The sequence below is a fragment of the Chanodichthys erythropterus genome, chromosome 1, assembly GCF_024489055.1.
Source record: "Chanodichthys erythropterus isolate Z2021 chromosome 1, ASM2448905v1, whole genome shotgun sequence".
NCBI classification, from domain to species: Eukaryota; Metazoa; Chordata; class Actinopteri; order Cypriniformes; family Xenocyprididae; genus Chanodichthys; species Chanodichthys erythropterus.
The window spans coordinates 32,957,095-33,029,183 of NC_090221.1; the positions used below are offsets into that span (position 1 = coordinate 32,957,095).

Here is a 72,089-nt window from a genome sequence, read left to right on the forward strand (position 1 = left end):
AAAACACATAAATGAACTTTTAGAAACATGTTGGCAATAATATACACACAAATAAACATGCAAACATATAACGTAAGCTGACAGGAAGACCTGTTCACAAATTTATCCACAAAGCATGGCAAGCAATGCTGTACTTTACCACAGTGATTCTCAACTGGGATTGCTTATAGATACAGGTTTTACATTGGACATCAAGCAATTCAATGCAATGCACCAACAAGTTTTTGTACAAAAGTATACATAAAGAGTTCAGATGCAAAACCTCTAAATCCATCTAACATGTTTTCTTTTAAATCAGCATTTTTACCAGAATCCTATATTTAGGTTCAGTAATTTCTCTTTAATGGCAATGAAAAGGTTATTAGTCAGTTATTGAAATGCCTTATTTTCAAAAATGTCACTTTAGTCAATTCATTAGTATTTAAAAAATTTGACTGTCTTTTGCTGCAAAACCACCTAAGTCCATGTGTGCTTTTAAGCAAAAACGTCCAAAAGTCCACCTCTTTGGACAACAAGCAAAAGGAACACTGTTGTTTTGTAACAATGGACAAAACAAAATAAAAACTTGCAGCTTGGCAATTGAAAGTGGCTCATATGCACATATAACCCCTGATAAAACCTGGGGGTCCTACTCGCCCCACTCTGCGCAGGCCTCAAACCTAAGTCTTCGCCGTGGGAGTCGGACGCTCTAACAAGGAGGCTAAAGGCTGCAACCTCTAGCATCAGTCGCTAGAAAATCTTCTGAGATCAGGAGTGAGGTTTACTTGTACAGCGAGTACATCCGGGTCACGGCACCAATGTAACCCCTCACCCAGGTGCTACTCGCCCCCCTCTGTGCGGGCCTCGAACCTGGGTCTCCGGCGTGCGAGCCGGACACTCTAACAAGGAGGCTAAAGGCTGCATGATTCGATTTGCGTCTTCCGATTGGTTCTTCTGTGGATTTAGAGGATTTTACTGACAAAGGAAGTGGTGTTTAGTGGTTTCTGCCAACGAACCGGTATTTTTGAATGGGATGACGCTTGGATTTAGCAGATTTGAAGCAAAGTATTTGCTGAACGAGTATATGTGAAGAGCATTCAGTCAATATCATTATCTCATTTTGGACGGAGGTGGCATTTAGCTCCTTTTGTATCTGAACTCTTCGTATATAGGCCTAAATGTATAGAATTTTAATTAAAAGGATATATATATATATATATATATATATATATATATATATATATATATATATATATATATATATATATATATATATATATATATAAATTTAAAATTCACTTCAATGGAATGACTTGAATGACTTTTCTTTTTCATCTTGGAATATAGAGAGAGAAACAAATATACTCAGAATGAGAGCTTACCCTCTTTAAGTGATGCACTGAATCCAACCTTGTTCAATTGCTGGGAAATCAAGGCCACGTTCGCGCCGACCCTGCTTCAGTGCAGATTCCAGTGTGATATTGCAGAATAATTAGTCCCTCCATCTCATACTTCAGGCATTCTTTTTTTCCATCGGTGGGGAAAGGATTATGCAATGTGTTCCTCCAGAGGCCCATGCTACCTGAGAGAAAGTTCACGCCAGCACAGGCGTAGCCAGAGACTGTGGGAAAGTGAACAGTTCCACAAGCTTGCAATGTTAATGAAACAGTTAAAAGCTTAGTTTGCTTCTAATGAACCAATTGAACAGATGGAACATATGTTGTGGAGATGATAAATTGGGTTAAACTTTTCTGGTCAGCAAATAAGAATGAACTGTTAAATGTTATATGGTATTGTTGGAATGCATTTGTCCCCAAAAACGTTGTAAAAATCAAAAGCTGCTGCAATCAAGAAGACCAGAAATTTTTTTTAAAAAGTCCCAAAAAAATTTTGTTTACCTCACTTCTCTACCGGTCGGTTGCAAAAGCAAAAATGGGTCATTGGTCTGTTCTGGTTTGGCTGTGGACAGCAGTCAAAAACCATGCTTAAATCCTCATGAATCCTTATAAACATGTAAAAGGAAGTAAATCATGCTTCCTTTATATTGTTTATATTGTTGTTACATCAAAGGTCCAATTCAATTCAATTAAATTAATTCAATTCAATTTAATTCAATGGTTTTTAGTGCAAATTCATCTGCCACTTTAATCAATCTCATTAAATTAGTGTGACATTCTCTCATCTTTAAAAACAAAACTACTCAACACAAAACAATGGTTTCATGGGTAAATCACACAAGCAGTTCATAACTACAGTTTTGCAATGCAGTTATTAACCCAAAGTCTTACCGTCTGCTGTATCTTTGCATTTATACATTTGGCAGACACTTTTATCCAAAGCGACTTACATTGCATTGAAGGTATACATTTTATCACTTCATGCATTTCCTGGGAATCGAACCCATGACCTTGACATCTCTAGTGCCATACTCTACTCTTTGAGCTATCACTGTAAAAAAAATATTACAATTAGCGATCTCTTAAATGTAAAATTTTGTGTTAGAATAAATTTCCCAGGTTTACTTGTTGACGTAACTTAAATACTGACATTTGAGTTGAATAACCTTAAAATATTAGGATACTTTAACTTTGCAGACGTTTTTCATGCTCCAACAGCAACATTACACACTAAGGCCGGGTTCACACCGCACGTGTCAGCAGAGCATAAGCAGCGCATATTTTTTTTCGGTGCCCATGTTAACAGATGAGAGCATTCACACTGCATGCAGAGGCGGTGTAGCAAGAGCAAAGCAGAAGCAGCAGTGTCGCGATCATTTCGGCGCTGGGTCTATTTTTGCTGCGCTGCTAACGCTCAACTAAAGTGAAAGTACACCTTTGATGGACAAAATAAATATGATTTCACACACAAAAGTGCTCAAAATGCACAGAATAAGCATATATCTAGTGTGTTTTAACAAGAATATGAATTTTGTCAGGAAAGAAAATTTATATTAAAAAATATTTATAGAAGATTTACTCATTTAAACTAGCTTTTAATTATTTAGTTTGGGTTAAAGTATGGTATATTATAAAAAAATTAAGTAAACTAGCCAGAAAATATGATATATAAACATTATTTTAGTTATTACACAGACAGCTACATAGGCTCTTCTAACCCAAATCAAACCTTGCTGGCTTTTTTCGCTGAGTTTGCTGTGTTGTAACATGTTCACGCATCAGATGATTTAAAACACAAAGCTTAGCTCATTCGTGTGCAGCAATGGATGACACAAGGCTTTTTTACATTTATTTTACGTTTATATAAGCGAGTGTTGTACACCTCCCAACGTTAACAAACTTTTTAAAAAAAAAATCAAGTTTATAAATGACCAACTTATAAGAACAAATGTATAGCTGCCTTTGTAAAGAAATGCTCACTTTATATGTAGCTTCGAGCCGCTGCTATGATGCTGTACAAACGCTTCCGGTGTGAATACTCGCGCGTCTCTGCAGTTGCAGCTCACGCTCACGCGCTGCTGACGCTTGCGGTGTGAACCCGGCCTAAAGAAGGTTGAAAATGTAAAATAGCATTGTAAGATCCCTTTAAGTTGAAACCTTTACAGTGTGAACACTGCAGGAATATCTAATTTGTACTTTCAAATATTTAAACTGACACAATAATCCACATGACACACATGTAAATATAGCAATTGGCAATAAATCTGAAATGACCTGTGAGGGAAAGATCATCAGTGAATAACAATTTAATTTTTGGTCTGTTCTTCATACAAACCTCTCATGTGACTTCAGATGATTTGGGATACAGACTAACATTTGGCCCATGTTCTGATGAATGTTGGTGTCCAGGTCCAAACCAATCACTCACTATCACAGCTCTGCGGACCCAAATGAGACTGAGCCATACCACTGCCAAGCTCATGACAGCTGAAATTGAAGCTACGTCAAACATTTAATCAGCCTTGATCCAACCAGTTTTTGCCCCAAGGGTTCCCGTTAAACATGCCAAGATGCCATTCTTTCACTCTCCCACAGTCAATGTTTACAAATCTGTCTCCTCTGCACTTCAGCAGCCTGTTTTATCACCATGAGCATGAGTTCTTTGTTTTACCTGGCCCAGGTATATCAGACAGGTTCAGCGTTGCATCTTTCCACCCAGAGCACTGGCGCTACGCTGAGAGGCTGTGATATCATAGGCCCTGTTTACACCTGGTATTAAGATGCATTTTACTAAATACAGGTGTAAATGGGGTGTAAAACATTTTGAGCTTGTCCACTTTCGACCACTTCCAGAGGTAGTCGAAAACACATTCAACCAGATTGCTTTCATAGTGGAAACCCTCATGTGGTTGAAAGCATTCGAACAGCGCAAAAGACGCCCACTCTGCCTACTGATTTAATGCGTAAACTTTATGCGAAGCACGTTAGGCAGATGGGATTCAAACTTTGTCGGCTGAAGATCCAAGTTTGGTTGGTTTAAAGACAAAAAATGTACCAAGCACAATGTTCTCTCACCATTCCCGATTTCTAACACACACTCACAGCATTCGGCGTGGTCTTGCGGCTCTCAAAGCAGAAACAAAAGCTGCTGCTCTCCGTGTGTTTTTTCATCGTCTCCGGGCGAGTTCATATGTACATTGCGTGAGCTTATTTTGTCCAGTAGATTGCGAGCATACATTGACCCTCCCTTCGAAGAAATCAGGACAGAAGTGGTCGAAACTGGACAAAAGAAGGTAAAAAAAAAAAAAAGGTAAAAACTGTCTTCCTCGTCCACTTGTGATCCAATCGACTAAAAAGCATCTTGATACCAGGTATAAACAGGGCAGTCCAAGCAACTTCAACACTAGAAAGATGCACTTTATTTGAATATACTGAGATTTGGGCTGTGTTCCAAAACCTAGTAAGCTGTCTACTGTCGACATAGACATCTACCTTTTAAGGGAGCATCCTAACTGAAATGGAATGCTCTACTTGCCACAAACAAATTTTAGATTTGAATAGAGGTTTGTGTAACATGTTACTAAGCTAAAAACTGTGCCCTATTGTATAAACATAAAAATTAGGGCTGTCAAAATATTAATCGCATTCACAATAAAAGTTTGTGTTTGCATAAAATGTGTGTGTGTGTGTACTGTGTATAATTATTATGTATATGTAAATACACACACATTCATGTATGTATTTAAGAAAAATGTTTACATTTATATATACAAACCCGATTCCAAAAAAGTTGGGACACTGTACAAATTGTGAATAAAAAAGGAATGCAATAATTTACAAATCTCATAAACTTATATTTTATTCACAATAGAATATAGATAACATATCAAATGTTGAAAATGAGACATTTTGAAATGTCACGCCAAATATTGTCTCATTTTGGATTTCATGAGAGCTACACATTCCAAAAAAGTTGGGACAGGTAGCAATAAGAGGCCGGAAAAGTTAAATGTACATATAAGCATCAGCTGGAGGACCAATTTGCAACTTATTAGGTCAATTGGTAACATGATTGGGTATAAAAAGAGCCTCTCAGAGTGGCAGTGTCTCTCAGAAGTCAAGATTGGCAGAGGATCATCAATTCCCCCAATGCTGCGGCGGAAAATAGTGAAGCAATATCAGAAAGGAGTTTCTCAGAGAAAAATTGTAAAGAGTTTGAAGTTATCATCATCTACAGTGCATAATATCATCAAAAGATTCAGAGAATCTGGAACAATCTCTGTGCGTAAGGGTCAAGGCCGGAAAACCATACTGGATGCCTGTGATCTTCGGGCCCTTAGACGGCACTGCATCACATACAGGAATGCTACTGTAATGGAAATCACAACATAGTCAGTGAATCCACCGTGCCATTCACCGTTGCTGGCTAAAAAAAAAAACTCTATAGATCAAAAAAGAAGCTATATCTAAACATGATCCAGAAGCGCAGGCATTTTCTCTGGGCCAAGACTCATTTAAAATGGACTGTGGCAAAGTGGAAAACTGTTGTGTGGTCAGATGAATCTAAATTTGAAGTTCTTTTTGGAAAACTGGGACGCCATGTCATCCGGACAAAAGAGAACAAGGACAACCCAAGTTGTTATCAGCGCTCAGTTCAGAAGCCTGCATCTCTGATGGTATGGGGTTGCATGAGTGCGTGTGACATGGGCAGCTTACACATCTGGAAAGGCACCATCAATGCTGAAAGGTATATCCAAATTCTAGAACAACATATGCACCCATCCAGACGTCGTCTCTTTCAGGGAAGACCTTGCATTTTCCAACATGACTGTAACGAAGCGGGAGTCATGGTAAGATCCAAATGCAAGCTTTATTAAGAATGTCGTACAGGCAGGGTCAATCAGGAGCAGACGAGAACAGCAAGGGACAGGCAGGATCGTAATCAGGGTGCAGGCAATGGTCAGGACAGGCAGATATCATTCACGGAACAGTATGCAAGGCAAGGATCAGGACAGGCAGCAACGGATCAAACAACAGGAACAGACAAGGTCGAGAACAGACAGGCAAACAGGGAATAAACGCTCGGAAATTGCAACAACAGTTAAACAATACTTCGCGGTGAGGTGGTGTGTTTGGAAGTCCTTTATAGTCCTGTTAATGAGCTGCAGCTGGGTGTGGTAATCAGTGTGGTGTGCTAGAGTGGATGTGGCAACAGGTGATTGGTGTGAAGTGAACATGTGACTGACAGGGAGAATTGTGGGAAGTGAAGTCCGGGGAGTGACAGGAACAGACGGTGATCATGACATAACGCCCCCCTCCCGGAAGGCGCGTCCTCTCGACGTAAAGGAACAGCTAGGGAGGGGGGGGTGGGTGCATTGGAGATCTAACAGTAGCCGGGAACGGGATCTCCAATGCAGCCCCAGGGACTCAGGCAGCCACGGTGGGTCAGGTGGCTCGGGCGGCCACGGCAGGTTAGGTGGCCTGGACAGCCACGGCAGGTCAGATGGCTCGGGCAGCCACGGCAGGTCAGGTGGCTCGGGCGGCCACGGCAGGTCAGGTGGCTCGGGCGGCCACAGCAGGTCAGGTGGCTCGGGCGGCCACAGCAGGTCAGGTGGCTCGGGCGGCCACAGCAGGTCAGGTGATTCGGACAGCCACGGCAGGTCAGGTGGCTTGGACGGCCACGGCAGGACAGAGTCCATACATGGCCCTAGTGGCCTACAGTCCATGAATGGCCATAGTAGTTCAGAGGCCCTTAAAGGTCATGGTTGAGCAGGGTCCCCACCCACAAGCTCCCCACCCCTAGGTATACTGCCCCCCCCCCAAAAAGTTCTTGGGGAAATCAAGGGAGGCATTGGCGGGTTCATGGGCAAGGAGCTCGGGTGGCGCCAGCAGGGCAGATGGCCTGAGCGGCAGCGGTAGAGCAAATGGTCCAGGCGGTGGTGGCAGGGCCGACCAAGGCTGCTCTGTGGCCTTATCAAGGAGAGCGGGCAGTTCGGTGACGGCCTCCATGGCCGTATCAAGGAGAGCAGACAGCTCCGAGACGGCAGCGGGCTCGGACTGCTCCGGAACGGCAATAGAGCTCGAGTTCCTCAACGCACGTAGGACAGCCAAGACATAAAAAGTGAGCACAGCCCTCTGGGCCAAGACAGGACAGACCAGGAGAGCAGGCTGTGCTGGAGCGGACTCACTGGCTGGAGCGGACTCAATGGCTGGAACAACCCCTGCATCCTTGAGCACCGCAGGGGCGGCCATCTTGCCCGTGGGCACTGGCAAAGCAGCCATTTCGTCCATCGCGTCCAGGGTGCTTAAGTCCACTGCAATCGGCGAACAAGAATCCATAGCAACCGGCGAGCTTGAGAGCGTTGAAACCGGCGAGCTTGAGAGCGTTGAAACCGGCGAGCTTGATAGCGTAGCAACCGGCAGGTTTGAGAGCGAAGCGGCCGGCTGGCTTGAGAGCGAAGCGACCGGCTGGCTTGAGAGCGAAGCGGCCGGCTGGCTTGAGAGCGAAGCGGCCGGCTGGCTTGAGAGCGAAGCGGCCGGCTGGCTTGAGAGCGAAGCGGCCGGCTGGCTTGAGAGCGAAGCGGCCGGCTGGCTTGAGAGCGAAGCGGCCGGCTGGCTTGAGAGCGAAGCGGCCGGCTGGCTTGAGAGCGAAGCATCCGGCTGGCTTGAGAGCGAAGCGTCCGGCTGGCTTGAGAGCGAAGCGTCCGGCGAGGACTTGGGGATGCCAGCTGCTCGGACCGTAGTCAGTGGAGGATCAGCCACACTGGAACGCAACCCTCTCCGCTCCCGGACTGATCTACAGACGTGGCGTTGCTCTGGGCGATCAGCGAAGGCGTGGCGTTGCTCTGGGCGATCAGCGAAGGCGTGGCGTTGCTCTGGGCGATCAGCGAAGGCGTGGCGTTGCTCTGGGCGATCAGCGAAGGCGTGGCGTTGCTCTGGGCGATCAGCGAAGGCGTGGCGTTGCTCTGGGCGATCAGCGAAGGCGTGGCGTTGCTCTGGGCGATCAGCGAAGGCGTGGCGTTGCTCTGGGCGATCAGCGAAGGCGTGGCGTTGCTCTGGGCGATCAGCGAAGGCGTGGCGTTGCTCTGGGCGATCAGCGAAGGCGTGGCGTTGCTCTGGGCGATCAGCGAAGGCGTGGCGTTGCTCTGGGCGATCAGCGAAGGCGTGGCGTTGCTCTGGGCGATCAGCGAAGGCGTGGCGTTGCTCTGGGCGATCAGCGAAGGCGTGGCGTTGCTCTGGGCGATCAGCGAAGGCGTGGCGTTGCTCTGGGCGATCAGCGAAGGCGTGGCGTTGCTCTGGGCGATCAGCGGAGACGTGACGTGACTCTGGGCGATCAGCGGAGACGTGAACTGTTGCTGTTGTGATGGTAGCCGCCATCTTGTGCGTGTTACCTGGCGCGGCGGCCATTACGGGACTCACCATGGTGTCGCATTCCTCCGCGACACCCACAGTAAATGGAGAGCCAACAGTCAACAATGCATAGTCCATAAAGCTGCTAAGTGATGAACGCGGTCCCTCTCGACTTAATTTATTCTGGAGAGGTTGGTTGACGCCATCACAAAAAAAGTCAATCAGTGCACAGTCCGGAAGATCAGAGAGGTAAGCAATGTTTAGATACTCCTGCACATATTCCTCCAACGATCGCGTGCCTTGCGAACTCCACAATAGCAATAGATTCATGTCCATACCGTAATGAGATCCTCCGGGAAAGCTGCTGGATCTTGGTGGCGGCGAAGTCTTCTGTAACGAAGCGGGAGTCATGGTAAGATCCAAATGCAAGCTTTATTAAGAATGTCGTACAGGCAGGGTCAATCAGGAGCAGACGAGAACAGCAAGGGACAGGCAGGATCGTAATCAGGGTGCAGGCAATGGTCAGGACAGGCAGATATCATTCACGGAACAGTATGCAAGGCAAGGATCAGGACAGGCAGCAACGGATCAAACAACAGGAACAGACAAGGTCGAGAACAGACAGGCAAACAGGGAATAAACGCTCGGAAATTGCAACAACAGTTAAACAATACTTCGCGGTGAGGTGGTGTGTTTGGAAGTCCTTTATAGTCCTGTTAATGAGCTGCAGCTGGGTGTGGTAATCAGTGTGGTGTGCTAGAGTGGATGTGGCAACAGGTGATTGGTGTGAAGTGAACATGTGACTGACAGGGAGAATTGTGGGAAGTGAAGTCCGGGGAGTGACAGGAACAGACGGTGATCATGACAATGACAATGCCAGACCACATACTGCATCAATTACAACATCATGGCTGAGTAGAAGAAGGATCTGGGTACTGAAATGGCCAGCCTGCAGTCCAGATCTTTCACCCATAGAAAACATTTGGCGCATCATAAAGAGGAAGATGCGACAAAGAAGACCTAAGACAGTTGAGCAACTAGAAGCCTGTATTAGACAAGAATGGGACAACATTCCTATTCCTAAACTTGAGCAACTTGTCTCCTCAGTCCCCAGACGTTTGCAGACTGTTATAAAAAGAAGAAGGGATGCCACACAGCGGTAAACATGGCCTTGTCCCAATTTTTTGAGATGTGTTGATGCCATGAAATTTAAAATCAACTTATTTTTCCCTTAAAATTATACATTTTCTCAGTTTAAACATTTGATATGTCATCTATGTTGTATTCTGAATAAAATATTGAAATTTGAAACTTCCACATCATTGCATTCTGTTTTTATTCACAATTTGTACAGTGTCCCAACTTTTTTGGAATCGGGTTTGTAATATAATTAAATAAATATATATACAGTATATACATCCAAATATTTCTGAAATATATACATGAATGTGTGTCTATTTATATATACATAATTATACACAGTACACACGCATATATTATGTAAACACAAAATTTTATTTTGGATGTGATTAATCGCGATTAATCTTTTGACAGCCCTAATAAAAATACATAATTTTTATGTACAATCATGTGAAAAAGAAAGTATTCACCCTCTTTGAATTCTATGGTTTTACATATCAGGATTATCATTACCTATATACCTATTTGATTTCATTTAATTTAAATAATTATACTTTCAAAACACATTTATTCAAATTGCTTAGAATATAAAAAGTATGAAAATGGTTAAATTATGGCTAGTGGTGGAACAATCAATATTCAATTAGTTAAAATGTATGAGATTGAAACAAATTGGATTTATTGATAAATATATAAACAAGGTTGTTTATTTAAAACATAAATCCTACCTGTTCGTATGACTGACAAATATGCATCACATGATGTTTATTAGTTTATATTAAAACTTTAACCCAAATGGATGGAAATTTTATATGCAATTCAAATACACACATCTTAAATTTTGCCATTTTTTGGGTATATGATGCATTCAAACGTCTCAATATGTTTTGGAAGAGATGGAAGCACATTGTGTATGGGACTAAACTGGTTCCACTGCACCTGTAGCCATTAGAAAAAAATAGTATGCGAAAGTATGCCATATGCAACCATAAACATTTCAAACAGCAGCACACTACATTGATTTCACATGACTCATCATGCTACATGTTATTTTGAGATTTTTAAATCCAAATTTGTGTAAAAACGTTCTAATTTTTGGCAGTCTGATCAAATAATGGCTCAAGAAGGAGATGTTGAAGATGACAGATGATATTGCTTCCAAGTCATTCGTCACAATGGATGGAAGGTCAAGTCAAGCGCATTTCACTGTGAGATACAGTTTTCCCACGCAGCTCTGTTTGTATATTGCACATCAGAGTATTACATGCATACAGAAAATTTGCATGCAGTTCAGAGTAACCATATGGTTTTCTTTAAATTAGTCAGCGTGTCTAGAAAATCTACACCTGTTTTCCTCACCTGTATGCTGGAGCACCATGAGCAAATTTAGGGGGTGTTTACACAACACCATTTTCAACTAAGAACAAAACACTTTTTATGTATTTTGGCCGTTTATTTACACAACATCAGCGTTCGGGGGCCTGAAAATGCAAGTTTCAAAGTGCAAGTTTTTGGAAATGATACCATTATAAACTCTGTGTAAACTACAAAAATGTGAATTTGTGAAAACGGTGATGTGTTTAATATATAGCCGCATAGTGTTTCTTTACAAAGTGACATCGCCAACTACTGGCCTGGCATGCAAAATACGCTGTTTGTAGTCGTTTTCGCAGATTTGTATGAACGAGGATTGTTTTGACAATGTTGTCGTCTGTACGCTTAAAATGGAAAAACGTTTCCGTATTTAGTACATCGTTGTTATGCAAACGTACCCTTAATTACGAGGTGGATCCAGTGGCAGTCGAGGCCTAAATGAGAAAATATGAGACCAAAGAACACTAACACTTTCTTTCCATACAAGTCAGATGCATTAGTCAAGTGATATCATTTTTGTTTAGTGTACAAGAGGGCCCAAGTTCATATTCCAAACTAATGCATAATTATATTTGTAAATAAACATAGCAAAACTGCAACTGAACAGAGCCAGTGATCACCATGCATTTTCATTCTATGTAAAATGGGAGGCATGACATTTTCTACAACAAACTTCAAGTGACATAAGTGGTTGGGATGATTTCTGCAACCCGCATATAATAGTGCACCTGAAGTATCAAAGATACAGTTTTTCTTTTTTTTTTTCATTCAAAGTGCACTGGGCTTGAAAATATATCAAAGCGGCATTGGATGGAATTAGATGTCTTAGTATTCATAAGACAAGAGTAGATTGTGCAAGGTAAAGGGCCTGATAAATTCTTCAAGAGAATACAGAGATGCTAAAGAGAAGATGTTTACACAGTTAAACACTAACGTGCAACACTCAGGACAGCTGCTTCTGTCCCATTATTAAATGGGATCAAAATGGTTTCTGCTCCCAACATGATCTTGCTGACACTGTTGTTTGTGCAGTCATGACTGGACACTTCAGTCAGACAGCTGAATCAGTGAAATATTTCATAATTCCTACTAACCGCTGATTGGAATAGCTTCAGGTGATATTTCTGTACATTCTCCTTCATCCTTGTTTCTGCCTGAAGTGTGCGCTGATCTGGAATTCCTCACCCTTGGGAAAGAGGGGGAATTCCACACAGTAATACTTCAAGTCTTGCCCCCACACACACACCCTGTCTGCTGAGCTCACTTCCTGCAATAGACTCAGACAACAGGAAGTAGGTAAGTGTCAGCAGGCATAATGAAGGAATATAATATAGGTGAGTGGCTGATTGACTGTCCCTACCACTATAGTGGGAAGGAACGTTCCATAAATCAAAATACACTGTCATCAATACAAGCCATTATCGCCACCATGTGGTGAACGCATGAAGAATAATTTCCCAACTAAATTACCAAAGGAACTTCAGGATAGCATTTAGAAGAAAAGATTAATGAAAACTAAAAAAAGAAAATGAAAAAGAATCATAAAAATGTAAATTAAAAAAAAATCCAGTTGGAGAGATTATGATGGATTTCTTCATTTGAAACTTTAATCTCTTTAAAAAGTGAAAAAAAGAAAAGAAAAACATGAAAAGAAAAGAAAAACATGAAAAGAAAAGTGAGAGCTGTAAAAAAAAAAAAAACAAATGGCATAATTAAGTAAGCTTATGGAAACAACCACAGATGATAGCAAACATTTGTTCCAGAGCGATCATCATAATGGCTGTGAACTGGCCCAGGTTCTAGTGTTTTGTAACCACGTTGATCAAAATGGTAAGTTTCCCCACAAATCTCTGCTTCAGATGTTTAGAAAAGGCAGAAAAATGAAGCAAGAAAAAAAAAAAAAAACTGCAACAACATCTGTTCAGTTGACACTTTTATTCATTCTGTTTCAGACAATGATGGGACAAAAAACACTTTCTTCAAACAAGCCAATCAGGTGAACACCTTAAAATGGAGAAATGGGATGAGACTTTTTTAGAGGAGGAGAAATGATATCTGAGGTTGAACAGCAGACATAATTTACCACTAAAATGGTGTTCGGTAAGATGTTTATTGGTGAGTGTTACAAGTTTTGAGAACATCATCCAACAGATTTACTCGAAGAGAGCTGCTTTTAATGCAACAGTCAGAGATTATGTAGGTCTAATAATGAATGAAATTATTGCTTATCAATTTACACCTATAATATTGTAAATAAAAATTATTTTAGAAGGACACTGCATGGAGCAACTGTCCGATGCAACATACACATGAATGGGGCGTCAGCCTGTGTGTTGCATTGAACATTTTCAGATTACGTTTTGTTGATAATAGGAATGATGTAGTTGTGCACAATATAGTTTGTTTTGCGTCAGTCTAGCCAGACTTCTTGCTCTGAAAACTCTGAGAACATGATCTGACTCTGGCCTTTAATGTTCGCAGTTATAACAACTGTGACGAGAATACTTTTCGTGTGCAAAAACAAAACTTTATTCAACAATTTCTTCTGTTTCCTGTCATTCTCCTATGCTGTTTACATTCAGTGCTTCCAGGTTGTACGTCAGAATGCCGACTCAGTATTGGCCGGCTCCTGCGTCAGCGTCACACGCATGCGTCGTGCTGCTCACGTGTACAGCGTCGGCCAAAACTGAGCTGGCGTTCTGACGCAGAACTTGAAAGTGCTGAAAGTAAATATCATAGGAGAATGACAGGACAGATAAAAAAAATCAAGAAATCATCAAAAATATCTTAATTTGTATTCTGAAGTTCTTACAGGTTTGGAACGACATGGGGGTAATTAATGACTTAAGGATTTTTGTGTGAACTAACCCTTCAATCCAAAGACTGGTAAAAGGTATAGGCAACTTCACATTGTTATAATTCACAGACAAAAAGTTGATATACAGTATTTATTTAACAAAAGCTGGATTACTTCCATTTCCATCCAAGAAAGGCATGAATGTAACACTGCAAGCGAGAAGCATGATATGACAAAACTAGATTACTCCCAGTGTAATCAATATCAACAAACAACAGGCAACGGTGCAGTCAAATTGTAGACCATTTTGTATCATAATGGGAACAATATAGTTTTGTGGCAGTGCACTGCTTGTAGAATATGCATGAAGCAAAAAACAAAAAAAAAACAAAAACAAAAAAAAAACATTTGTACCAATTTTACTTGCGTTCAGAGCTATACAACATCCAACTAATTAAAACAGATCAAGGACAGATTTTTCCATTTTCAAAAACACCTACGTATATTGAAGGGTTTTAACTAACAAATTAAAATGGATTAGTGCAAAAATGAAAACAACTGATATGACCAAAACAACATAAAATACACAAAAGATTTCAAAGCATCAAATCAACTAAACATCTTTGTTGTCACATTTAATGACCTAAACCATGGACTAACAATCATCATCATCATCATCTTTTTTTTTTTTATTTTTTTTTTTTTTATTATATTCTGTATAATATTCTGGCCGCAATTCTAAAGACAAATTTTATGGGAGAGTCTATAGCACTTGAGATAATACACTCTAAAAAAAATTAATGCTGGGTTAAAAACAACCCCAGTTGGTTTGAAAATGGACAAACCAATTGACTGGGTTGCATTAACCCAGCAGTCGGGTTAAATGTTTGCCCAATGTGCTGGGCGGTTTTATTTATTTTCCAACTATTGTTTAAAAATTACTATATGGCTGTCTTAAAATGAACCTAAAATAGGTTGGAAATTAAAAATCAGACATGATAATAATCAAACAACATCAAAAGGTGAACATTTATTAATAAATGTTTATTGTTTAATTGTTATTCATTAAACTCATTAATGTTCATTTATTAAACATATTAATAAATATTCATTTCCAACATACTTTAGGTTCATTTTAAGCAAGTAATACAGTCATTAAACAATAGTTGAGTTAAATAAAACTACCCAAGAGGATTTAACCCAACAACTGGGTTTGTCAATTTTCAACCCAACATGTGTTGTTTTTAACCCAGCATTTTTTAGAGTGCAGTAAAGTTTAAATGTTGGAATTGCAGCAAATCAGAATCGTGAGGGCTGAACGGAATACTGCGAGCTAGACGGATTCTTTAATCAGATAGAACACTCAATGTTAGCATTGTTACACTTCAGCTGCCATCTTTACACAAAGAAATCAAGGGGACGATTTACAGTGATTGTGGTTTCAAATATACGGCAGAAGCAAATTGGTCTTGGGCTGGTAGTGCAAAAAGCAATTTTGCTCATGATAATGTTCAAGTGTTGTTGTTTTTCAAATGGCATCACAAAAAATAACCATAAAATAAATTATGTGATAAACCAGCACCAAGCAGTATCAGTTTTCTATTTAATTCTTAAGAGTGACACTCACAAAAAACATATATTTTACATATAAAAACATATCATAAACAGGATCACATTTTACCCATAAATCAAAAGAAAATTTTGCATTGAAGGATTAGTTCACTTCATAATTACAATTTCCTGATAATTTACTCACTCACGTCATCCAAGATGTTCATGTATTTCTATCCTTAGTCCAAAAAAAAAAAAAAAAAAAAAAGAAGGATTTTCAGGAAAACTTTCCAGGATTTTTCTCCATATAGTGGACTTCACTGGGGTTCAACGGGTTGAAGGTTAAATTGCCATTTCAACACAGCTTCAAAGGGCTCTACACAATCCCAGATGAGGAAAAGGGTTTTATCTAGCAAAACAATCTTGTTTTCTAAAAAAAAAAAAAAAATGTATGTACTTTTTAACCACAAATGCACTGCTCCACGCATTACGTAATCACGTTGGAAAGGTCACATGTGACGTAGGTGGAAGTGAAAGAAAGTGAAATAAAAAGTATTTGTGCTTAAAAAGTATATACTTTTTTTTTTTTTGGGAAAATGACTAGATAAGACCCTTATTCCTCGTCTGGGATTGTGTAGAGCTCTTTGAAGCTGCATTGAAACCTTCAACCCGTTGTACCCCAGTGAAGTCCACTATATGGAGAAAATTCCTGGAATGTTTTCCTCAAAAACCTTCATTTCTTTCCAACTGAAGAAAGAAAGTCATAAACATCTTGGATGACAAGTGGGTGAGTAAATTACCAGGAAATTTTAAGTGAACTAATCCTTTAAGAAAACAAAGCATATTTTTATGACCATTAAAATGTTTCTGAATGAATCTTTTCCATCCTAAATTGTCATTACCGCAATGTAATATGTCCATTATTCTCAATAATCATTCATATAATTTAGTATACTTTAACTCATTTTATACTGTATTTTTTTAAACTAAATCACCATAAATTAAATTCCTTACCACAAAGCTTACATGATTTAAAAAAAAAAAAAAAAAAAATCCACGTTACATTTTTAAAAAAAATTTTTGAGGGAAATATGCTTAATTCTTATGAAAATGTCAGTGCAAAAAATATATTTGGTCCAAAATAGACTTCATTTTCTTTATGCACAATATAATTTATTTTTCTTCTTTCTTTTGAAATATGACCTTGACATGCTTCTGATAAGATTTCATGAGATTCACCCTTAAGTTGCATTTTAAAATGATAACTGCCTTGGCAAAACATCCCATTAAATGTTCTTCTAAGAAACCATTGTGGATCTGACAAAAAAGAGAATCCATAATTAAAAAAAGAAAGTAAATATAAAACATCAAGCATGATATCTCTGCCATTGCCGAGGCTCCTTCTGCTCTATCCATCTAGAGAGAGGGGCAGAGAAGGGCAGGCGGATCGCGTTAAGAGGGGAAGAGGCCAGATCGCACAGCTGAAGTGCTGTTACTGGCTAACCCCAGACTTCTGCTGCACCGGGACGGGAAGGGGAGCGCATAGCAGCCATTACTTTTTTAGTGATTGTACAAAGTTCCAAAGGTCTTTGATCACCTGCAAGAAAACAAATGGGGGGAGAGAGAGAGAGAGAGAGAGAGAGAGAGAGAGAGGGGAGGGGGAAAAGGATGAGTTGGTGAAGCTGGAACGGAGTTTCTCTGATGTAGCGACTCATTTGGATGCTTAATAATTAGAGCCTTGTGAGTCAGTTTGGACGAAAAGCTCCACATTAGCGGTGCGTCTGGGGTATAACTACAGCGCCGAGCCCAGAGGAAGGGGGTGCAGTCGTTGTACATACCAAAGGGTATGACTAGTGCCTCTCTTTGACAAAGACATGTCTCACACCTCTTTGCCTGCTGTGCTCCCAAAGCCGTTTCTGCTCAGAAACACACTCACTCACACTCACACACACACACACTACAACCCTTGTACATCTGAGAGGACACCTGCGCTGCAAAGCCTGACACGCTCCAGCCTTGTTTCTAGAACAGACGCGCAGGGCGCAATGCATCAAATAGCTCATAACTCATTACCGACCAAAACACGAAAACATGTAAACTCTGTTCCAAATCCTAGTGAGCTGGCTTGCTGTCTACTTTCTAAGGCAGCATCCTAACTGAAATGGGACCTCATAAGTGATCTGGAAACATCCTCAAGTGAAGCACATGGGGACTCAATAGAATTGATGATGTGTATAAGGGTACGTTCACACTTGTCATGTTTGGTTCGATTAAAACGGACCCTGGTGCGGTTGCTCAGTTAGTGCGGTTCATTTGAACATATGTGAACGCTGCCATCCGACCCCTGGTGCGCACCAAACAAGCGGACCGAGACCGCTGAAAAGATGGGTCTCGGTCCGCTTCCAAACGAACTCTGGTGCGGTTCAAATGATATATGAACGCAACCCGGACCAAAGACATGTAACCGAACCAAAAACAGGAAGACGAGACCCTAAAAAGGACAGAATCCTCACGCATGTCAGTTTTTCTTGTCATAGTCGCGAGTTTGCCCATCACAGGCATCAGATGCGCGTCTCCATGCAGCGCAGATCGTTTGTGTGTGTGACGGAGGGATTCCCGCCGGTGTTTTGACTACTTTACACATTTTATAAGCTCTTCACAAGTTCCCAGCTGGCCAAAATACCATCACATGCAGGCTACGCACCGCTACGCACACACAACGAGCGCATTTACCTCAGAAAACAGCACTGTTTTGGATTTTCGGTAAGTTCCGTCTGAAAATAGGCGATACGTCATAAAATCCGACCAATCACGTTGTGAATGTATCCCTATGCCTGAAGGTTCGGTATCTTTTGGTTCGGTGATAAAATTGCCAATGTGAACGCTAACCGGACCTGGACTAAATGTTTTTTTTTCTTCTTTGGTCCGGACCAAATGGACCAAACGAACCGAACTACAAGTGTGAACGCACCCTAAAAATACAAAACACAAGTATTTGATATAATCGTCTATTTTAGTAGATTTACTGACAACTTTAGGTATTTAATAAAATGTGAATATTAGGGTTTTGAAGTCACGGTTCGGTACAGTTTATTTAACAGTGGTTTATTGAACAAACTGTCTCTCGCTTTAAATAAATTCAATTATAATTAACATTTTCCTAACATTTTCAGCTAATGCTCTAAATCATAAAGGGAGCCTTATTTTGCTCCCCTCTAGAGTTCATTTCTCTATAGAGGGTATGCATCGACGTCACTTTCCCGCCGAAAGCGCGCTCCCTCAGCTAGACTGAGTGGCAAAAGAACCAGCTGCGTAACTGGATTAATAGGAGAAACGCGAAAACGTGAGTAAAACTAACAAATTACCCTAAAGGTTGGACTCGAAAGTGTTTCTTACAACTTGTCAAGTAAACCTAATCCATGGATATTGACATGCAGCCAGGAGTCGTGTTTCCTGACATTTATATGTGCCTGATTTGATGCCGGGGAAATACATAAAGCAAATCTGCCTGTGAATATTTTATATAACTACAATATCGGCAGGTTTAAATCTGCTTAATCACTTATATCAATGTTATATCGTCATATTGTCCAGCCCTAAAACTTTTATAGTATAGTTTTTGACAGTGTTGTTTATTTAAAAAACACCCAATTATGCATAATATAAGATGGAAAACATTTAATTGATGAGTCGTCAACATTATATATAACAATACAATATATAAGGTATGATTTTACCTCAAAATCCAACAATTCGACACAAAATGATAACTGCAAATCCACGTTTCCCTGCTGGAGTCCAGCTGTTTCTGTGAATTGCAGTGATCCATTTGCTTCTTTTTCTGTTGCTTTCTCTAGTTTTTAAATATATACCTCAGGGTTTGTGTCAAATCTATTTGTACAGTCAGCCGCAAAGCTCTTTCCCGTTTTGAATGTGTTTTGTGTGTTTTTCGCGACATTCACGCTGAAAACCAATGCTGCTGCTCAGTCTTTTGCCACTCAGCGTGCGTGACCGCAGTCCTAACAGTCGACGGTGACGTCACGTGCATACCCTCTATTGTGAACTAACATTCTCAAGCTGTTTTATTGATGTCTTTCCATGTTTGAAACACTGGTTGAGGGATTACATGCATATACATCGTCTGTTCTTCTTCTTTTGCACTTTTTCCTGTCGTGGCGGTTAGAAAACAGTGTTGCATTACTGCGCGCGCGTCCCCTTTTGGATTGGAGTGTGGATTGCCTGTGACAGACTGTATTCGTCGTCTGACTGTATGCACCGAACCGTGATGTCTGTACCTTGACGGTTCGGGACGAACACGTGTAACCCTAGTTAATATATATTTATAATCAACACTTGACACATTCAAAATCTATTGGAACAGCGGTTTCTTCTGTAGCATGTCTACAATTAACGGTTGACCGATATATGTGTTTGATGGTCTGTCCATGCAAAGGATCAAAGCCTTGGGAAATGTATGCGGACAGGAGAGTTCAGCTGTCACTGGACACACACAAGCAATCAACTTTAAATTATTGGTTTTAAATATGCTGCACTATATTCAGTGCTCCGCTATACCAAATTCATGTCATTTTTACTTTATTCTGTATGTTATTATGTTATTCTGTAAATTATTGTTACCTGGGCTTTAGTTGAGAATATTTATTATTTCATTGCAGAAATTGTTACTATCTTTACATTAAATAGTGTGATTTCATATAGGCATATCTCGGCGATATATACAGTATATCGCCATCGGCCACCCGGCTCTCCAAGATATCGGCATGTAGGCCATCAAAAAAATCCATACTTGATCAACCACTATATATTATGACTTAAAATGTTGTGAAAATATCAAGCTCGCTAGGTTTTAGAACAGGACAGGAATGTGCAAGATGCATTAAGAGTCAGTCTGAAATCAAGTTTCTAAAACTGGATCAATGGATGCCTACATGAGCATGATGTAGCAAAAAAGAAAAATCTCTCAACTCCTGGTCTAAGATCACATTTGGGAACACTTTCCCCACTACATTCTAGCCAAGAACTGCCTTGGCGAAATGTAAATAGTCTGACGATGTGTAAATAGTGTGTACGCATCATAATGCACACTCAAATTAATGTAAGAAAAACAAATTTCCCTTAAAAACAAATAATATTATCATGTAGTATCATGTAGACTAAAACTAATTTTGATAACACTAGTTTAGTTCTATATCCTAATTATTGTTGATGCATTTCATTTTTCCAGGAGCTCATTGCTTCTACCTTAAAATTAAATGCTAACAGTGTTTGTAAATTAATTGCACAAATTATTACATTATTTGCTAACTGCATTCTTCTAATATTGTAATTTTGACATGAATTCTCTATAAAGCTGCTTTGAAACTATATGTATTGTGAAAAGCGCTGTACAAATAAATGTGAATTGAATTGAATAGTTTAGGGTCCAGTTCTCACAATTAACTAGTTGCTTATTAGCATACATATTACTAGGATATTGGCTGTTTATTAGTACTTATAAGCACACATTAATGGCTTATTCTGCACGACCATATTGCACATCCCTTAATCCTACCCAATACCTAAACTTAACAACTACTATACTATTAATAAGCAGTAATTAGGAGTTTATTGAGGCGAAAGTCATAGTTAATAGTCGCAGGTTTGATTCCATGAATGCATGAACTGAGAAAAATGTAAACCTTGAATGCAACTGCTTTGGATAAAAGCATCTGCCAAATTAAATTTAAATTTAAAATGTGCTAAAAATAAAAAGAAGTTTGCAAAGAAAAAAAAAAAAAGTTTGATTTTGTAAATATTTTTTTCTGTTGAAAGACAAACAAATAGTGATGAATGCCAAAATATTAAATGCCAAAGATGTATATTTACTGAGTAATCCATTATTTTGCAGAGGGGGTCAAAATGACAATTTTCACCTGAGATTTGGAGCCAATTTACAGGGGTGTAAAAATAACTTTAGAAAGATGGCAGCAACATTATTTTATTTTTACACAGAGATTGGTAGGTCTATTAGTAAAATCTGTTGACTTTCGCAATCTTTTTTTCATAATATGCTAACAGTGACAGTTCAAAAATGTTAAAAAGCACTTCTTGTGTTTTGTGCCTCAAGTTTGCATGCCTGCAACTCATGACGTATTAAAGATATCTTAATACCCTTTTAGATTCTGGTTCTAAACAAACTTTCCTTTTGTTATCTTCATTTTAAAGGCTCTCGATGGTTCAATCCCAGAGATATGGAGATCTTAATGCAGCTCCATTAGTAAATTGGTAAATTGTACACATTTTCAGTGGTCAAAAAAACAAAATGGGTCACTTTGCATACAGCTGATACTTTTTTCTTTTAAAGAGGAATATCTGAAGAACAAATAATGTTGAAACTAAAAATGTATCTATTTATGTTTGTTTTTCGACAGAAACAATATTATCAAAATTAAAAATTTGAGCCGGGGACCTCTGGTTGATTTGACGCAGAATGACCCTAGGGTATAATGAGACCTGGACAACTTGGACGTGTTTTGTACCACTAACACACACACACACAGACACACACAGACACACAGACAGACAGACACACAGACACACACACACACACACACACACACATACACAGACACACAGACACTTACACTGACATTTGCACTCTCTCCTGTGTAATTCATCCCGAGAAAAGAGGAGCTCCAGCAGACATGATAGTGCACTTTACTTAAAAGAGAGATTTTTCTCTTTTGACCCAGATGTGGCCATTTGTGAGGGCTGCTTTAGACTACTGCAATATTTTAGGTCAACACCCAGCCTGACACATACGACTGCAAAAAAACTCTAGACTAAAAGAGACAGCGAGAGAGGAATGAGTGAACGAGGGGTTTAAATCACAGCTAAAGATGTCAGGCGTGACAGCTCCCTCCTGTTCTTTTGAATGCCAAGAGCTCAATCAGTACATATTTCATTTGCTGATAAAAAAAAAAAAAAAAAAAAAAGAGAGCGGCAGGAAGATCTAAGTATGCCACCCCCAACCGGCCCATTAAGACAGAAGATGCTAAGGCCTAAAATATACTCAAATGCAACTATGTGAACGTAGATGAAATTATTTCACTTAACGTTTTTAGATATGTCCCCACAATTCAAGGCACAAACATTTAATCGCCCACTTGAGGTTTTTTTTTTTTTTACTTATGGAAGCTTGTTTTTTTCCGTCATTAAATAAAAAATAAAAAAGGTAAATTGCAACTTTTTATCTCACAATTCTGACTTTTTGTCTCGCAATTGCAAGATATAAACTCACAATTGCGAGTTATAAAATCAGAATTATGAGTTACAAAGTCAGAATCGCGAGTTTTAAAGTCAGAATTGTGAGTTTTTAAGTCAGAATTGCGAGTTTTAAAGTCAGAATTGTGAGTTACAAAGTCAGAATTGTGAGTTACAAAGTCAGAATCGCGAGTTTTAAAGTCAGAATTGTGAGTTTTAAAGTCAGAATTGTGAGTTTTAAAGTCAGAATTGTGAGTTTTAAAGTCAGAATTGTGAGTTTTAAAGTCGGAATTGCGAGTTACAAAGTCAGAATTGCGAGTTACAAAGTCAGAATTGCGAGTTTTAAAGTCAGAATTGCGAGTTACAACGTCAGAATTGCGAGTTTTAAAGTCAGAATTGTGAGTTTTAAAGTCAGAATTGTGAGTTTTAAAGTCAGAATTGCGAGTTACAAAGTCAGAATTGTGAGTTATAAAGTCAGAATTGTGAGTTTTAAAGTCGGAATTGCGAGTTTTAAAGTCAGAATTGTGAGTTTTAAAGTCAGAATTGTGAGTTTTAAAGTCAGAATTGTGAGTTTTAAAGTCAGAATTGTGAGTTACAAAGTCAGAATTGTGAGATTTAAAGTCAGAATTGCGTGATAAAAACTTGCAATTGCCAGAAAAAAAAAGTCAGAATCTCGTCTCTCTGCAGGCTGAAGAGTGTCTCGTCTTCTGAGAAGAAGTGTTTTAATCTTTTAAGTGGACAGTTCTTAAATAAAGAACTCTAAGAAGTATTTTGTCAAGGCCATACATGCATTTTATACAACGTAAGAACGCTAGAAATACTCCAACCATAGGGTGACAGTGCTTTATGAAAAAAGCGATACTCACTTGTTTATCAGAGATCTTGAAAGAGCTTCTAGCATAGTTCTCAAACTTCTGTTCCGTCTTTGGAAGTGGCCTCCCCTGTTTCAGAGAAACATATTTTTGAAGAAATGAAATGGCCCTTTTTCATCACTTGTGTCTCTCTGCTAAGTGTTGAGATCATCCTGACTCGGAGCCAGAGCGCTGCTGCGGTGATGAACAGGGTGAGTCGTTGGGTGTTGGACGCACTTCAGTGAACTCACATTTTTTTGTGGCCTTCACAGTAATTCCACTTCCCCTTATCTACAGCAGACCGAATGAAATCACATGGACACAAATCATCATATCTGCTCAACACAATCCATCCGCTGTATCCTTCCAGTTTCAAACTAGATATTACCGCACAACATACTAATCATCTCACTCTCCAGTTTCTGGAGCTTCTAAAAAGTGTGCAGCTAGTGTAAAGATGGCTTAAAGAATATTACAGCTTTTTTTTTTCTTTTTTTTTTTCCCAACATGCTCTCGATTACCACATACAATAAGTGACCCATCCCTCAGTATATACACTACCATTCAAAAGTTTGGGTCAGAAAGATTTAAAAAAAATATATATTATATATATATATATTCAGTAAGGATGCACTGAAATGACCAAAGATGATAGTAAATATATTTATAATGTCACAAAAAAAATAAAATCCTTTTCAAATAAATGCTGTTCTTTTGAACTTTCTATGTACTAAAGAATCCTGAAAAAAAAATGCATCAAAAAAATATTAAGCAGCACCACTGTTTTCAACATGTTTCCATCCACCTATTTTTATCCGCATTTTGGGATATTGCATCAAATATATTGTTTGAGTCGGATACATTTTTAATCAGTTAAGAAAACATGCGCATAAGCTACGATGGAAACACATTCAACAAATAAGTTCCTCGATGCGCATCAAAACGTCACGTGACTTCATGTTATATGATGGCATAACTGTACTAACCAGCAAACCGATCTCATTGCACAGCATCTGAAAGCTGTTTTGGTTGTTCCGAAATGCCCGTGGTTCGGTATATTTACTTTTAGAACTGTCTTACATGATACCGTTTAGCAACAGCAAGATAACATGTTTATTCTATCTAACGATCAATTTGTGCATATTTTACAAAGTGGCTATTTTTTTTATTTGTGTAAACCCCAGTGATGGGTAGGTTAAGGGGTGGGGTTAGGGGTAGGTCATTTGTGCGAATTCATATGAATTTAGAAACTTGGAAAATACATACGATTTAACAAAAAGGTCGTATGAATTTTTACGAATTAGCCACCTCATAAAATATGTACGAATTGCCTTGAGATTGGGTTGGTTTATTGCATTTTGTCTGCACGCTCTGAGGCGCAAGTAATTTATTATATACGGAAATTATTATATACAGTGGCTTCTCCTACTTTTCTTAGTGATATTAAGCACCAGTTATCATCAGGAACTGATGAATTTGTTCTCTTCGACTCACTGGATGGAAATGGTGCTTTATTCGCAAATGTTTTATGCAATATTCCAATTTTGCGCACATGTTAAATTTGCAACTTTGAATGGAAACATAGCTATTGATTGACTGATGTTTCTTGAGCAACAAATCAGCATATATTACAATGATTTCTGAAGGATCATGTGACACTGAAGATTGTAGTAATAATGCTGAAAATTCAGCTTTGCATCACAGGAATAAATTACATTTTAAAATGTATGAAAATAGAAAAGAGTTATTTTAAATAGTAATATTTCACAATATTACTAATTTTACTGTTTTTTGATCAAATAAATGCAAGCCTTGGTGAACAGAAGAGATGTCTTTCAAAGATCCCAAACTTTTGAATGGTTGTGTAAATGGTGCTGGCGAGAAAAGAGCATCTGTATATTTTAAAATCAAATATTGCATATGTTAAAGGGGTCATATAAAGCCACTTTTACAAGATGTAAAATAAGTCTCTGATGTCCCCAGAGTGTGTATGTGAAGTTTTAGCTCAAAATACCCCACAGATAATTTTTTATAGCATGTTAAATGTATCACATTTTGAGGGTCAGCAAAAACGCTCTGTTTTTGCGTGTGTCCCTTTAAATGCAAATGAGCTGCTGCTCTCAAAAAGAAGGCGGAGTTTCAAGAGCTCGTGTTAGCAGCTCTGATTACCTCACTCAGACTCACTGAAAATGTCAGAAACTGTTCAGCCTTTTATGTTGGACAATGATGGAGAGACTCAAGAAGAAGTGACAACATGTAGAATGCAACAGGATGTTTCTGAATGGCTAGTTGATTCATTTATGTAGCTGATGTGGAGTTAACTATCTTAAAGTCAATGATTAGCATATTCTGTCATGATAATCTATAAATCGCTCATGTAGGAACTGTTGTAAGATCCTACAGAGCCAGAGAATATATGCTGCATGAAGAATAGAACAGGTATAGTTTAGTTTAATTATGGTTATTACTTATGTTGTCATCTTGCTTTATGACATGCTATTGCATTTGTGTTACTGCAATAACATGGCCTCACCCCTTTGTTGTGTGTTCTCGGGGGTGGGGTTTATGCAACTTTTAGGGTTAGTGATGTCTCCCTTTGCACTGAACTTTGCAGATGTTGTTTATGCTCTAACAGCAACATTACACACTAACTAAAGTTAAAAAAAAAAGTGAAATCATAATCAACCACCCCTTTAAACATTTACGTGTAGTGTTGTACTTTTGACTGCTGGGATTCCTACTTGTATTGTTCGCTTTGACAAACTGAACACATGCGGTAAATAAACACACATTAAGATAACAGGGGGAAAAATCCTATAGTATTATAGCATCTAACTGTCATGGTGTGTTTGTATGCAATCATGCAACATTACAAGGATCAGTATCAGTTTCAAAAACATACCGATACCATGAGAGGCTCACAATGATCAGAAAGGTTCTTGTGAGGCTGAGGATGTGAGGATGAAGAGGGTTAGTGGTCAGGGGTACTGAGTGAATGTGCATTTGGGAATTGATTGAGGAAATGAGCAGGTGGACTCAGAAAGGCTGGTTAATCCCGATATGTTGATGTCATATAGCTGGTCATTCCCCCTCCGGCCTTCAACTCAGATGCCTCATTAACATCTGACCATCTCATCATCTGCTAAGTCAGCGTACTTACTGTTAACTCACGGCACGTGTGTGTGTGTGTGTTTGTATGCATGTTGGGGATAAAGCATGTGTGTGATTACGGAAAAGAAATTGATCCACAGTTAACAGAGAGACACATTTTAATGCAGAAGGGAATTTGATGAGTATTCATACCTCTTTAGCTGCTGTTGTAAGTTTGTTTTTGACCTCACTCAGGCTGGGAGTGCTGGGACTCTTCCCAGAAGGCCCTGCTGCAGACTTGTCTTTTACTTTCTGTGGTGTCTGTAAATAAGAAAAATGCAAATCCTGTTAATCTAGACATGTCAGACACACAGCAGAGCCAAGTGTCACACATAAATAACAGACATAAATAACATACAACAGCTCCTTGACTTATTTAGCCCTGTTAACCAGTGCACTAATGACAGAACCTTTGACAAATTTAGAGGGGTACAAATAATTATTGTATTGCTTCCATGCAGGAGAGGACAAGCCCAAAGCTCTCAGATGCGGCAATGGGATGGACGCTCTGCCAAGAGGAGGAATAAAAAACTTGTTGTTCAGTGACAAGACCCATATTTCCAAACACCCTCATGTTAAGGCCAGTGTCATGAGAAATTGAGTCCCCCCCGGAGTCGGGTCTCCTTTAGGACCCAGGCGGTAATGCATGATCAAATGTTGTTATCATGATGTCTTGACTAATTATAACCTATTTCACTACTGTATGATGTTTATTACATTAAGTGCACAAACAACATGCTTGAAATATAAAATAAATGCCTATTGCATAATAAAACAAACTGGAAACAGATGTTGGAAGCAAAAAACATACCTAATAAGCTAAGCTAGCAGGCTAATTGTGACTCCCAAAGTCTGATTGGATTGTGAAGTGCCTTAAAATTCCCACCCCTACTACTCTAAAAAATGATTGGTTAAAAACAACTCAAGTTGGGTTGAAAATGGACAAACCCAGCAATTTGGTTGTTTTAACACAGCGGTTTGGTTAATTGTTTGCCTGGTAGTTTTGTTTAATTCAAATATTGTCTAAAATTTACTGTATTGCTTGCTTAAAATCAACCCAAAATATGTTGGAAAATAACATTTATTCATTGTTTAATAAATTAACGTTTATCAATAAGTTTAATGAATAATAATTAAACAATAAACATTTATTAAATTGCTTATTAATAAATTTTCACCTTTTGATTATTATTGCCTCTAGTAATTATGTGTCTGGTTTTCAGTTTCCAATTTTGGGTTCATTTTAAGCCAGTATAGTCATTTGACCCAACCGCTGGGTTTGTCCATTTTCAACCCAACTTGGGTTGTTTTGAACCCAGCATTTTTAGAGTGTACAACTCTGCAACAAATATTTAACGGCTACAGTGCATATTTCTCAGTAAAATGGAATCATAAAAAGAAATACAGAGGAAATGTCTGAATTAATTCTTTTAACAATATGCAATTTTTTATCCTTTCTACCACAGACATACTAGTGGACAGAAAATACTGTATGCATTCTTCCACCTTACACACTGTGAAGGATTTTTCAGGTTTTAGACAGAGTTGATGTATGAAGTCAGTGTACCTCAAGCACACACACAGGTGCTGTAGCAGATGCTAGAAGCATCTCCTGTGACCACTTGTGATCATATTTCGGAGGGAGTGTCTCTGATTTTGTGACTACATTGGATGGTAATTCGCTTTCAAAGCCAGCAAAGTTTACCAGGTGTAAACGCAGTCTGTGTTGTGCTTTGAAAGTAAATGCTTTACGTGCTCACTGATGCTCTGTCATAGTATAGAAGGTCAGAGATATTATGAGGGCAAATGTCTGTATTATTACAACTTCACTAAAGAATCTGGTGTCCACCCTCTAAAAGAGCAGGTCTGTGTCTGCTCATGGGGCACAGGTGTGTGTCCAGCTTTCAGCAGAAAGATACTGTCCTTCTGCAGACTGATGTAAGCTCACACACACACACACACACACACACACACACACACACACACACACACACACACACACACACATGTTTGTTTTTGTGAATTGTGGGGACTTTCCATAGACTTCAATGCATTTTACACTGAACAAACTGTACATTCTATCCCCCTACCCTGCCCCTACCCCTAAACCTAACCCTCACAGGAAACTGTGCAAACTTTTACTTTTTCACAAAAACTCATTCTATATGATTTATAAACCCATTTACATTGTGGGGACCGCTGGCTGGTCCCCACGATGTAGGTGAACTCAGGTTTATATTACATCATGGGGACATTTGGTCCCCACAATGTAATATAAACAAAAGCACACACACACACACACACACACACACACACACACACACACACACACACACACACACACACTAACTCACAGTGGCTTGTCCATGCATGCATCCCAGCCAAGAATCCACACTGATTGCAGGGTTACATTGATGGACAGAGCCTTGTTTTTCACAGCAAGCGAGAGAGAGAGAGAGTGAGAGAGAGAGAGAGAGAGAGAGAGAGAGAGAGAGAGAGAGAGAGAGAGATGCTAAAATAAGGAAGAAATGAAGATGGAAAGCATGAAGTCTTCTAACATATGTGATTAAATGAATGCTTCAAATGACCTCAGAGGTGATGCAACTAAGACTTCTTGGGAGGTGTGTGTGTGTGTGTGTATATATATTTTGAAGCCCCCAAAAACTGCATCCATTCATCATAAATATAATCCATACTGCCCCAGGGTGTTAATAAAGGCCTTCTGAAGGGGAGCGATGGAATTTTATAAGAAAAATATCCATATTTAAAACTTTATTAACTAAAAAAAAAAATAGCTTCCGGCAGACGGCCGTATACATCGATTTGGGGCATAAGAGCTTACGATACTACTACATCCTGCATCATACGTTGCTTCAGAGGTTACTCATTTGGCACAAGTCGACTTGTGCAGTATGCGTACGGTCTGACGGAAGCTAATTATTTTGGTTTATAAAGTTTTAAATATGGATATTTTTCTTCCAAAAACCCATCGCTTCACTTCAGAAGGCCTTTATTAATATTTATGATGGATGGATGCGTTGGGCTTCTAAACAGGTCCCCCCTTCAACTACCATTATAAAGCTTGGTAGAGCCAGTATATTTTTTAAATGTTCGTCTGAAAGAAGATAGTCATATAGACCTAGGATGGCTTGAAGGTGAGTAAATCATTGGATAATTTTCATTTTTGGGTGAACTATCCCTTTAACACATTAATTTGATTAATTAGTTATAGGAAGAAAAAAAAAAAAAACGAGTTAAAATTATTGACGCATTTCAAAAATTGAATTTATCTTGGCATAGTTAAATAACAAGAGTTCAGTACATGGAAATGACATACAGTGAGTCTCAAACTCCACTGCTTCCTCCTTCTTATATAAATCTCATTTGTTTAAAAGACCTCTGAAGAACAGGCGAATCTCAACATAACACCGATTGTTACGTAACAGTCAGGATCATTAATATGTACGACCCCAATATTTGCATATGCCAGCCCATGTTCCCAACATTATGAAAGGCATTAGACAAGGGCAGCCAGTAACGTCTGGATCTGCACAGGTGAATCATCAGACTAGGTAAGCAAGCAAGGAAAATAGCAAAAAATGGCAGATGGAGCAATAATAACTGACATGATCCATAATAACATGATATTTTTAGTGATATTTGTAAATTGTCTTTCTAAATGTTTTGTTAGCATATTGCTAATGTACTGTTAAATGTGGTTAAAGTTACCATCGTTTCTTACTGTATTCACGGAGACAAGAGCCGTCACTGTTTTCATTTTTAAACACTTGCAGTCTGTATAATTCATAAACACAACTTCATTCTTTATAAATCTCTCCAACAGTGTAGCATTAGCCGTTAGCCACAGAACATAGCCTCAAACTCATTCAGAATCAAATGTAAACATCAAAATAAACACTGTACTTACGCGATTAGACATGCTGCATGACGAACACTTTGTAAAGATCCATTTTGAGGGTTATATTAGCTGTTTGAACTTTTTTTATGTTTTTTAAGGCAAGCGCAAGCTCCGTGGGCGTGGAGCACCAGATTTAAAGGGCCACACACCCTGAATCGGCTCATTTCTAATTATGCCCCAAAATAGGCAGTTAAAAAAATTAATTAAAAAAAATCTATGGGGTATTTTGAGCTGAAACTTCACAGACACATTAGGGGACACCTTAGACTTATATTACATCTTTTAAAAAAAACGTTCTAGGGCACCTTTAATGCACCCGCCCCACCACAGACCTATGTAGCTCATCTTAAAATATAATAAGTTGGTTGATAATGAACATGAAGCAGGGCAACAACTCACTGAATGAAAGAGCCTATAGAATGCAGTTAGAACATCCCTAAAATGTAAGATATCAGTGCAAAAATGCCCCTGTGTGAGTTGTCTCATATTTATATCATGAGTTATTTATAGCATTAGTGCAAATGTGATATTGATTTTATACAACAGTTCAATAAATAAGTTAATATTGTGTTATATTTTAGACACATATTGTCTGCTTCTAATCAATTTTGCCAACGAAAATATTACCTATAAAGCCAGAGCAGAACTTCTGTGCTTCTCCGAGCAACACACAACGGTTTATCCACGTTTTGAGCAAATCAATTGGGTGAACCAATGATCGAATGGCCCATTCATAAAGCGAGCCATTTACTTAATTCCTGAATGAATCAGCAGTTTGAACAAAACAAATGAATGAATGAATGACTTACTCATTTAGACTCAATTTACTTATTCATCTAGACTCAATCATTTTACCACCACCTACTGGCAGTTTTAGTTTCTTATTTAGAGTACACTCTAAAAAATGCTGGGTTGTTTCAACCCAAATTTGGGTCAAATATGGACAAACCCAACCATTGGGTTAAAAAATGCATTAAAAAAATTAACCCAATGGTTGGGTTTGTCCATTTTTGACCCAAACTTGGGTTGAAACAACCCAGCATTTTTTAGAGTGTATCATTTCATAAAAAAAACAACAACAACAACAACAACATATTAATAAAAAAATTATAATAATAAAAAATAAAGTTATAGTTCACAGAAAAATTAAAATTTCTGGCAACATTTAATCACCCTCATGGCTGTTGAAGCCTAAAAGTTTGTGCAATAAATTCCATTTTGAATATATATATATTTTATTTTTCCTAAAGCTACTTTTTGTAATGTCTATTTGATACTTTTCTCATTTACCACAATAATGACTTTAAATCATCTTTTGGGGGCCATTTCTCAGCCAAATTTGATGTGCAATTAATTTGCGATTAATTAGATGAGACCAAAATGAGATCTTTTTGGTGAGTACACTTTTGGGGCCAGATACAGTGCGAAAACAAAACAAAAAAAGAACTGGGTTTGGTTTCCCTTAGGTCTATGTTTGGTTCTTTCAAAGAGTGAATACAACTTAAAACAAATCATCTCTGGACCCATCAGGACATACACTGTGTAAGTTCAAGGCGATCAGGTAAACATCCCTCGAGAATACTCCAGAACTTTTGGTCGTGCTAGATGAAAGCGGGAAGTGAGAGAGGAACATAAAGTAAAGGACAATGTCTTCCAGTCTTGTGTGTAAGAACAAAATAAATAATCCCCTTTTCCTCTGTAGCGATTGACGAGCATGCGATAGATCAAAAGGTATCAGATTAAAGGACAAATGCACTCACAACACACACACACACACACACACCATACTGGCAGAGGGCCAGAGAGGCCCGGTGTGGTGCAGTCATTATATAGCAGGGCGTTTTTGTGTGTTGGGAAAGGACAGCTGTAGAGTTAAGACAGCTGACAGACAGAGAGTGCAGCGAGCTTTTTAATCTACGCCAGACACTGATTACAGATGCCAGGGGACGGCACTTAATCATTAGCACGCTAGCATTTGATGTAATCAGCTGTCCTCAACACACACACACACACACACACACACACACACACACACACACACACACACACACACACACACACACACACACACACACACACACACACACACACACACAGTAATGATCGAGCACATAACTTCAAAACTTTACTGACCTTTAACAATCAGGGACATTACAAAGGATCTTGCACTTTATTCGCAGCTCTATTACACTAATGTAGTTATGTATGTTATGACAGGTAACCGTCTCTGCTACCTAACAGGAATCGACTTTACAAGTGTTCATATAGAAGTCATCTCTTCTCTGCACCCATTGTCAAAACATCTAACGTATTATGCCACACTTATAACAAGATACTCATAAATCTAGTCTCGTATTTTTGCCTTGACAACTGAATTTCCTCCTTCTGACTGAAATATTAAGATTATATTTTTTTGTAAATATACATTGTAAACCCTAATGCTCAAAATAATTAATTGGTTTGAGTAGGACAAACTTAATTTAAACAAATTAGTTCAGTCAGATTAACTTTTATGAGTATTAAGCACTTTCTTTTTCTTTCAAGTTCACAGAACTGATATATTTTAAGTACATTGAACTGTTTCATTGTTTTACGTTTTATGAACTTATTTCTTTTAATTTAGAAGAACTTAAGTATAACTGAATCTGGCCCGGGATTTCTATTTCCCAGCATGCTTTGCCCATGACACTCAAAAGGGAGAGGAAATGCTAAAATTAAAGTTTTATATAATGTTTTTGTGCAAGATTAATGTTAATTGGGAGATTTAGTAGTGATTAATGTTTTGTTATGATAATTTAGAAGAGTTTCTGTTAATGTGGGTTTTTAAAGAGTTACCATCATGGTGACAAGTGGTGCATGTGGCTTGGTTTGAGACAAAAACTATAGATAAAGACCGTTCACTCCTATTAGTTATGAATGGGAGAAATTGCAACACGCAATATGGAGGAATACGTCCTGCCTTAAAAGTAAAAGAGCCAACTGCTGATTGATAAAGTCATTGCGTCACTGCAGCTGCCATTGGAAGCTTTAGTTAGGACTGCACATGCACATTGGCTCGTCTAGCCTGAAAAATATATATATTTTTTTAATGCCATATGAGTATAAGAAACAACATTTATGGGACAATTCATGTCAGAATTTGTTGCCAATTTGAAATATGCTATTTGATTTTTGGTGAATTCAAAAATTTCAGGACTTGGACTTGGAAATTGGACTTGCCCGGAGGCATTGCAAATATCGCCGCTAGCTGAACAGACTTTCAGGACCTTCAACCTTTCAGAAACTACAACATGCTATTTTTAACATGTGAGCAAATTATTGAATTAGCTTGTTATCCCTAGCTAATTTTACACTAATAAAACATTCACATTGAGGTTACGTTAAATATTTCAGATAAATGTATGAATTAGTATGTAAATAACTGATTGCCTCAAATTTGAGTTTTGCCAACTTATTGGGGCTTGCAGTGTACTAGCGGTCAAACACTGGAAGTTGGTAACTTTTTGTAATTTGAAAGAAGTTGCATTCATTTGATCCAAAATACAGCAAAATATTACAATTTAAATTTTCACATCACATGATCCTTCAGAAATCATTCTAATTTGTTGATTTGGTGCTCAAGAAACATTTCTTATTGTTATCAAAGTTGAAACAGTTGTGCTGCTTAATTCTGTGGAATCTTTTTTCATGAATCTTTGATGAATAGAAAGTTCAAAATAACAGCATTTATTTGAAATAGAAATCTTCTGCGGCACTAGAAATGTCTTTACTGTCACTCCGATTCATTTAATGTGTACTTGATGAATGAAAGTATTAATTTCCTAGGGTGGCATAAAGATTATTAGCATTATTCAAAATAAGTATATCAAAATCACCTGTCAAATAAAAGGTGAGTACACAGGCCATTATGCTGAAAAGAGGTAGTCAAGTGACCAACCCCAATTCACTTTTTTTACACAACAGTGGTGCGAATCTGAAATCAGATTATACAAATGTACAAAATTATAACACTACCAGAAATCAGCCAATCAGCATGAAGACCGCCATTTGCTTTCACAATAAGATGATCAATGAACAGTCTGTGTGTGTGTTATGGCTGAGGTTGACTAACAAAACAAAACCAACTGGACTTAATGCATGAATATTCTTGTATACTTTATGACAGCCATTCACAGATGAAGGCATCTTACAGTTATGTGCCATTCTATTGTACTAAACTTGTTTCTACAGGCAAATACAGTCTTACAAAGCATTCCACAACTGTTCGAGCGTGTCATTGTGAAATGCAAGTGATTTCTCTTCATGCATTCATACAGATATACAGCACTCCTTTGGGAGAATGTAAAGAGCCAACCACGCTTTAATGACAGAGCACTCAGTTTCCGCTCGCCTCATGGCCTGCAGGGACACCAAGCCCTAATGATTTCTAATGGCAGAGGAGTGGCAACCGGAAACAAGGGTGTGAGAAGGACGAGTAGGAGTGGCCGACCGGAAGCAGAAGTGTAAAAAAGTGCCAGAGTTTTAGAAAGATGGGAGGATGTCTGCTTGACTGTCTAATCTCGTCAGGTGTTTTAACAACCACCGCCTTGCACCAGAACATAGCCATTATGGAATTAGCCAAATGTGGGTGCACACACACACATACACACACACACACAGCCCCCCGGGGTGTTTCTATAACAGTAGGTAATTAGCGCTCCTCACGTCAGGCATCTAAGATGCTAATAACATGCTTACCGAGTCTTACATTGTTAGGTCAAGTGAACTGCCAAGGGGGGTGCAATGGGAAACTCATTTAGACATTATGTGGATGCTTACGTGTTAAAGGTGGTCTGGGTTTGAATGCCAAAACCAAAGGTCACCCTGTAAAGGTATAAATCTGTCCTGAGGGTGTGTGTTCCAGGGGTCAGAGGTCGGACAAATTTAGTGGTGAAAGTTTAGTCTTGCTTTTGTTTGTCACCTGTCTTTCTTGTCACCCTCAAAAATCACCTCTTAGGTAATTGGTCATCGGGTATGTGAAATCACTTTGGGATGTTTGAAAGGCAAAGCCTGATGGACATTTACGAGCATATTTCAATCTGGTAATTTCTTGAGCACTCAATAGAGCGCAACAGTGACCGCCCACTTTTTAATTGTTCCTGGTTAAGGATTTTTTTATTTCATTAATTTTCCCCATAGGAATTTGAAGAGCTCTATGATGAATTACTAAACAATTATTAGTTAAAATTATTTATGAAAAATTGATTATTTCTTAAGTATTTTGGAACTCAGAAATAGAACTAATGTACAAGTCTAATGTACGTGTCTTCTCTTGGGACACTGCGAATAATGTAATCGAATCAAAAAATATGTCGGTACAATATATTGACTACAACACTGGTAAGCCACTGATTACAAGTATTATTTGAAATCATTTTATTTTAACTGACAGAAAAGATTATAAAATATAGTCAGACCCTTTCATTTTTTCACATTTGTTATGTTGTAGCACTAAAATGCTATTAAATTAATGTTTTCCACATCAGTCTACACTCCATAAACCATTATGACAACACAATGAATAAATTTGCAATAACTTTGCAAATTTATTAAAGATAACTGAAATATCACATTGCATAAGTATTCCGACCTTTAACTCAGTACTTAGTTGAAGCACCTTTGGCACAATATTATTTTAACTTCCAAACAGTGTATTTGAAATAATACTGAGTCCACCTTTAAAGTAAATATTATGCGACTATGCATTACTTTACGGAAAGCTTACGACCTACTATATGTACTGCCTTAAGAACTAATGGTGCAACCAAATAAAGTACAGAGTTAGTTACAAACTATCTAGTAGTTACTAAGCTTCTAGCGTAAACTTTATGTTGCGGTTTAAGAAGTTACGAATGGTTGGTGCAGCCTAACCCTGGTTGTTCCATGGGGCTGATATATTCATGTGATCAAAGCTGAATTTTCAGCATCATTACTCACATTCAGCATCATGTCAAGCCCTACCCTGTTTGTTCCATTTAAGAATCATGGAGCCTTTCCCAGATCCAGACCTGTGCTTAAACACAATCCTGTTTCTGAGATCTGCAGCCAGTTCTTTTGACCTTGTGGTTTGATTTTTGCTCTGACATGCTTTTCACACTAATTTACTCCAATCAATGCATAGAAACATCTCAAAGATGATCCAGAGAAATTGGATGTGACTGAGCTAAATGTCAAAGGTCATGGCAAAGGGTCTGAATACTTATGTCAATGTGATCTCAGTTTGTCTTTTATTTTTAATTAATTTGCAAAGTTTCCACAAATCAGTTTTTTCCCTTGTCATTATGGGTTATGGGGTGTAGATTGATGTGAACATTTTAGCAAATGGATGCAACAGATCCTTTAAGTCCTGTTGCGAGGTGGGGCTTCCATGGATCGGACTCGTTTGTTCAGCACATCCCACATATGCTCGATTGGATTGAGAGCCTGGGAATTTAGAGGACACCTCAAACTCGTTGTGCTGCTCCTCAAACCATTCCTGAACCACTTTTGATTTGTGGCAGAAGCATTATCCTGCTAAAAGAGGCCACATCCACCAAGGAAAACCGTTTCCATGAAAGGCTTTCAAGAGCCTTGGCCGCCCATGACCCTGTCGCCGGTTCACCACTGTTCCTTCCTTGGAGCACTTTTGATAGATCCTGACCACTGCAGACCGGGAACAACCCACAAGAGCTGCAGTTTTGGAGATGCTCTGACCCAGTCGTCTAGCCATTACGCTTGTCCATTTTTCCTGCTTCTAACACATCAACTTTGAGGACAAAATGTTCACTTGCTAGAGAGAGAGAGAGAATGTATGGAGAAATTGAATGAGATTTTTACTTCCCAATGGTTGCGCTCAACTTCTCTCTAAAGTTCACAGTGTTCTTTTGTTCCATCTGGATGACCGTTACCTCTGGTTATGTCTTTGAAGAATCCTCACTGTGCGTAGCGTTCCTGCTCCTGTGTCTTTCTGATTCAGCACCACAATTATGGTGAAAAAATCTACTTCAAAGAAAATTTAACCCCACGCAACTGCATGTGCACCGGTCAAAGGAGGAAAAAAAATGTGATTAGAAGAAAGTCTGGTGAACGCATTTCAAATTCCCAACATCGGTCACCATGCCAGAAGGCTGTGGCTTTGAGAGTAGTTTGTTGTTTTAAAGCAGACCACAAATGACCCTTCAAATTGGACGTTTTGGGATTGTTGCCACCAGCAGCTAGTTAAGAGTGCTTCACCATTTCCTTGCATGGGAAAATACGATGTCCCTTTTCCATGATCTAAAAGAAAACCTTTGAATGTCAAGATGTTTTTCTCAAATACGCTTGATTATTAAAAGTGTATTAAGTGCATTCACTCCAAAAAAAGATACTGAAATAATGGCTTTGGGATTGTCGTGTCCTCCCAAGACTGGGCGGTTTTCAGCTAATCACAGCTGGAGTTTTGAATGCTGTTGCACACATTTATCTTTAGGGGTACTGCTGGTCTAATTCACATTTTGCTTTTGGCGGTGTTGGTTGATCGTAAACAAAGACAGGCTGTCTCATTATCCCGTGGTTTTCTCTGTGAGGCTGCCATGTCGTCGGCATTCTAAACTGCACCTGGATGTTTGGTAAGAATTACCTCTGGCATCCAACGGTAGACCTTGGCTTTTGGTTGGCACGGCTTGGCAATTTGGAAATGGGATGTGGACTGAATACCAAAACCTGAAACCCAGACGGCTCCTGACCCAAATGAACTTATCCTGAAGTAGATCTGTGCAGTACGGTATATACCGTATGACCGTAAAATGTCTTTGAATGTACATCAGAACTTGTACTCGACTTGTATTGTGATATTATACCCTTACCATGACATAAAATGACTCAAAGCATCACTGATTTGAAGATTTTGTTCGTACCACCCACATTTATCCAGCAGTGTTGCTTTCTTTTTTTCCAAAGTAAATAACTTTAAACAATATACCTGATTTTGGGGCTTCCCTGATGTCTCCGCTTTCTTGTCTGAAGAGCCGTTCTGCTTATCTGCACTTTTCTTCTTCTCTGGGGTCTGGAAAAAGACATTGCGATCCCAGGTTAAAATGAGCAGAGAGAATATTTAACACGTGTCAAAGACAGAGCTGCTCCAGTCACCTGTCATGCTCAGTGTTAGAATCATAAGAGCAGATAATGTTTGTGAATTGAGTGATTCTGGTGGCTTTGCTCTTCGGTGATGTAACACAATACACTTCTCGGATGTTTTTTTCAGTGGGGCTGTCAAAGATCCGTGATGAAAGAGAGCAGTAATTTGTAGAAAGCGTAGCCTGTTTAGTCGTGGCCTGAAGGGACCACAGGACAGTGTCATAGCTCTATAACTCTATACAGTGGAAGAACAAAGACGAGTAAACAAAAGGATAAAATAAAGAAATCTGAATGGGAGAGTTTACACTTTCCATGAACCCTATATATGTATATATGTGTGTGTGTGTATATATATATATATAGTGTTCATATCTGTTACACTGTTTATTTAAGTTTTAATATTTTCTTCTATTTTGATCTTTTTATTATTTTATGTACACACATTCCAAGCTTTGGCAATATTGTACTATATGGTTATAATTACTCACAGGAACAAAGTTATAGTACAATATAGCACCTATACATAATATACAGTGTAGTACAGTCTAGTACAGTATTTCCCAACTAGTGTGCCGCGAAAGGTTGTCAGGTGTGCCATGGAAAATTACCAATGCCAAAAAATGTCAAATTTAATAAATTAAATTAAATTAAATTAAAGCTATACTAGTGTTGTCACGGTACCAAAATTCCAGTAATCGGTACCGATACCATGAACCATACCATACCAGTTCTCTGTACCAATTTCGGTACCACGGCAAAATCTGTTGGAACTATTTTACTATTTTATACAGCCTATTTTAAAAACACTGTGCACATATATAGGCTACCTCAATTAAATACATTTGAAATATATATATATATATATATATATATATATAAATAAATAAATGCTCAAACATCCATTTTGTACTGTTGAAAAAAAACAGCATATGCTGGTATGGTAGGTTCTGAAGCTGGTATGCTGGTTTGAGCTGGTTTATGCTGGTCCTAAACTGGTCCATGCTGGTCCCAAGGTTGGTCCTGGACCTTACCAGCATATGCTGTTTTTTTCAACAGGGGTAACAGACGTGCATGTTTATTTTAGCGATTCAGTCAGTGAAACAACACACTACAGCCTGTAAAACTATTAAATAAATATTGGTAAATTATGGAAACCTAAATAATAAGAAAGTTAAATATTATTTCAAAAAACATTCGTTATTTATTTCCACACAAAGACGCGTTATATAGCTTAAGTCCCGTTATTACTTTGATATAGCCGCTTTGTGCTTTGAGAGGGATGAAGGACACGAGCAGGAAAGAGACCATTTCTCTTTAATACAAGCAACTGACACTTGTTGTAAAAGGTCTGAAGAGCGAGTTTTATCCTCCGCAGGGGGAAGACATTCAGGCTATGTTTGATTTAGCGCTGACAGAGAAAACGAAAGTAAAAATCACCGGCGTGTGTGAAACGCGCTATACAAATAAACTTGACGTGCCTTATAAAGTCTAATAACAAGCACAAACTGTGTTCAATAAAAAATTGACGTGCAAGCAAAAATGTTTCTGTCCTACGGTGTTTTTTCTACTTTACCACAGTAAAGAATAGCCTATAATAGGCCTCAATGCGAACAAAAGAAACGTTTATAATCCCCTGCGTGAGTGAAGATTTGGGAAAAGAAACAGAGATTCCATGTGGAATAACTAATGGAATATTGTTAAATCCTCTGATAATCGGGTGACCAGATCGCGATTCGCAAAACAGAATACAAAGCTTAAATTTATGGACTCACGCACCTCTCTAATTCAGCATGAACCAAAATGTTTCCATGGCTGCGATGTCACATTTAATTGCTAACCTATTATTTCTTTTCTAAACAAAGCTTTGTGCTTCACTCGTGTCATATTCAAGTAAATACTGCCACAGTCCTATCAGTATAGGTACCGAATATACCCGAATTCTCTGTACCGGTACTACAGAAATGCTGGTATCGTCACATTTTCAAAATTTCAGTACCGACTTGGTACCGAAGTACCGGTACTTTTGACAACACTATGCTATACAATTAAGATTATATCATCAATGTCAGACGGAAACATCATATCACTATAGTCTGTCATTTTTGTTTTATTGTATTTTAAAAATCAATGCTATTGGTCATCCTTTATGCCTGTATGTGGGTTCTACAAATATTTAACCAATGAAAAGCCTCGTAACTCCATTGGCTCCTCAAACTGCCAGTCAATCCTCATAACTCAGCCCCGCTTCTTTCATGAATGGAGTGCTGCGGCCGCATGCAGTCTGGAGATCTCTGCTTGTTTGCAAAGCAAAGGTAAATAAAGAACTGATATTTAAATAAGTACAGCGTTTTCTTTACTCAAGAAACACTATGTCTTTAACGGCTAATGTTTTTTGTATTTAAAGAGCAGAGAAGAGTCTCAGTCTGGTATTTGCCATCTAGTTAGCTGTTACTGTTTTAAATATCCCGCTTCATCTATTATACCATGAGACTTTGTCCAAATGTATTCAACAAGAAAAATTGAGAGTCCATATAGCTACAATAAACTTTATAACCTTTAAGTTGATGAAAACGTAATGTGACGCACTTACTGCCTCAGCGCATTTTCATTGGTCATCTAAGCTTGATTTTCATAAAATGGTATAATGATGGCACATGCACGTGTTTGACATATATAAAGTCGCAATACCAACTTTGATGTTTAATTATTAAATAAAAAAAATTAAAAAATACCCGACTTAATCTCAAGTTTCACATGAAGTTAAATGTGAGCACTACTTTTAATATAATTTCAAGTTTGATACGCCATTTGAAGCAATGCATGTTTGTGCAATTCTGTTTTTTTAGTGAATTGTGGTGAGCCGTGGGATTTTTTGCTCATCAAAACTGCCAAAAAAGGTTGCAAACACTGGTCTGTTATACCTATTCATTATATAATAAAGGCGCAAACATGAATAAGCATGCATTATAATTTTTGAAAAAAATGTATTAGCCCACTTTTCTCATTCATAATGTGCAATTTGAACACTGGCATAACTTAATAATGCTTTTTATACAGAGTTTGTAGAAAGTGTTTCCAGCAAAATGAACAGTGAACGAATAAACAATTTAAAGGCCTGATGTGGACAGAGGTAGAGCACAAGATGGCTAAAGAAAGACAGCGAGAGACTGAAAAGCTGCAAGAAGGGAAGAAAGCGTTCAGGACGGAGGGATCAGAGGGGATGTGGAGTGTGTGACAGAAGTGCTCATCTGTCGTTCCCCCTCAGGGCAGGAATCAGTCCTCACAGAGCAGGTATGTGCCTGCTTTGATCTCTAAACACACATACAAAAACACACTGTCACGCTCTCTCAAACACTTAAATACACAGCAGGGTTACTGGGTTTTATTAGGGTTGTCAATTTCAGTTTAGTTCCCGAGTTTTAATGGTAAATAGTTTCGATTGTGATTTTATCTACCGTTCAAAAGCTTGGATTCAGAGAGATTTTTTTATATTTTTGACTTGTTTTATTAACCTCTCCAAGGCTGCATTTATTTGATCAATAATACAGTAAAAACAGTAATATTGTGAACTAATATCATATCTGTTTACTATTGTAATTATTGTAAAATGTGATTTATTCCTTTGATCAATGCTGAACTTTCATCATTACTCCAGTCTTCAGTGTCTAATATGCTGATTTGAACCATTTATTATTATCAATGCTGAGTTGTGCTGCTTAATATTTTTGTGGAAACCATGATTCATTTGAAATAGAAATCTTTTGTAACATTATAAATGTCTTTACTGTCACTTTTGATCAATTTAACACATAAAAGTACTCCTTATTCATATTCATTTTCTGAACCAAACAAACTTTTAGCAAGATCTGAGCTAGTTGAATGAGGCACTATTTTTCTACAGCTTATGCAGGTATACGATGACTGTAGCATTATACATTATTTATATCTATAATAATAACTATTATTATTATTATTATTTTATAATATTTCACTATTTACCTCTGGCATGTAAAAACAAACATAAAACCTGTCTGGTGTGGTTCTTAGACCAAATAAACCAAATGTCAAAAGTCTGGACTGCAAGGGGGAAAATTTTTATTTATTTTTTATTTTTTATCAAATTATACTCCTTCCATCATTTCTTCATATCAGATTCTTCACAGCAGATAAAAAGCCACATACTCTGCAGTTGTCAACACATGTATAAGAGGTAGAGGGAGAGATAGAGAGCAAGAGACGGGTAGACAGGTGAAGTCACACCGTGTACATGTGATCATTATGCTCCAGACAGAAAGAAGGTGTCTATGAAAACAGACAGATGAGTAAAGGATGCAAACAAGGTATGATAAAGATGACAGAAGACACGGAGGTTTTATAAATGTGACATGAGAGAGGAAGAATACATGTTATATGAAGAGACAGACAGAACGTAAAGTGATGAGATAATCACAGGTACTGATGAATGTGATAGGGGTAACTTCCCCTCTCTCTCTCTCTCTCTCAGGCAGAGACTGGCACCTGCTGGTCAATCTGGTGTTCAATTGAATTCATTCAGGACAGCAGTGGTAACATGCAGCAATGTAACACTACTGTTCAAAAGTTTGGGGTCAGTAAGACTTTTTTAATTAATACATTTATTCAGCAAAGATGCACTAAATTTATCAGAAGACATTTATAATTTTACAAAAGAAAGGCAAATAAATGCTGTTCTTTTGAATGTTCTATTTATCGGAATTCTGAAAGACAAATTAAAGCAACAAAAAGTGTTTTTAACATTGATAAGAATAAGAATTGTTTCTTGAGCAGCAAATCAGCATATTAGAATGATTTCCGAAGGATCATGTGACACTGAAGACTGAAGTAATGATGCTGAAAATTCAGCTTTGATCACAGGAATAAATAAAATATATTCAGATAGAAACAGTAATTTTAAATTGTAATAATATTTCACAATGTTACTGGATTTTCTGTATCTTTGATCAAATAAATGCAGCTTTGGTGAGCAGAAGAGTTTTAAAAAAATATTAAAAACCTTAACGACCACAAATTTTTGACAGGTTGTGTAATACACAGCATTTCCTCTTTCCTGATTCTATGAACAGCAAGAAACAGTAAGACTTACTTTTTGGGGGGTTTTGATGGGGCTCTTTTTAACTGTCTTTTCTTCTTTGTCGTCGTCCCTAAAAAGAAAAACAGACAGAAATGCAGACATTTCTTTGACTTTTATGAACAAATAAAAATAAAAATGTTCCCTCTCAAAGTGAAATCTGGTTCACTGAGAGTGTAAACCTTTTCTAGGTTTGTATAACTGAACAAACTAGAGTTCTCACTCTTCATCATCATCATCGTCATCATCATCATCTTCCTCGCTGTCCTCATCCTCATCTTCATCGGAGTCCATTTTCAGCTTTTTCTAAAAAGACAAAACACCATCATTGTAAAAAAAAGAAAGTATATTTTTTATAAAGCTGAGAGTTCTGCCACTATGATCTATTTGGAAGAGAGTGGTGAGCTGCTAGAGGCAAGAATAATCATACTATATTATTTAAAAAATAAATTAAAGGTTTAGTATGAAAGATATTTGTGAGACGACAGGAGCTAAAAAGAAAAAAAATTATGTTTGCAAAGTATTTTTGCAATTCCGCTAAAATCAGTGTAAGTGACAGCCTCTCATGGCTTATTGCTTCAATAAGAATTTTGGGATCATTTCAACACTCTGACAAAAGATTTCAAACAGTCTCTCTGAGTAACACATTAATGACAAGCTGTTGCTTGTCTCAGACACTTATCTAGAGGATTGAACAATGTATTGAACAATGCGTCTCTTTATTGAGATTCCATGAAAGTCAACTTGGCAACCTCACAGTTTTCTGGACACTTAGTTAAAACTTTTCATTTCTTAAGAAAAAAAAAAAGAAAAACACAGTATTTTTGTCTTTTTTCCAGTCCAAATATCTAAACATTCTTAAAGGGATAGTTCACCCAAAAATGAAAATTTGATATGTATCTGCTTACCCCCAGGGCATCCAAGATGTAGGTGACTTTGTTTCTTCAGTAGAACACAAATGATGATTTTTAGCTTCAACCGTTGCCGTCTGTCAGTCTTATAATGCGTGTCAATGGGAACACAATTTATAAGAGTCAAAAAATATTAATAGACAAATCCAAATTAAACCCTGCGGCTCATGGTGGCGCATTGATGTCCTAAGACAAGAAACGATCGTTTTTTGCAAGAAACCGAACAGTATTTAAATCATTTTTTTACCTCTAATACACCACTATGTCCAACTGCGTTCAGCACTCGATTAGTGAGGTCTGATCTTGATCTGACAACGGCAGCGATGTCTCGCGCATATAGTTCAATGAGTGCTAGACATCACTGTCGTTGTCAGAGTGCGATCAGACCTCACTAAGCGAGTGCTGAACGCAGTTGGACATAGTGGTGTATAGGGCTGTCAACTTTAGTCGTTTAGTCGACTAATCAGTCGATGCCGTTTTGGTCGACTGACATTCTCATTGGTCGACCAGTTGCAAGTTTTGTTTTTTTACCAATAAAGACATTTTCATTGATTTACTCCTTGATATTTATTCCTTTATTAGCAGTTATATATTACTGTATTCTAAATATAATTAGCCTATGTTTTATACCAAACTTTAAATGCTTTAATTTAGGTTATTTTATAACGACGCCACAGTTTAGCGCACCACATGAACACTCGGGAACCGCTCCTGTGGCTGGCTGCACTGCTGCTTCGCGCTCAGTAAGGAATATAGGTAGTTTTGCTGTATTCATTCAGTTAGAACGCTACATCCCTGCAACCTCCACTCCTGCAGAGCGCATATTTTCCAAAGCAGGATTTATTGTTAACAAGTCGAGGAGCTGTCTTTTACCCAAGAATGTGAACATGTTAGTGTTTTTGGCCCACAACATAAAAAAGGTGGACTAGGCCTGCAGATCTGTAAGTAGCCTTAACGGCTTTATTATGCTGACTCAATAGATTTTGACTCAATTTATTTGTATACTTGACGCGTTTGAAAATAGCCTATATAATGTAACAAAATGAAAATAAATCTATAGGCCTTCCTACTATACAGCCTATTATTATAGTGTTTTTTTTAAGGCTATTTTGGGTTTGTTTGTGTTTGTTTTAAAACGCCTAGATCGGTTGGACAAAAGTTAACCCATAGTTTTGAAAGTAAAGAAGAATATATACAGCCTGTATAATCGAGAGCATTTGTTTAGGATTTTTCATTATTTGGCAGTTTTATATTTTTTTTGTAGCGTGTGGTGTGGTCAGGTGCACGATTGTGACGGTCACTATAGACCTAGGACAGAACTCCTCACTTTGCAGATTAAAAAAATAACCTAATTTTCAAATAATTGTATTATTATTATAGTTTTATGTAATATTGATGTTTTTCATTGTTGTTTTATAAATGCTCTATTATAATTGCTTAATAAATGTTCAATCAAAAAAGACATCGCGTTTTTTTTTTTTTTTTTTTGTCGACTGATCGTTGCGCAGGACAGGATTTTGGTCAACTAAGCATTTCTTTGGTTGACTACAGCCCTAGTGGTGTATTAGAGGTAAAAAATGATATAAATAATGTTCGGTTTCTCGCACAAACCGATCGCTTCGTGTCTTAGGACATCAGTGTGTTGTCACGAGCTGCAGGGTTTAATTTTGATTTGTCTATGCATATTTTTTGACTCTTATGAATTGTGTTACCATTGACACGCATTATAAGACTGACAGACGGCAACGGTTGGAGCTAAAAATCATCATTTGTGTTCTACTGAAGAAAGAAAGTCACCTACATCTTGGATGCCCTGGGGGTGAGCAGATACACATCAAATTTTCATTTTTGGGTGAACTATCCCTTTAAATCAAGATACATTTAGTTGAGAAACAACATGACTTAAAGTTAAATAACAAGAGTTCAGTACATGGAAATGACATACAGTCTCAAACACCATTGTTTCCTCCTTCTTGTATAAATCTCATTTGTTTAAATGACCTCCGAAGAACAGGTGATCTCAACATAACAACGACTGTTACGTAACAGTCAGGGTGTACGCCCCCAATATTTGCATATGCCAGCCCATGTTCCCAACATTATGAAAGGCATTAGACAAGGGCAGCCAGTATTAACGTCTGGATCTGTGCACAGCTGAATCATCAGACTAGGTAAGCAAGCAAGAACAATAGCGAAAAATGGCATATGGAGCAATAATAACTGACATGATCCATGATAACATGATATTTTTAGTGATATTTGTAAAATGTCTTTCTAAATGTTTTGTTAGCATGTTGCTAATGTACTGTTAAATGTGGTTAAAGTTACCATCGTTTTCTACTGTATTCACAGAGACAAGAGCTGTCGCTATTTTCATTTTTAAACACTTGCAGTCTGTATAATTCATAAACACAACTTCATTCTTTATAAATCTCTCCAACAGTGTAGCATTAGCCGTTAGCCACGGAGCACTATCAAACTCATTCAGAATCAAATGTAAACAATATAACAGTATGCAATAATCTGACGCATGCATGACAAACACTTTGTAAAGATCCATTTGAGGGTTTTATTAGCTTTGTAAACTTTGTTTAGGCACTGTTTAAGGCAAGCACAAGCTCCGTCGGCAGAGAGCACGAGATTTAAAGGGGCCGCACAGCATAAATCGCTTCATATTTAATGATGCCCCAAAATAGGCAGTTAAAAAAATTCATTAAAATAAATCTATGCGGTATTTTGAGCTGAAACTTCACAGACACATTCAGGAGACACCTTAGACCAGTGGTCGCCAACCCGTCGATCGCGATCGATCTTTATCACTGTTCCAGTAGCTCACGAAAACAACAGAAATATGTGTGCAAAAATACATTACATTTCTCCAGTCTTTGTACTGTTTGTACTATTTTTGTACTTGTACTGTACCTTGTACTATTTATTTATTTTTCTGTTATTTTCGGGAGCTACTGGGACAGTGATAAAGGTAAATAGCCCATCATGTCCGAGTCTGTAAAACGGCCATAAACAAGAGGCCAGAGACGCTGAAGACAGATGCAAAGAGGAGACAATTCTGTAGCAGGCAGAGCAGCTCACTGTTTACGATGCTCGAAATATAGGAAGAAAATATAAATATTGAATTAGGGGTGAAGGGTTATATGAATGCATCTAAAAGTAATTACTGTCTTCAGAAAAATTTCGATGGTAATGGAATTTTATTTTCCTCTGATCTCCGAATAAAGTAGCTAATTATTAGCGCAGTTCAGCTTTGTTTACAGCGGTAACCAAGGAAACACTGTAGCGCTGCTCCATAAGCGGCACCTGCTGTCAGAGAGTGAATTTGCGTCTCATTCAGCCTGTTGTTTTTGTTTCAAGCTTTTTTGTGTAGCATATAATTTCACAAAGATAAAGTCAGACCTTTCAGTTTTTGCTTTAAATCTTGAAATTAAATCTCAATTAATTCAAATAAAAAAAAGGTGCTTGTGCAATGTGTAAGCATCTTTGTTTGGATTGTGATTAAAAAGCAGTGGTTCCCTCTAATTTCAAATGGCTATGTATTTTTGTTTATAATAATAATAATAATAATAAATATCTGCAACCAGTATCAGAATCAGCCAATTTGCTTGTAAAAATAAATAAATCAGAATCTAAATTGGTCATGATCTTGTCTTTCATAAAGGTCGAGGTCAGGGATCTTGGGCTTAAAAAGGTTGGTGACCACTGCCTTAGACTTAAATTACATCTTGTAAAAAAACGTTCGATGGCACCTTTAAGATATTAAGGGCCAGATTTACTAACAGCTTGCGCCAGCGCAAACCCTGGCAGTAAAATACTACTGTCGGGATTTACTACAGACACGCAGTGCAAAATTAGCAATGAAAAGCAAATTGCAAAAGCAAAATTAGCAAATTGTTCCGGGTAATTTCAGTGGAAAAGTGGCAAAAGTTTATTGTACCAAAAACAATCATAATTTAGTAGTTTTAATTATATAAATTTAAAGTGAGATTAAAAACAAATCACCTGAGGCACTTTAGTGAGTGTCATGTTGGACGGTCTTTTCACTGGCGATGTGTTATTCTCCTCTTCTTCCTCATCCTCATCATCTGATTCCTTTACACCTGGAAAAAAAAAAAAAAAAAAACAGAGATCTCCAAACTGTGGTTTAAATAAATACAATACAACTTCACAGGTTCATATGACAAATCCAGTCTGACATACGCAAGTGCTGCACTTGTTTAATATCCTGAGAATACTGACAAGCTTAAACTGTCTGAACAGCCTGCGCAAACATATGGAAGCCATTATATCCACGCAAATGGTGTCACATGGTGCTGGTTAATTCATTCTAAGTCCGTATGGAGAGTGCAGGGCCCTTTAGGAAGGCCGGATTAGTCCCTTGGACATCACAACAGGTACAGAGAAACATTCCATGAAAGAGGAGAGTAAACAACAGAGGCAAAAGACACACCTGGGAAATGGTCTTCCTGAACTCTCTGTTTTGAGTAGTCATGTTCAGCCCTAAGAAATGAGAAAAGAAGAATGGTACTCACTGACGAAATGCTGGCCGCTGATGTAGACTGGCCCCCCTCCGGACCGCAGGCGAAAGGACACAGGAGGCGTGACCTCAAAACCTCCCAGACTTAGCTAGAGGGAAAATGCAGATATACAAACAATAGCAAAAAGTTATGATCTACTTTTAAAACACAAAGAAAACAGTCCACAGACTGACATCAAACATCTTGAATTTACCACGTCGAGGATCTGTTCCAAAATCTAGTGAGCTGACTTGCTGTCTACTACCTACACTACTGCACTCTAAAAACTAATTCAGGGGACCTTTAGTTATTACTTAAATATATATATTGTCGTGAAATAAAAAATCAAGTTCTGAAATGCTGTTAGACTTTTTACTTGTAATTGTAATTTTATTGAGCTTGGATGACACACAAATTATGCCTATTAATTCGATATACTATCATGACTTGTCATAGTTTAACATTTTCAGTTAATCAAAAATGTATTTCATTTTAAGTTCTGTTAATGTAAAATACAATCTGATGACGTGTAAACGTGTTTCATTGTTTTGAGTTGTATGAACACTTCTTTTAATTTAGACTAACTTAAGTTAAGTGAAACTGGGCTGGGATTTATATTTCCCATCATGCTTTGCCCATGGCACTTGAAAAGGAGAGTAAATGCTAAAATTAAGTGTTATATAATGTTTTTTGCACAAGATTAATGGTAAGGGAGATTTAGCAGTAATTAGTGTTTTGTTATGCTAATTTAGAAGAGTTTCTGTTAATGTGGGTTTTTGGAGATTTACCATCATGGTGACAAGTGATGCTTGGTAAGGTCATGTTACATAGAAATGCGTTTTATTGTTTCCAAAAAGCGTCTTCACCTTACTTAAATCATTATGTTGGATCAACTTAAATGGTTGCGTTCATGTTGACAATTATTAAGTTCATGTTACTCAGAAATGTGTTTTTATTGTGGCAAAAAAAACATCTTCACCTTACTTAAAACTAGGGCTGCACGATATATCGCATGAGATTTTCACGCGCATTTCGTCAGTAAAGCCGGTTCCCTGATTACCGTTAAATCTCCATCACCTGCTTTCAAATGCAGCGGCATTTAATAGACAGAGCCGTAGATCACTGAAAAGCCACGCAATATCGCGTTCATTATCGAAGGCGATTCATCTGCGATATGAACGCGATATTGCGTGGCTTTTCAGTGATCTACGGCTATGTGTATTAAATGCCGCTGCATTTGAAAGCAGGTGATGGCGATTTAGCGGTAATCAGGGAACCGGCTTTATTGATGAAATGCGCGTGACAATCTCATGCGATATATCGTGCAGCCCTACTTAAAACATTATGTTGGATCAACTCAAAATATTGCTTTGAATTAATGTAATTCTCCCAATTGGCTTAAGTTAAAAATTCTAGTGGAAAACGTTAACATATTTTTTTTTTTTGTTGTTGAACCAATGTTCAAAATTTAGAGGTAAGAAAGATTTTTTTAATAAATACTTTCAGGATTCAACAAGACCAGGGAAGCCTTAAATTGATAAAAAAAAAAAAAAAAAAAAAAAATGACAGTAAAGACATTCATAATGTAACAAATAACTTACATTTTGAACTAAATACTGTTCTTTTGAACTTTCTATTCATCAAAGAATGAAAAAAATCCTGAAAAAAAATGTTTCACATTTTCCACACACACGCAAAAAAATATTAAGCAGCACTTAATAAGTACTGATAATAATAAGAATTTGTTTTTGAGCAGCAAATCAGCATATAAGCATTCACACTTGTAGTTCTGTTCTCTTGGTTCTTTAGGTACAGACCAAAAAAAGAAAATAATTCAGTGTTCACACTGTCATTTTTAACACCAAACCTAAATATACAAAACAAAAACCAGCTTTTATGACCAAAAATTTAAAACAATGTTGTGTGTGCCAGCTGACAACTCACGGAGAGCATACAAAATGTGTCAAAACAGCACCTGAAATTTCTCCTTTGCACACACAAATAAAGACCTGCTGCAAGGAGATGGGAGTTCCGACACCTTTACAGAACTGAAATGGGCAACATAGTGCCTAATTTGAAGAAAAGAAACAAGTATGCTTGAGCATTCTGTCCTTTTTAGGGTTGCACGTTGTGACATCACTTCCTGTTTTTGTTCGTTTATATGTCTTTAGTCCATGTTGCATGCATATTTCAGTTGAACCGCATCAGAGTTCGTTTGGAAGCGGTTTAAGACTCCCTGAAAAGTCCGCTTTTCAGGTGCGTGAACCAGGGTTCACATGGCAGCATTCACACTTAATCAAAAAAATCCCACTAACAGAGCAATCGCACCAGAGTTTGTTTTAATCGAAGTGTGAACACACCCTTAGAATGATTTCTGAAGGATCACGTCACGTGACACTGAAGACTGGAGTAATGGCTGCTGAAAATTCAGCTTAGTTTGCCATAACAACAAATTACATTTTTAAATTTATTTTAAATTGTAATAATATTTCACTAACTTTTTTAGGGCTGTTACTAACGATTATTTTGGTAATCAAGTAATCAGTTGATTATTTTGATGATTAATTGAGTAATCAGATTTTTTTTGTAATAAAAATTGAACTAAGCCTTTAAAATGATTTAAAATACATATATAATAATAGGAAATAATATTTGGTTCAAATAAACAAGAATATGTGGACAACATCAAAACAAGCTTTTATTTTGAAAACGCAATGAACAGTTTATTAACAGTTATTTTACAGCATATTTAGAAAATATTGATGTATTCTCCTGTGTTGGCGTAGATTTATAAATTATTTATCCTGCTGAAAGAGGCCACAGCCACAAGGGAATGCCGTTTCCATGAAAGGCTGTTAATGGTCTGCAACAACGCTTAGGTAGTTGGTACGTGTCAAAGTAACATCCACATGGATGGCAACACCCAATGTTTCCCAGCAGAACATTGCCCAAAGCATCACACTGCCTTCGCCGGCTTGCATTCTTCCCATAGTGCATCCTGGTGCAATGTGTTCCCCAGGCAAGCGACATACATGCACCCGGCCATCCACGTGATGTAAAAGAAAACGTGATTCATCAGACCAGACCACCTTCTTCCATTGCTTTGTGGTCCAGTTCTGATGCTCACGTGTCCACTGCCCCATACGAAACAAACTGTGAAGCACTGTGTATTCTGACACCTTTCTATCAGAACCAGCATTAACTTCTTGAGCAGTTTGAGCTACAGTAGCTCGTCTGTTGGATTGGACCACACAGACCAGCCTTCGCTCCTCACATGCATCAATGAGCCTTGACCGCCCATGACCCTGTCGCCGGTTCACCACTCTTCCTTCCTTGGACCACTTTTGATGGACCACTACAGACCAGGAACACCCCACAAGAGTTGCAGTTTTGGAGATGCTCTGACCGAGTCGTCTAGCCATCACAATTTGGCCCTTGTCAAACTCGCTCAAATCCTTACGCTTGCCCATTTTTCCTGCTTCTTTCACATCAACTTTCAGGACAAAATTTTCACTTGCTGCCTAATATATCCACCCACTAACAGGTGCCGTGATGAAGATATATATATATATATATATATATATATATATATATATATTATATATATATATATATATATATATATATATATATATATATATATATATATATATATATATATATATATATGTGTGTGTGTGTGATTTTAATATATTGTGCAGCCTTAGAAAACGGTCTAATAACGAGGTTCATAGATTTTCGTCTATGGAATGCGCCACTTCCAGTATTTTTCCAGTTAATCGACACGGGTAAATTGCAATCAAGGATTTTTTTAAATCGAGTCCTCGAATTTTCATCGAGGAATTGTGACAGCCCTACTATTGTTAAAGGATTAGTTCACTTTTAAATAAACTTTTCCTGATAATTTACTCACCCCCATGTCATCCAAGATGTCCATGTCTTTCTTTCTTCAGTCGAAAAGAAATTAAAGTTTTTGATGAAAACATTCCAGGATTATTCTCCTTATAGTAGACTTGAATGGGCACCAGACAGTTGAAGGTCAAAATTAGTTTCACTGCAGCTTCAAATTGTTCAGAACAATCCCAATGAGAAATAAGGGTCTTATCTAGTGAAACCATCGCTAATTTTCTGAAAAAAATTGAAAATTATGTAAGTTTTAACCTTAAATCTTGAACTAGCTTTCTTCTTCTTCTCCTCTATTAGAATTCCAGCAGTGTAGACACTGCTAAGCGTAATACTGCCCTCCACAGGTCAATGTTTGAACTAATTTTTATATGCAATATGCTAGTTCAATAGTATATAACAATTAGTTAAAACTTTGGCCTGTGGAGGGCAGTAATACACTTAGCAGTGTCTACACTGCTGGAATTCTAATAGAGGAGAAGAAGAAGAAAGCTAGTTCAAGATGAGCATTTAAGGTTAAAACTTATATAATTTTAAATTTTTTTCAGAAAATGAGCGATGGTTTCACTAGATAAGACCCTTATTTCTCATCTGGGGCCGTGTTGAACAGTTTGAAGCTGCAGTGAAACTAATTATGACCTTCAACTGTCTGGTGCCCATTCAAGTCTACTATAAGGAGAATAATCCTGGAATGTTTTTATCAAAAACTTTAATTTCTTTTCGACTGAAGAAAGAAAGACATGGACATCTTGGATGACATGGGGGTGAGTAAATTGTCAGGAAAAGTTTATTTAAAAGTGGACTAATCCTTTAATTTCTACTCTACTATATTTTGAAATAATTGTAGCCTTTGTGAGCATTAAATACTTTAAACATTTTAAAATCTTATCCAAACTTTTAAACGGTAATGCAACTGATTGAATCTTAAAACGTACTACTAAGCAAGGCTACGTGTTGTTTATCTGGCAATTTTGTGCAAAATCAGTTGATTAATGATTCCCACCACAAACAACCAAACAAAATTTGTTTCCCAGAAAGAATTCATGACTGGGAGCTGTCCCAATCATTCCATGCCAGTACATCTAAAACAGGCCTACAGCTAAACATCAGTACACAATTGCGCAACTCGCGAAATACAAGCCACGGCCAAAACTTCTGAATGAACATTCCACCGCACCAGGCAACGGCACTTGCATCGATGGCAACCAGATGTAAACAGCTGAGGGCGCGATGGTCTGCTTAATGCTTTAAATGACAGCTATGTAACTGTTGCAATTACGCTGAATGGCGAGCAATCCCTCACGTCCAAAATCATCTCTGATGATCTGTTTCAACATAAATGCTGACTGATGAGTTGATTGTCTCCCGAGCAATAAAGACAAAACCTTGTAATTAAGGTACAATTATTGCTTGACTCTTTTTTGAGTCAGATATCCTGGGGCGTTTTCTAATTTGGGGGATTGAATAAACTGAATAAAATCCAAGATCTTACAGACAGGATCAAAATTACATACACACACACACAAAAAAGGACAAAACAGCAGCTATGCACTAAACTCGATGACCACAAGGTGTGAAGAAAGTCAAAGCACCAACATTAAAATTCCTAAAACTCCACCCACTGTGATAATCATACCGGCAGTTGGGATCTATCTGAACACAAATAGATTTGCAAACTCTGCGTTCTGTTCGCATTGAGCCATAAAACATAGATTCCTCCCAGTTCTTTGGAAATGCTCATGGTTTCCATAGTTGATATAAAACAGAGGCGAATATGTGCTGATGTCATGGAGAGCTTGTGCCTGCTGTCCTGATGATGCAACAATGGCCCAGCCCCTTCCATAAACAATCTGTCAATCACAACTTGACCAGCCTCGGCACAGCTGGAATTTTTATTAGACACATTCTTCCAATACCATAAAACACCCATAACAGGCATCCCTCCACAGTATAAATCCACATTCAAAGTGTTATTGAGGGCATAATAACACTTGGCTGTTTCAGTAAAACTTTAGAATAAGATCCTATATTAGTTAATGTTAGTTAATGCATTAACCAACAATGAGCAATACATTTGTTACAGTACTTATTAAACTTTGTTTAACTATGTTAGTTAATAAAAAAAACAACTGTTCATTGGTAGTTCATATTATCTTAGGTCCATTCAATGATAATATTAACAGATTTTTATAATAATAATAATAACAACAACAACAGTAATTTGAAATTAACGTGAACTAAGATTAGTAAATTATTTGAATGTCTTTTTCATTGTTAGCTCATGCTAACTAATGTAGTAAATGTTAACAAATGAAACCTGATTGTAAAGTGTTTCCATATTTTCTTTTTATTTCACAAAATGAATTATAGTAAACTTATGGAAGCTTGTTTCCGCAACTAAATAAAGACTTTTTATCTCACAATTCTGCCTTTTTTCTTGCAATTCTTGCTTTTTTCCTCAGAATTGCATGATATAAACTCACAATCACACGTTACAAAGTCAGAATTGCGAGTTTATATCTCGCAATTCTGAGAAAAAAAAAAGTCAGAATTGCGAATAGTCTCTAAATTAAGGGAACCTTTGGTTACACTTTATTTTTAATGTGTCCTTGTAATTATAGAATTGAGTATTGAGTAATATTAATTAACAACATGTACGTACAATAGGTTTAGATGCTTGTAATTGTGCATAATTTACTGTTTCTGCTAGAGTACATGTAACATATACAACAAGGACACTAAAGTAAAAATAAATAAATTACTTCACAAATAGGATTTTCTGTTCATGATATATAAATGCAGACTTGCACACTTACAGAAGGCAGAACGGACGGCTTCAGTACAGCAAGAGTGATTTTGGTCATTTTGCCATCGTAAGTCAATCCCTCCATCTCCACGGTGTGGAATTTATCCTCCGCCTCTGTACCCAAACACACCTGAGAACACAGGTGAAGATGTGCATGTGAGAGGGGAAACTGCTTTGTTAATGTGAGATTATTTCAAATAACACAGCTATAATATGGATCATTTGCACAATGATGATGAATACTGACAACAACATTCCCATTAGATCTAGTCCAAGTGGATAATTCTACAGATACTAATACAATAATATTATAAAACTGAATGCAATGTTATAGAACAGAAAGAAAACAGAATGTGATCAGACCAGAATAGAATGTTATTCTTTAGAATAGAATAGAATAGGACAGAATAGAATAGAACAGAATAGAATAGACTGTGCCGTCCATGACTAAAAAAAAGGATAATACTATGAACTTTAAAGTTTTTTTAACAATAGGTAAGAGAATTCAGAGTCAAATATCCATAAATAACAATTAATAATTTTAATGACAGTTCAATAATTCATCTTCCTCACCGCCTTGAGTGACAACTGATGCTCAGCCTCATCATCATCCAGCTCAACTTTGTACTCTTTCTTATCTGCTTTCAATGAGCAACCTACAGGAAGACGGCAAAACTTGTGTTTAATTCAATAATGTTGTAAACGTGATGCAAACTTTAGGAAAATCCCTCCTCAACGATCCCACATACTACACAGCCTCTTAATACAGGGTGTAGGCACGAGATCATAGCAAACAAAAGGGGAAAATAAACACTCATAGTCATATTATCCTTAAAAAATAGCATGAAAATAGCATTTATGTTTATATTAACATAAGGCTAGAAACAAAGGCACGAGGCTAGCTGCATTAGCCACAACTCTTTTATTACACTGCAGTACTGCAGCAGACGCATGAATATAATATATTGCATGATAGTATATTATTGATCAACGCAAATATATGATTATGCAACATGAGGTTTTATTTCAGCTCACCAAACAAATACATCTGAGGTCGGCTGAGGTCTTTAATGTTATCCTCCATTTTTGCGCCACAAGAAGGTCCTGTTAATCGTTGTTCCGGCGTGTGGATTGACAACTGAACGGACGAATGAGAGTGCTACAGTAGGCGGGCTTTTGGATGTATCATCCAATCGCATGCACCCTTGGTGCTTAAGTAAACTGCCCGTTTTCTTTTTCTTGCTTTCAATATCTCATTTATCCGCCAGATGACGCCCTATAATAAAATATTCGGTATATTTGTCTCTTTTCAGACGTCCATCCCTTCTCCAAACTGCTTATCGGCTCAACCGTTTTTCCCTAAATAAAAGTTTGTTTTTTATAATAAGCTAAATGTTGTACTATGATTACATGTATGATTTAATCCAATTTGACCTCCATTACAAATAATAAAAATAATGGCACATTATTATTATTATTATTATTATTATAACACTTGGAATTTTAATTTTTGAAATTCTAGACCATTTTTAATTAACATAAATTATAAAACTGATCTAAGATCAGCTATTATATTAGCCGCAAGTTCCAATAAAGATACATTATTGTAGTAATTTATTAATTTGTAGCTTTTATTTTGTTTACCAACCATCTTGTAAACACTTTAACAAATGCAATTTTAAGACATTTAAAGGAAATTCTACTCATTTTTTATGAACATAAATTATAAGACTGATTTGAGATCACTTACAACTATATATTAATTTTGGTTTCGAAACAATGGCGTAACGCTGAAATTATACGTCACTTGGTAAGATTTAAAACGCGCTCCAAAGAATTGATTCAAAAGATCAAAAGATTCGTAAAGTGTTCGAAGCTTCGTTTCGAACGCGCAGATTGCAGACTCCCTCTGGCAACAGACGCCTCGTAGTTCACTAGGCCATGTCGCTCTTCGACTATTTATTAAACTCTTTAGAGGATTTAACTGATTTCCTATTCACAAGAACAAAGGTTTTTTTTGCTTTGTTAGAGGTGACAGCCATAAAAAAGGACGAAGATAATCGCTTCCACCCTTCATGCAGGCGCTTGGCGAAAAGGGACATCTTGAAAGAAAACAGTTCAAAACAGGCAGCACTTTAACGTGAGTGACCCGTATACACACAAAGACATGCCGGTCCGATGACACACCCCAAAACACATGCATGCCTGTCGGATCTCAGAGCTCTCTGTATTCTCTGGGCCCTGTCAACACTTTGCTTAACATTCACACAGAAAATTCCTTCTCAAATCCTGAAAAGGAGAGTGGAAAATCATGTTTAGAATGGGGAATTTATCAACTTTTAATTCAGTGTATCTTTTGAGATAAAATTGCATGGTGGATGTTCATGATATGGATCAAGTTGTGTCATAATACAGGGATTTGTCATATTAAAAAGTGGATTTAGTGAATCTTTTGACCAAAATGTGTTTTAATGGTCAGTGCTGATATCTAGTAAGCAGAGATAAAATTACTGAAATATACATTACAATATTTATACATTTTTCTACTAGCCAGATCATCTCAAATTGGTCAAAAATGGAACCCAGTGTATCATATCTGATACATTAATTTTTAAGGCTTCTAAGTAATTAATATGATTAAAACTGCTGAAAATTAAAAACGTGTTGTACGGCTTGCCTTCAGTTGTCTGGTTATACTTTTCTATAAAGTAAAAGTGTTTTTGCTGTGGAATCTTTACTGATTTTTATAAAGTAAACATAAGAATAACTTTTATATTGTTAGTAATATTTCAGAATGAACATTTTTTGGACTGAACCAACTTAAGTTTACTTGATTTTTTTTTTTTTAGAAAAACAATATGATACAACAGGCATTTGATTGATTTATATACCTCTCAATCATCATTGTATTGCATTGTATTTATGTTTTTCTATAGAGCTTTGATCATAAAACTAAGCATTTAAATATCTTATTAACACACTGTAAGATATAGAGTGACAACTAATATTTATATGCATTTTATGAAAGAAGTCTGCTATACTGTCATAAAGATCTCATTGAAGCTATCGGAATTTCATCTTACGTTTTTGGCCATAACAACATCTGCACCATATTATTGCTCAGTTTGGGTTCTGAATAAAATTGAGGTGTTTTTTGAGTTTGAGCTCCATATTCTCAATATACCAGACTATATGAGCCACAAAAGCCTGATGTATCAAATATGATACAAAACAAGACACATATGCATTTTTTTTTCTTCTTTTTAATTTTCTGAAGGTTCAATTAGCTGTTCATATATATATATATATAATATATATATATATATATATATATATATATATATATATATATATATATATATATATATATATATATATATATTATAATATATTATAATATTTATAATAAAATGTAAAAATATTTTCCAGGCTTTAAAGGGTTAATGTGTCTGTCTTTTGTACTTTATTATTATGATGAGAAATTCAGTTCTTAGATATTTTCCCAACTTCTCACTTTCACAGAAATGTTTTTCCAGACCTGTATCGCTTTCTGGAAGAGAACCAGCTATCTGATTTTCACAAACGCAGTAGAGCAGATCAGCGATTTAGATGTGTCAGTAAAACTACATGTATATCAGTTGTTTTTGTGTGTTGCTTTCCTTTGGTGATGCTTTTGACGACCCGACATTAAGCAGAGGCAGAGATTGGCAGACATTTGGCAGAGATTGTTCCACAGATGCTGTGGAAAAGCCTTTTTATGCTGCATTAAATTGTATAGCGAATGTCCCGTGGTACTCCATTCTTTGCTTGATAAAAAGAAATGTTGTCTTTAATTGAATTCTTTCATGGGACTAGACACCTAGACATCACTTCATCTATATAAGATAAAAATAAAGCATGTCAATACAGTCTATTTTCAGCACACCAAGATATTTAAATGGAGGACAGGAGTTTGAAAAAAAAGATACAGTTACAAAATGGCCAAATACTGGCTGATATGTCAGTCTTCTACTAATTATTATTTGCATTAGCTGCCAAATGAAACTGTTGAAACTGACCTGAGATGTATGGATTATTGTATGGATAATGCATTGTGCTTTTCACATTTTCGGCCTAAAGCCCTTTGTTAGAGTTGTTTGTATCTTTAAAGGGTTAGTTCACCCAAAAATTAAAATTTTGTAATTACTTACTCACCCTCAAGTTGTTCCAGACCTGGGGTGCATTTCCTGAAAGCATCATTGGTCAACCATTCTCGTTAGTCCCATTGAACTCCATTGGTAATGACGGAACTTGCGACCATAGTTCGCTTCGGGAAACGCGCCCCTGTATGAGTTTTTTCTTCTGTTGAACACAAAAGAATATGTTATGAAGAATGCTGGTAATCAAACAGTTGACGGTAGCCATTGACTTCCATAGTAGTCAATGGCTATCGAAAAAAAAATATTATGGAAGTCAATGGGATGGTTTGGTTACAAACACTCTTCAAATGTGTTCAACAGAAGAAAGAAACTCATACAGGTTTAGAACAACATGAGGGTGAATAAATGATGACAATAAATGGGTGAACTATCACTTTAAGGACTGTGTTTACCCTTCTGTCTGTGTTTGGAAAATGCAGTGTTGGATCTTTGAGCTATTGGACATCGATGTAATCTGAAAATGGAGACGTATTATGAAGAAGTGGAGGCCATATAGGTCATATTGGTTTGTAGCGTCTGTGAGATAAACGGGAGCCTGTCTAGGAACATTGAGTGAGATAGGAAGTAAGATATTTTAACCTCTCGCTTCTCGCTCATCTTGTGTGGCAACATATTATTGGATAAGGTGAGGGCCCTCAGGTAGATAGGGCAAAAAAAAACATAAAGGCACATCGTGAGGAAGAGAAGCTCAGAGCACCTGTGGCCAAACACAATAGAGATTTTTCGAAAACAGAGGCAGAAAGGAATTTCAGCAAAATGAGCCAAGTCACGTCGCAGTGGCAGAATAGACAGGAAGATGAAAGCGGCTGGAAGACTGACAGAGGAAATGAGGGTAGAAGAGGCGTCACCGTGGCAACCGTCTCACACTGACAGGATCTTAACCAGGCGAGATGGCATCAAACTTGACTAAACAAACTAGGAGTGTGATGGCTAAAACAGACATTGTCGTTCTGCTTAGGGTATAGTCTGAAAAATTTAACCACTCACTTTATAATAGAATTACAAACCCGATTCCAAAAAAGTTGGAACACTGTACAAATTGTGAATAAAAACAGAATGCAATGAAGTTTCAAATTTCATTATTTTATTCAGAATACAACATAGATGACATATCAAATGTTTAAACTGAGAAAATGTATCATTTTAAGGGAAAAATAAGTTGATTTTAAATTTCATGGCATCAACACATCTCAAAAAAGTTGGGACAAGGCCATGTTTACCACTGTGTGGCATCCCTTCTTCTTTTTATAACAGTCTGCAAACGTCTGGGGACTGAGGAGACAAGTTGCTTGTTTGGGAATAGGAATGTTGTCCCATTCTTGTCTAATACAGGCTTCTAGTTGCTCAACTGTCTTAGGTCGACTTTGTCGCATCTTCCTCTTTATGATGCGACAAATGTTTTCTATGGGTGAAAGATCTGGACTGCAGGCTGGCCATTTCAGTACCCGGATCCTTCTTCTACTCAGCCATGATGTTGTAATTGATGCAGTATGTGGTCTGGCATTGTCATGTTGGAAAATGCAAGGTCTTCCCTGAAAGAGACGACGTCTGGATGGGAGCATATGTTGTTCTAGAACTTGGATATACCTTTCAGCATTGATGGTGCCTTTCCAGATGTGTAATCTGCCCATGCCACACGCACTCATGCAACCCCATACCATCAGAGATGCAGGCTTCTGAACTGAGTGCTGATAACAACTTGGGTTGTCCTTGTCCTCTTTAGTCCGGATGACATGGCGTCCCAGTTTTCCAAAAAGAACTTCAAATTTTGATTCGTCTGACCACAGAACACTTTTCCACTTTGCCACAATCCATTTTAAATGAGTCTTGGCCCAGACAAAACGCCTGTACTTCTGGATCATGTTTAGATATGGCTTCTTTTTTGACCTATAGAGTTTTAGCCGGCAACGGCGAATGGCACGGTGGATTGTGTTCACTGACAATGTTTTCTGGAAGTATTCCTGAGCCCATGTTGTGATTTCCATTACAGTAGCATTCCTGTATGTGATGCAGTGCCGTCTAAGGGCCCGAAGATCACGGGCATCCAGTATGGTTTCCGGCCTTGACCCTTACGCACAGAGATTGTTCCAGATTCTCTGAATCTTTGGATGATATTATGCACTGTAGATGATGATAACTATAAACTCTTTACAATTTTTCTCTGAGAAATGCCTTTCTGATATTGCTTCACTATTTTTGGCTGCAGCATTGGGGGAATTGGTGATCCTCTGCCCATCTTGACTTCTGAGAGACACTGCCACTCTGAGAGGCTCTTTTTATACCCAATCATGTTACCAATTGACCTAATAATTTGCAAATTGGTCCGCCAGCTGTTCCTTATATGTACATTTAACTTTTCCGGCCTCTTATTGCTACCTGTCCCAACTTTTTTGGAATGTGTAGCTCTCATGAAATCCAAAATGAGACAATATTTGGCTTGACATTTCAAAATGTCTCAATTTCAACATTTGATATGTTATCTATATTCTATTGTGAATAAAATATAAGTTTATGAGATTTGTAAATTATTTCATTAATTTTTTATTCACAATTTATACAGTGTCCCAACTTTTTTGGAATCGGGTTTATAATATATTGCTTAATATACTATACTTATTTTTTTTAAATATATGTAATTCAAAATTTTGGGGTTGATAAGTTGTTCTTAAATGATTTTGAAAGATGTCTCATGCTCGCCAAGGCTAGTAAAAACAGTAATATTGTGGTGATTATATTGTGAATATTATTACAGTTTAAAATAACAGTTTTCTATTGTAATATATTTTAAAATGTAACTTTGATGCAAAGCTGTATTTTCAGAATCATTACTCCAGTCTTCAGTGTCACATGATCCTTCAGAAATCATTATTATTTGCTGATTTGCTGCTCGAGAAACATTCCTGATTATTATCAATGTTGAAAACAAGTGTGCTGCTTAATATTTAAAAAAAAAAAAAAAAAAAAAAAAAAAAAAAAACCTGATAAAATGTAAATGTGCACCTTGAATGCTTTGGATAAAAGTGTAATATACTTTTAAAAGCATAAATGTAATATAAATGTATTTTTGTGGAAACTGCTCATTTTATTTTCAGGATTCTCCGATGAAGAGAAAGTTCAAAAGAACAGAATATATTTGAAATAGTTCATGTAAAAATGCCTTTACTGACACTTTTGATCAATTTAATGCATCTTTTCTGAATAAAAGTATAATTTAAAAAACATTGGTAACACTCAGTAAGGTTAATGTATTAACTAACATGAACTAACAATGAGCAATACATTTGTTACAGTATTTATTAATCTTTGTTAATGTTAGTTAATAAAAATACAGTCGTTCATTGTTTGTTCTTGTTAGTTCACAGTGCATTAATTAATGTTAACAAATACAACTCTTGATTTTAATAATGTATTAATAAATGTTGAAATTAAAGGGTTAGTTCACCCAACAATGAAAATTATCCCATGATTTACTCAGTTGTATTAAAAATATCCAAACTTTATAATGGGAGTTAATGGTTGATAAAGTTTGAAATATACAAAAACCCATCAGGAGGCCTTTATTAACCCTCTGGAGCCATATGGATTACTTTTATGGTAGATGGATGCACTTTTTTGAGCTTCAAAATCTTGGGTACCATTCACTCCCATTATAAAGCTTGAAAGAGCTAGGATATTTTTAAAATAACTCAGATTGTGTTTGGCTGAAAGAAAGTCATATACATCTAGGATGGCTTGGCCATGAGTAAATTATGGGATAATTTTCATTTTCGGTGGACTAACCCTTTAACATTAACTAAAATTAATAAATACTGTAGAAGTACTGTTCATTCTTAGTTAATGTTAGTTAACCAATGTTAACTAATGAAACCTTATTGTAAAATGTTTGTGTGTGTGTGTGTGCACGTTTTTTCTGATTCATGAGGACACAAATTTGTATAATGACATGTGTATTACACTGGTATTACGATGTAAACATGAAATATGAGGACATTTAACAAGAAAATAGCTTTAAAAACATACTAAATGTTTTATTAAAAATGTAAAAATGCAGAATGTTTTCTGTCATGGGTAGGTTTAGGGGTAGCGGTAGTGTAGGGGGGTAGAACGTACAGTTTGTGCAGTATAAAAACCATTACGTCTATGGAATGTCCTCACTTTGATAGCAAAACAAACCTGTGTGTGTGTGTGTGTGTGTGTGTGTGTGTGTGTGTGTGTGTGTGTGTGTGTGTGTGTGTGTGTGTGTGTGTGTGTGTGTGTGTGTGTGTGTGTGTTCTTTAAATGTCTTCTGTAATTTCAAAAACAATTTCCAAGATTTTAATGTTTAATTTACCTGCCCTAGAACTAAATTGGATCATGATTATGCGTAATGAATTTTAAAATGAGCTAATCACACAAATCCAACAGTATTATTGTTCCCGTTGAAAGATGCATGTTGTGTTCCCGGCCTATGGTTGGTGCAACTGCTGGTTGTTTTTTGAAAGCCACAGGCTGTGGAGAGCCATAATCAGTTTACAGCTTTAGCATTTCCTGGGAGATGCAGTCGTGTGTAGAACAGAATGTAAAGGCTCATTTACTGCGAATAAAACTGCTATGATTCCACGTCCCCTCCCTGAGTTACGTGGGTCTCACTCCTCTGTGGGAACCAATGGGGAAACTCCTGTTTTGACTGCTGTTTTGGCTCACAGAGATCCCATCAGTTGTTTACGCCCCTATGGTATCTGGGTGGACATGGGTGATGAATGCTTTCAAAATACGCATCAAGAACTTTGTTTTTTGTATACAACTGCAGTCACAGGTTCTCACCATAAGGTGACAAATGATGATTTGGACTAAAATTAGGTAGTAAAATTTAAAAGAGATGCGTGTATTTTTCTATAAATGTTAAAATAAGCCATTTGTCGGTTGGTTTCCCAAAAAAATTATAAAAACTCGGTAACATTGGCTCAACCAATTGCATGCAGCTGTTCGTTCATTATTTCTGGAATCGTCTATTCTGTAGTTGTGCAAAAATGACACACTTGGAGATTATTCTAAAGTAATTTCACAGAGGAGGAAAAAGAGAAGTCTTAGAAGTCACAATTCTTTTTAATATAAAACACCTTTAAACGTCACGTCATGAAGAATCCAGAGAGAGCGCCTCCAAAATTGCTTCCAAAGTGCATTTCAGGAAGGACTCCGGCTTGACAGAACTAACAGTTTTTAGTCCATCTCTTCATACAGGAAATGTAGAGAACATGCAGCACAAACACATCTTACAAAGTCCAAAGGAAAAGAAAACAAAAACACAAATAAAAAGAACAAGAATGAACGAGTCTGGGGTTGAGTCAGTCTCCTTGATGCCAAGTGGCACGTAGACAGCCATCTTGATGGTTGAAATTCATCAGACAGCTTTGCGGTTTTGGGTTGGAAAGGACATAGCCCGTCCCTCTCTTAGATGGGTAGCTGAAGAAAGAGGAACGAGAATGGAGCGTAAGGGTCGAGATTCAAATGACCAGTCAGATTCAGGTGGGAATGAAAATGTAAACTGGGTGTGCTTGTGTTTGTTTTGATTCCACTTTAACTGGGAATACATTAGGGTTTTTGCTTCACGCCAAGACTTAAATAAGCACGTTTCTGAACAAATCGGTTTAATCTGAAATGAATCTAGCGATTTTTAACTCGGGCTCAAAGCTGATCCTGTCAAAAATCATTGAAATTGAATAGATTCTTTCCATGTATGATTGGAAAAGACATTTTTACAAAGCAAGGTCTCAAAAACACGTATGCCGTCGTATACAGATGCTCTTGAGTCCGAGTGAGAATATCAAAGATCCACCCAAATTAAGGTCTAACTGGCGTCCTATAATGTACTATAAAATCCTTTCTCAGTTAACTAGCACACTCATCAGAGTTGTAGGTCAGACCACAGATGCGACTGAGGTGACGGACGTCACCTTGTTGTCTTCCGCCCAAGGCTGTAAGTTCTGCAGGGCGTAAAGCGAGGAGTTGTGTAGGCAGAGAGGGTCTTGTTGGAGCGGTTGACTCAGGGTCTTCTGAAAGGCCTCCTGTTGTAGCTGCAGCATCAGACGGTTGGCTTGCTGTCGCTCAGCCTCTCTCTCCTCAGCGGTCTGCCTCCTGTCATCAGAGACGCATGATTGAAGTCAACATGATGTGCAGTGACAGAGACCCTTTTCAAATACAAAAAAGCGGATTATGTCAACTAACATGTTTATCTAGTGCAGGTCCTAGGCTGGTTTTAATTACCTTCAGAGATCTGAGCTCTCCGCATACACAAAAGAGATGTCATGCCTTTGTGAAAAATAACAATGTGTGCGTTATGACTAAAGTCATTTTGAATGAAACATGAATGTTAATGGTTCTGTACGTTTAATAATGCCTTGAACGCACACGTGAGGAGCCTATTGGAGCTGTCAGATGTGAATATTATTATATAACAGTACATGACAAAACAATGAATAAATATTGGTCCGGAGACCTGATATATACTTTGATAGATTGAATATGATTAATCTTTCTACCAGCTGAATTCATTTTAAAGGGATAGTTCACCCAAAAATTCAAATTCTGTCATTTAAATCAACCACATGTCATTCCACAGTGCTTTTGTCGTGATTTTCATTGTATGGACAAACAACTGAACGAAGAAATTAATTCATGCAGGTTTGGAACAATATTAATATATGATAAAAGAATTTACATTTTTGGGTAACATCACATTCTCGGTAAATGTATTTAATTTGAACGTATAAAAGTACATAGAACTATATAACTAAATATAATTTTAAAGAACACTTTATGACAAAATGGTTCTATATAGGGAGAAATGTCTTAAATTATTGCATAATACTTTCATGTTTAATGAGTTCTTTCATTTTTTTTTCTAGTGACTTAGTTTACAAACTTCTTAATTCATCAAACTGAATTGAAATTAAAAAATGAATTAAAACAAAACTAATTAAAACTAAATCTTAAAAGGTTCTATATGAAGCGCCTGACAGAACCCTTTAAACTTCTTTAGAACCTTTTTCTTCTAAGAGTGAGCGATGCAGAAAACAAATGCTAATTAAACATGTTTATTGTTATAAAAATTATATTGATTTTATTAAAAGTCAAAAATATTATTTAATATCTCACGTGGTTGCACCGACAAAAGTATTTTTAAGGATAACAGTAGCTCCTTACAGTAACACAACTGCATATTTTTTGAGACACGTATTAGGTGTAATTAGTCATTTAAATGCATATATATTTTAGACAATCACCATTTATTTATAATGCCATATTTGACTATTTTATCACATTGAAGATGATAAATGGTTCATGTGTGATCCCTTACAGCACTGAAAAACAGCTAAAAACAAATGAGTGCTGCATTTCACGTCAGGTTTTCCAGTTTTATCGTGACTGTAGTCTGGAGACACTTTGAGAATGAAGGATGTATTTGTGTGTCGATCGTACGGGTAACAAGCCTGTGATCAAATGAGCCAAGTGCAATCACATTACTGTGATGCATTTAGCTGCGTGTGACGTGTGGCTAATGGACGCCGGGCGGCAGGTACGGAGCAATGATTTAGACCCACATGGTGGACAGATTTTGTCAGGGAGGATAAAGTCTTTAGACTGTATGATTTTCATGGAGGCCTTCATTTTGAGAGCAATTGTTTTCAATGGTTTGGTAGGTATCCAGTAAGATTTACCAGAATTTCATTCCTAAGAGGCCAAGCAGTGCAAATTCAAAAGTCCGGAGAAGTGCCCGCGCTAATGAACGTTTCCCAGCAGCTTTCAGCGGATACAGATATTTGTTGAATTAAGTTGAGCTCCATAAATATTGATGAGTAGGCATACTGAAACAACCATAATAAATTTTTATTTGTTAAAGGCCATGACTCAGCTTCATTATAAATAAATCACGTTGAGCCAGCTCTTGTCTGCCTGTTGCAGCCCGTTGGTAAAACCAAAGGTAAGTAAGCCTGCTCTTAATTAGATTGGGCACTTATTTGCTCCAAAAGAGCCAACAGCAAAAGCTTGAGTAGATTATGGGGAAAGGATGGACATGCGCTCAATTATTCAGAAGAATAGCTTCTGTACTGCATGGACAGCAAGTTTCCACAGAGCCTTTTAAGAGCTTCAATGTTTCTGCTTGGTCAAGGCAATTGGTGTCCAATATAAAATAAATAAACAAATAAAAATGCAAACTCTGCAAATTCACAGTAGTATTATTTTCCACTAGGCCTTCGCTTAAGCTCATTTCTTATAGCTGCTATTGGAAATATATATATATATATATATATATATATATATATATATATATATATATATATATATATATATATATATATATAATCATGTATTGCCAACAAAATATTAATTATTTGAAAGCCTTTGATTCAGATTAGTTCTGTCAAGTGATTAATCGCATCCAAAATAGTTTGTGTTTACATAATATATGCATAACATATAATGTGTGTGTATATATATATAGGCTATACATGTAAATATTTCTTAAATATATACATGTATGCATGTGTATTTATAGATGCATAATAAATATACACAGTATGCATATATTAATCACGATTAATCACTTGACAGAACTAATTCAGATATAATTAATTTCAATACATAAAGACTATCAAAGGTTATAGCACAATAAAGCTTTTTTTTTTTCTCGAAAGAATAAATAAAGAACAATATGGATGAGTTCTAACATTTCTAATATAAGGTCATTTTAAAATGTGTGCATAAATTAATTTAGTTCAAAATAGGATCCTTTTTTTTTTTTTACTGATTGGGATTGGACAGGCGGGCATGTTAAAAAATAAAGCCTATATTTTCACTCACCTCCATTTTGTTCTTCTGTTCTGAAACCAGGTTTTGACCTGAGCGTCTGTCATCTTCAGGGCCTTGGCGAGCGTGGCGCGCTCCGCAGATGCCAGATACTTCTGCCGGTGAAAGCGCTTCTCCAGCTCACAGATCTGCACCCGGCTGAACGACGTGCGCGGCTTTTTCCTTTTCGGCGGAGTTCGGTTCTGGTACGGATGACCGATCCGTCGTGTCACGGAGAACGGTGAAAGAGCTGCTGAAAGAAAATCAGGAATTGGGCGTGAGTATATGTGAAAAATATTTGCATTCGTAACACTTTCAGTAGGCCTATCATAACATTCACGCAGAGCCATTAAATAATGCTTAGACGTCTTGAAATTTTGATGAGAATAATTTTATTATGTAGCTAAAGTTATTATAAAGTGGTATCGTTTAAAATTAAGTTATTATAAATTGTTGTTTTCATTTTTTTTTTTTTTTTTTGTGGTCATAACAGTGTAAGTAAATGCATGGACAGTAGGGCAGAATCACTGGGTCATTACTGGTGTGAAGGTCTTGATCTCACTGAGCCTAGATGACATATTCTGAAATATGTATTTAATTAATCAAATAGGCTACAATGGCGCGATCTTTAGACGTTCTTAACAACGTTTTAAACAAAACGCAAACGTTTTATGTGATTTATATTTGTGATTCCTTTTTTCTGATCGGAACTGGGCGTTGCTATGGTTACCTCCAAACGCGACCGTTTTTAACTTCAGCACATGGACACAATGTAATTCCAACGAATTGGTCGTGAGATAGCGTTGGTAATTCAGGTTTATCTAGCAGCAGCAGTGAACTCGGGTTCATTTCTCACTCAGTCCTTCTGCAGGCTATCGGTTATGCATTATTCATGGTTTTACAACAGAGGTCTTGATTTTTTGCATTCAGCATTCTTTGCATGTATTCATTTGATTTTCTTTTCACCTTTCCCCTCCTTACTGTAATTTTTTGCCACTAATATTTGTAGTGGAAACAGCTTTGAATAAGGGATGTGACCTTTTATTAAAAGTAAAACTATATATCAGAAACATTTTGGAGTCCTTAAGTGGATTAAACGATTGACATGGTGAAACAAGGATGTAACCACATATTCAGGAATAAGTAGACCAAATGTCATAAGAATCAACCATTGGAAAAGCCCACGAATTGTGAATTGTGTCCCTAACATGTCTGTGGAGGTTACACAGCTGAATATAAATGTATATAAGTTTCTATGTCCATATTGTTAATATAATATAATAATATAATGTATTATATGGTGTGTGTGTGTGTGTGTATGTGCTGCAAAATTAATTCAACACAGTATCAGTGTGGGTATACACTGTAAAAAATTGTTTTCATGATTTGTTATCACAACATTTTTTCTTTTGTCAAATCAGCTTAATTAATGTGATTCAGATAACATAATATTTTGAGTTTCTGTTAATTAAACCAATCGCTTTCATTGTATTAACTCAAATTTTTGATTTCAAAATATTAAGGCAACCAGGTATGTAAATAACTTTAAGTTAAACCAACAATTCTTTATATATATATATATATATTTATAATAACTTATATTAATTAACTAATATATATATATATATATATATATATATATATATATATATATATATATATATATATATATATATATATATATATATTAGTTAAATCAACACTGTTAGTGTTAAATTAACATTGCCAGTGTTTCTATTATCCACACCGGATTATATACACCGGGTGACACTGGAAGTGTTAATTTAACACTGGATGTTTTGATATATATATATATATATATATATATATATATATATATATATATATATATATATATATATATATATATATATATCAAAACATAACAAAACATATATATATATTAGACATGTCACGACAGGTAATTCCAGTATTGGGAAAAAATCTGTTTGTTTATTGTTACAATAGAAGCCCAATATGGAAAATCTAAAGAAAATGTTTACAAGGACAGTATCTGTTTATTGTTGTGTATGACTTGTAATACAGAATTGTCTGAAAAGAGAATAAGAAAGAGAGAGATTAATTATGCCTTAGATCGTTATTTTAAATGACATAGTTCACATATAGATGAATAACTTGTCCATCATAAAATGAAGAAAAACATGGCATTAAGGAATTGAACTAATGACAAATAATTGGAGAACATTCAGCACTCCACTGCAGAAAAACCTGTTTTTGACTAAACCAAGAGAGTGACCTTTGACCAAGATGTTCTGTGATCCTTGTGGCTGAACTTGGGTCTTGCAGTGATTGCCTGGCCATGTGTGAAGACCGAGAGAGAATTTTCTGTTTGGCAGGTTGGAGTTCAGATAATACCAGAGATCTGGTAAATGTCTGTTCTTGGCGACTCAGCTACATTCATTCACGTTCTGGTGTAATTGAAGATTCGCTGCTGTGCTGTCGGTGGGTCACGGAAGAACTTCTCAACAGTTCACACAGTCACGCTGGGATTCCTGACATGAGGTCAGGCTGACATTGAATCTGTTTTGGTCCACCTTAGAGATGCGGCTTCATTTTGTGACCGATAATAAAAAACGAGGTGTCATGATTTATTTATTTAGATATTTTATTTTGATCAGAACATTCCTAATGCCTAGATCATTAGTTTATTTGTCATATTTTATTAGACAAGCTAGTAAAAAGACTTCTGATTGGATTAAGCGCATAGACTCTTCATTCCTGTGCGTAATTGGATTTGATTGCTTTTAATTAAAGCGCTGATCTTGAGTGACAGGCGGCACGCGTCATCATCAATTAAGCACACGGGTAATGTTCGGTCGGATCCCAGACCGTTTGAGATCAAAATTCTGTTACTTTATTTATTTATTTATTTATCTATCTTAT

The 72,089-nt window shown here is 37.1% G+C and overlaps 2 protein-coding genes across 4 annotated transcripts in view; both read right to left on the reverse strand.

Annotated features, from left to right (window-relative positions):
* Positions 1-16,263: 16,263 nt before the first annotated feature.
* Positions 16,264-57,292, reverse strand: npm1b (nucleophosmin 1b). The gene is made up of 11 exons (XM_067383081.1): positions 57,196-57,292; positions 56,734-56,816; positions 56,171-56,290; positions 49,467-49,560; positions 48,937-49,034; positions 44,235-44,317; positions 44,027-44,084; positions 38,750-38,833; positions 27,006-27,113; positions 23,718-23,792; positions 16,264-17,185 (listed from the first exon to the last, which is right to left on the reverse strand). The coding sequence occupies exons 1-11, from the start codon at positions 57,242-57,244 to the stop codon at positions 17,141-17,143; spliced, it is 897 nt and encodes a 298-aa protein (XP_067239182.1). The 5' UTR covers positions 57,245-57,292; the 3' UTR covers positions 16,264-17,140.
* Positions 57,293-65,477: 8,185 nt separating this feature from the next.
* tlx2 (T cell leukemia homeobox 2) overlaps positions 65,478-72,089 on the reverse strand; it is an 11,138-nt gene continuing 4,526 nt past the window's right edge. The window contains exons 2-4 of one of the 3 annotated variants that reach the window (XM_067383110.1): positions 69,201-69,438; positions 66,293-66,473; positions 65,478-65,801 (exon numbers count right to left, since the gene is read on the reverse strand). In XM_067383110.1, the coding sequence (XP_067239211.1) occupies positions 65,790-65,801; positions 66,293-66,473; positions 69,201-69,438 (431 nt within the window). In that variant the 3' untranslated portion in view covers positions 65,478-65,789. Of the gene's footprint in view, positions 66,474-69,200; positions 69,439-72,089 lie in introns of all 3 variants that reach the window. The other 2 variants (XM_067383103.1, XM_067383094.1) reach the window with 2 other exon arrangements.

Coding starts and splice junctions, on each gene's coding strand:
- npm1b (XM_067383081.1), bottom strand. CDS start 57,244: ATGGAGGATAACATTAAAGACCTCAGCCGACCTCAGATGTATTTGTTT. Junction 56,817..57,195: donor ACCTCAGATGTATTTGTTTG/GTGAGCTGAAAT, acceptor GTCTTCCTGTAG/GTTGCTCATTGAAAGCAGAT. Junction 38,834..44,026: donor CCATCAAAACCCCCCAAAAA/GTAAGTCTTACT, acceptor GTCTTTTTCCAG/ACCCCAGAGAAGAAGAAAAG.